Raw genomic sequence first — 69,499 nt, 5'->3', positions numbered from 1 at the left:
AAAAAGGTTAATAAATGTATGAATTAATAACACATAAAGAAACTACAAATTTTGATTAATGTAGAAAAGAAAGAAAACTAAAATTTAAATTATTATAAAATTTAAATTATTACTCAATATCTGCGAAATCACATTATTGAATGATGCAATTTTTCAAAATCCGAAATGAAGTAATGTTATTACTCAATATCTAACATAAATAATTTCTGTGTGTGAACTACAAATAAAAAAGCAAGCACAAATAACAAATAAATTAAACAGGGCAGCAACAAAAACATAAATTAAATGAAACAAAAAATGAAACAGTAACACCAGAAATAAATGAAACAGCAACAAAAAATCACTTATGTCCCAAAATCAATTATATGATTGTAGATATTATCAAAAATTACAACAAAAACACAAGAAATAAATGATAAATCAAACAGCAACAACAACAGAAATTACCAGAAATTACCTAGAGCAAGCCAATAGTTTCCTATGATCCCAAAATCAATTTTGTCCACAACAAATCACAATAGAGTCAGATCAGATAAATAGAATTAACAAAAATAATCAAATTCCTAAATTTTTTTAATTAGGGTTTACACATATTCATACCTCAAACCGACAAAAATCGAGAGAGGGAGACTGAGAATGACTGAGAGAGAGCGGCTGACAGAGAGCAAGAGTGGCTGAGAGAGAACCATGTAGAAACTTGGCTGAGGGAGACGGGAGACGGGAGATGGGAGACGAGAGTCAGAGCGGGTGTGAGAGAGTGTGAGTGACTGAGAGAGAGCGGGTGACAGAGAGAGTGACTGAGAGACTGAGTGCCTAAGAGATCGGGTGAGAAAATCTGGAAAAAAATAAAGAAGAGGAACTTGAGTGAGAGTCACTGAGAAAGGCAGAGGTGAGAGAGTCGAGTGATGAGAGAAAGCAGGAGAGAGAGAAAGAGAGAGAGAGAGAGAGAGAGAGAGAGAGAGAGAGAGAGAGAGAGAGAGAGAGAGAGTGAGAGATCGGTTGAGAAAATTTGGAAAAAAAGAAAAGAAGAGGAAGAGGCAACTCAGGCGAGAGTGAATGAGAGAGGTAGAGGCGAGAGAGTCAGGTGACAGAGGAAGAAGAAAGAGGTGCAATGAGAAAACATTTCGAAGCCCTTCAGATGTTAGGGTTTCGCATAATTTGGTGTAGGAAGGAGTATGATATGCCAATGAATCCACTGATCATCCGCTGACACCTGTATTATTTTGTTTAATTAATAATATAATTAAAATACTCGGTCCGGTTCGGTTTTCAGCGATTTGGAGTAAAAAAATCAGTCCAACCCAATTCAGAGCCGGTTCGGTCGGTTTTTCTTATGGTTCTTTGATTTTTTAGTATAAAAACCGAACCAAACCACCTAAAGCGGTTCGGTTTGGCCGGTTCGGTCAGGTTTTCAGTAATAATGCCCACCCCTAATGAAAACCATGCAACCCTTAAGACATAGTGTTCATCTTAAGTGAAATTTCAATTATTAATCACAAGAAGCCAACATCAATTTCAGGGAACCTTACGACCAAAATTGCATCGAATTACTTTTCTAAAGATCTTAATTGTGATCAAACATTAAGACAATTAGAAAGTTTAAAACAGTGATTAACAATTCAAAGTATGCATGCCATCAATCATAAGCAATTAAATAAAAGTTACATATTCATGCTATGGTTCAAGGCTTTGCCCTAGCTAAAGAGAATTAGTTACGCATATTCATAATTGAAATCGAAGAACATATCATTCGAATGAATAAGAATAAAAACACCTTGAAGTTGAAGATCTTCAAGAACCCTCGCAATTATTCTCTGTCTCCCAAAGTTACGTAAAAGAAAAGTGTCCAAAAAACTAGGGCGGACTAAAACCTTAAATATTTCCCTAAAAACCAGCAGCACAATCCCTGTGAAAACCAGTCTCTTATTCCCGCTAGGAAGCTAACTAAATAGCAAAATAAAATAGAATATAAGAAGTCCTAATTAAGGGGGGGTAAACTGCACAGAAACTGTCCAGCCATGCTTTAGCCTCAAATCTCCTCCAAATCCGGCCCAATATAGCTTGTTTTAAAGAGAGATACGGTCTGAACACATCACCACAAGGCCCCGAACCCATCCGAGGTCACCTTGGGCTCCAAAAACGCAATTCAAGCCCAAAACGTCACTATTTCAGCACTGCACATCGCTTCTTTATTTATTCGCCAGGAAATCACCGCTTGGTGGACAAATATGATATTTTGAAACGATTAAGCTAAGTGATTCGCGAATGTCCTCCAACTGGAATTACTCCAAAATTCGTCCATTTGATTATGTTTTGCTCCAAAAGAAGTTCGACAGTCCTATAGTGAAAATATAATTCAAAGTATCAAAATTCTTCCAAAATATAAACCAAAATATACTAAGAATAAGGTTAAATATATAATATAAAATCTACTCATCATATAGCATTCGTAAAAATACAAGTTCAACCTTGATTTTTCTGCTAAAGTTCATTTTATATATATCTCCATAAATATGTAAGAAAAATTTAGCCCACGCTACTTTCAAATTCTGAATCCGTCCCTGTGCGAAGTGAGTCGTCTTCTTCGTATAACGTGCTTGTCATCCCAAATCACCTTGCCGCAAATCCAACCAGCTGCTATCTTCTTGTAAGCCTCCAATCTCTCACTCTCTCTCTCTCTCTCTCTCTCTCTCTCTCTCTCTCTCTCTCTCTCTCTCTCTCTCTCTCTCTCATTATTTTTTTTTCTCTTTCTTTTTATTTTTGTTTTGATACTGGGTTATGCTTTGGAAAATCTTATCGTATTCATATGCTTTTACCTCGTGGGTTGTTGGTTTGCGGCAAACAAAAGAAGATGTGTTTCAGTATTGTATTTGTGTGGGTTTTGTTGAACTGGTGATTTGGGTAGGCTTACAAGACTTAGTCCAAGTCAAGCTAATCCTAACTAATCTTTGTGATTAGTCCTGTCCAAATCAATTCCATGTAACAAACGAGAGCTTAAAGTCATCTAGAAGCCAGACCCTAGCCGTTACGCAGTCCTTTTTTCTTGCGGAACAAATAATATACAGCTGCCAAAGAATATTCAACGTCTAAACAAAGAAAGATCAGTCAATGCCCAAACTAATTAACCAATGACTTATGCCCCAAGTCCTGACTTAATATAAAATACACCCACTTCAACGACAAGGCCACCATCAGACACAAAACAAAACAAAACTTGAAAGAGCTTTCCGACTGCGTTTGAGCCATATCCATCCATGTCTGGCCTCCTCCAATACAACTTCTTTCCCACTGATTTCTTCTACCCTCGGCCGCTACCCGTCAACTGCGACAGTGACGCTACCAATAAAGCGCTTGTGCCGGTTCAAAATCGTCAAAGAAAGGCCGGAGAAGATCGAGTTGATGATCAACAATGGGCTAATGTAATGGTTCGTCTTCATTACAACATGGGCGAGGATCACAATAAATTTTGCCAAGAAGCCTCTTCTTCAACAGGGCTACTTTCTCCCTGTGTGGCGATCAAGAAGCGTAAGCCAAGGTTGGATGTGTAGATCGACCGACTATACTGCTGGGCTGTGCATTTGATTCTTTACTATTTACTAACACATTCGTCTTCCCGTGCCTACAAAATATATGTTGCGACGTTGTCTCAAACTATAAAGTTATACCCACTCCAAAAAAAAAACCAATGAAGTCATACTTCTATGAAAATTTTCTCTACGTTGTAAATTGTATATTTATTTTCTCATTCGCCATGCCCAATTCTAAGAAATTCGCAGTGGGGGAACATTCTGATTTCATACTTTAAGGGCTTCTCAGAAAATCCATTTTTTTAAACAAACAAAACTACATAAGAACTTTCTTTGAATAAACAATAATAATAATAAAAACTTTAAAATATATGTACACATTTAGTCCATTCCCTCTCATCTAAGGACCTGAAAATGAGGTCATATGAGGACCTATTTGATAAAGGTCCTTGGATTAATCCAATAACGCATATAATTAGTAATTTTAAACCCTCACTCATGCTCCATATTTTACCAAAATAAACCCCAATTATTCTAATTAAAAAACAAAGATGGAAACAATATTCAAAGTTCTTTTTTTTTTTTTTCCTTTTCATTTTTTGGTTTTTGAAATTGCAGAGAGATGGGTAGCGAAAAAGGAGTTGAGGAAGTGAGATCCATCAATGTTGTTGGGGGTTGGGGGAAGAGTGCGGTGGTGGGTGAATAGAGGGGAGCAATTGCTATGATGGGTGGGGGTGTGGCTTGGGCATGGGGTTTGGGAGTTCGCAGTTGCTGGCGTGGCTGGACCTCTGTGGCCAACAATGGTGCCTCAAATCAAAGCCTTGGTGACTACTGCACATGTTGAATTTTTTTTTTTTTTAAAAAAAAAGATATACTTCCTAGCTAGGATTAATATGTTTTTTTTTTTTTTTTTGGCAACTCGTGGACTTTACCTCCTTAGTAGCCTTTGTACTGAAAGCAAAAAAATCTATTTTAGAGGCCATGCTTCTTAGTTTGATTTTAGAATTTGAAACTGCGTTGATTTTTTGTTGTTGCTTTTTTTCTTTTTGGGTGAGTAAGGCTAATTGGAGATGATAGGACCTGTTTCGAATTTTTTGGAATTCGTGATGGACTCTGCTGTTTTTTCGACATCTAACAAATGCCGGTCCCACTTACTAAAAACATCCTCCTCCCCTGAAAAATGAACTTACCAAATTTTCCACTTGTCAAAAACAATAGAATAACAACCAACTAACAGCACTACACAATGCAGTAGTATACAGAAATTACAAAATGGGCCTTTGACTTCATAAACAATCCTTTAATACAATGTACTAGAACATATCAAACAAAACTCAAACATATGAATTTGCGGGCTGCACCTAGGTTGCCTACTTACCCTTAAAGAGGGATCAAGCCACACGTAGTTCTTCTGACTAAAAGGATCACAATTCGGAAAATATACAGATATTGTACAAGTAAAACCAACAATAAAATTTAGATTCATTCTCAACTTCAATTTTCAAAGGCATAAAACTAAATATTTTATAAATTCCTTTCTCCCCATGATTCATAACTAAATACCATTTCCCTGTAAAAACTCACATGTACTATGCATAACTCTTTTAAAACTAACCATTTACTCTGAAACTCCAATTACTTTTCCAAAATCATTTATTTCCCGCAACCATATCCTATCCAAGGCGTATATTGCAAAACAACATTGTCCAAACATCAAAACAATGATCACACCCATGCAGAGCACTCACCATGCACATGCTCAAGAAACTCCAACCTGGAAACGGATCCACAAATTTTTTTCACATATATAAATGAATAAATATATATATATACTCCCCACACCATCATCATGTACCAGGGGACGAGCCGTCCAACTGGGGGACTGGACTCCCAGACAAGCACAATATAATCAACAATACTCGTGCATCTGTATTAAGTCTTATGCACGCAGACTGTCAGGCCAAGGGCCTACGAAACACCCCAACAAGGGTGCTCGGGTTCCGACATATCCAAGTATCCATATCCACAGTTTCCAATATCATTGTTCAAGGGAGGTATATATCATGGTGCACGTCATGTACCGGGGGAAAATAATCCAATCGGGGAATTGTTTGACTAGACCACATGCAAGAATCCTCAATAACAATGTGCCTAGGGAACGAGTCATCCAATCGAGCACTAGGCTTCCAAACAAGCACAGCAGAATCCTCAATTCTCGTGCAGATAAACTAAGTCTTATGCATGCAAATTGCCCCGCCAAGGGCCTACGGCACACCCAGCCAAGGGTGCATGGTTTCCAATATATCCAATATCCATAATTTCCCAGGTATCCATTGTTTCCAAGTATCAGTATCCAAGTACCAGTATCCAAGGGGAGGTACATATGATGGCATGTAACCCATAGCCAAAATCTAAAATCCACTTTCATCAACCCACATATATATAATATAAAATGATATACCCTCTCTTAATTCAATTTTTTTTTTTTTCCAAATTCTCAATACTCAAATGTACCCAAATATTTATTCATAGTGTAGAAAATAAAATCTCAAAAGCATAAATTCCATAAGAACTAAAAAATATCATTCAAATAATAATCAAAACTTTCTTACACATGCAATTTTCACAAAACACTTTCATAATTGAACCCCATATCACCCAATCCTTATATTTTAATAATAACCATAATAATAGTAACTATGTATTCTCTGTAATTCTCAAGTCACATTGTAAAAGACGAAACCAATCCGATAGCACATTTTTATAACTCCATTAAGCACGTACTAATTTCCAAACCATTCAATTTTCCACAATCAAATTCAAATTCTAGGCTCGCACAGAAATATCGTCATTCAACATCAAATCATGCATCAATTCACACCATCCCCATAACCCAATTTGTATCACAAATAAACACACACATTAATGTACATACATTCCAAAATTTTGAAAGCAATGCATATTTAAAACAATTGTCCAACTATCATAACTCAGTAATCAACCTCAACCACGAATTAAATTCAAAACCCTAGTTCCTAGAAACTTAACGTGTGTACACAACTCTAGAAAGGTCTTAAGGCCATTCTAGTACTTTCCCCAAAGGACGAGACGGTCTCAAAAGACCCAGTAACCGGTTTACATAAACCTAAATTCATTGACTCGGAGTATCCGGGACACCGATTCTTGATCCACAAGTTTTCACATGATCCTAGAGATATGAGGAACGACATATTTAAAGTTGGGACCGATCGAGCGGTTTGAACCCATCGAACCCAGATATCTCATATTGGGTGCAATATCCGTTTGACTATCAAACGTAACCAATTTCAAATCCGAGCATACCGTCTTACTCAGGACGACAAGGAGAACATTTTAAAACTTAATGGGTCGTCACACAGTGGCCCACGAGCCGCCATCCTTCGCGGGCAGGGTGTGGGTGTCTTGAGAAATTTTCGGGAACGGAAATGTCTCGAAACACTCTACAATACCTATACCAATACGTTTATTACACATAGGGGTGCATTTTTGTTTCTTGGACTATGGCCAAAAAGTGCCCGGAGTGGCCAAAAAATCAACTCAACCGTAGGAGAATTTCTAGGTTTTAGGTTGAGTTTCCAAACCCCAAAATCGATCCTCATAACCTACATAAACAGCAATAACACACGGAGAGGATCAGATTTCATACTTGGATCGACAAAAATTATTGCCCGAGCCGCCTGAAATGGCGTAAGAAAAACCAGGAACTATCAAGCCTTTTTTAAGCTCTTACCGAAGCTGGAAGGCCTGGGTTCGTCAGAACAGGTGAGGGATGGGAAAAGGAGGCCAACTCGGTTCTTTTGGGTCTGTGTCTCGTGGCTAAGCTAGCTAGATGGCGCCGCTCCACTCCTTGGAGCCCACGGCTGTTGTGCAGAGAGAGAGAGAGAGGGTCGGGGAGAGAGAGAGACAGAGGAGAGAGAGAGAGAGAGAGAGAGAGAGAGGGAGGGAGAATCGGGTATTTAGAGATTTTTGCCAAATTTCAAAATTTCCTCTACGTCCTTTCGGTTTTCAGACCTTTACTGGCTCGTTACATCTTAGAATTTAGTAGTGCCGCCTGTTTACGGATTCGTATCGGCGAGCTCTAAGGTCCAACAAGGTGCAGGTGGTGGGAGAAGTTGAGAGATTGAATGTGAATCCTTAATTTTAATTTTAATTTTCTTGTTTTTAAAATTAGAATAAGTGGGTTTTTTTTTTTTTTTTGGGGGTAGTAAAATAAAGAGTGTGACTGAGGATTTAACCATTAATTATATGCGCCATTAAATTTATCCAAGGGCTTTTATCAAATAGGTCCTCATAGAACCTCATTTTTAGGTTCTTAAGTGAGTAGGACTGATATTTAGTCTATATTATTATTATGCATTGTATTTAGTCCAATTTTAAAAATATTTAATCTTAGATATGCCGTTGAATAATTTTTTCACTTCAGACTTCACCAAGCTCGGCCTGCATGATCATTTTCGTTGAGACATATTTCAGGTCGAGACAAACCCGAATTATGTCTATTTCCTAATATGATTCAGCCCAAGCTCGACCCAAACTCGAAAGTCCTAACCCGCCTCATTGTATATAATACATATATAATAAAGACTGTATGTTTTTGCATATGAGGGTGAGTTTGTGGAGCAGAAATTAAGGGCCCTTTTGGTATCCTATTAAAAAAAAATACATTCAAAAATCATGATTTGTTTAAAACATGAGTTTTTAAATATTTATTTTAAGATCTAAAAACTTGTTTGGTATTGAATTCCAAAATATTTTTAAGATCTAACAAAAAATTGAAATGAAAATCAGAAACACTAGATTCCCAAATTGAAATTAACAAAAGAGAAGTAGATAGGGAGGAGAGAGAGAGAGAGAGAGAGAGAGAGAGAGAGAGAGAGAGAGAGAGAGAGAGAGAAGAACTGTAAAACCTCTCTTTTTTGTTTTTAAAAGTGGGCATTTTTTAAGTTGTTTTGAGTTGGACTTTACCAAATGCAAATTATGGGCTTTGGAATCAAAAATTGTTATTGACTTTAAAAAAGATGGATCCAAGTAGGATACCAAACGGGCGCTAAATATTTAATGGGGCTTCTTCATGCATGCTACTTGACTGAAAAAGTTCAAAGGAATTATCTCAATTAAACTAATTAAGCCAATAATTACCAAATAATATTTCATAGCATCTTCAATGGTTATTATTCCAAAGTAAAAAAATCCTCTATTTTAGAATATTATATGTACTTTTTCAAAAAAAAAAAAAAAAAAAGAAGAAGGGGGATTTTACTATATAAGAACAAATAGGAGAGCACTAAGACAAAATGGTCTAGTCTCTCAAAAATTGAATAAATAGATCCAGTCATTGTCAAATAGTGATATAAAATAACTCTTATGTTACTTGCTGAGAGTAACATTGAACAATTCTCGAGTTACTGTTCGACAGTGACGTAAAAGTTATTTCATATCATTGTCGAACAGCGACTGGACTAAATTGTCCAATTTTGAAGAGACTAAATTATTTTAATGTTTTGTCTTGTGTGAAGGACTTTTTATCATTTTCTAAAGACAAAAAAAATATATATATTATATATACATCCGCCAAAATACAATCACCTATAAGGAAAACCAACAAAAAATAAAAGAAGACAAAATTAATTATTACTCAGCTAGCATGAAGACAAAATTAATTATTACTCAGCTAGCATGGGAACATAGCACCTCCTAGGTACATCACCAATCAAAATCCCAAAACCTATGGCGGTGGCTCCGGGCACGAACGCAACGTGCAAATCTAAACACTGTGGGTTCATGATCACGCGTTGCGCCGACCGCCCCCACACACTCCTATACGTCGCCCAAATTGCCATCTGGACACTAAATCTCACACCACCAAGCTTTCTATCCCTCTTCATCTTCTTCAACATCCCTTGTTTAAGCGCCGGTTGATCCCCTTCCCAATTCACCATTCTAAGCCTGAGCCGCACTTGGTTCTTCGTCTTCATAGGCAGACCGAACGGCTCCACCTGCTCGATGGCCAGCGTTCTGTCTTCGTACAGAACAAAGCCTTCGATCCGGTCGAACCAAATTTGAGAGACAAGATTAGGGTTTCCAATTTTCAACTTGACGTCCCATTCGGCCGTCAGGTTTGTTTCGGAGACGTTGAATTTGTGGATGGTTAAGGCGGTAAGTTCAACCACGGGGGCTTGGGGGCCGAAAGTAAGCTCCTTCCGTATTAATGGCAAAAATACAACAATGGCAAGAGCGACAAGGGAGAGAAAAATGACAAGGGTGAATTTGGCAATTATTGGTACAGAGGAGACCTTGTCATTACACCTTGTAGGAACATGAGATTTTGAATAAGGGTTGTGTGAAACCGGGAGCAATGGAACCTTGGCTGAGCGCTCAGCGTTTGCATGCTTTGAAATCGGAATCTCCATCACCGACGACGTTGAAGCCATGTTGATGCAGCTTTATATAAAGCTGATCAATATTTAGGGTAAATTGGTGGTCGCATGCATGCAAGAGGAGAGCTCCTTTTCGCAGTGGGCCGCGGCGTCAGGTTTCCCCTGCAAGCGAACCACTATGGCGGAGGCGGTTTTAGTCCTTGCATATGTCGCTAGAGCAAGTTGGAGAGGATGTGCCCAGCTTGGGGTTGGGTCACGGATCTCCAATCCTGCTCAGCTCATGCGTGCATGCGCGCGTTCGTTGAGGAGTGCTGGTCCTGGGTTTGCCTGGACCTTGTGCACAAAAACAGCCTGGGAGTTGGATAAGGATCACACATTTGTCTGGTGGAGATTTTTTCCAGCTCCTTGTGGTGACTTTAATACCAAAATTAGATTGGATTTAGATTGAAACTTGAATGGCTTTGTAAATCTAATATAATTTAGCTGTTTAGGAAAATATTTTAATGTGATAAACATACCAAAATATTACTCTACCTTTATTACCAAGAAAAAGACCTAGCTTTTAAAAAAGAACTCCACCTCATATGAAAGTACTTCAATCAGTACCACTTTCATTATTTACATAAGTTGCCATGTGAAATTATCATTCAAATCCATGAACTAAACCAACTAGCCTTTGGTTTATGGTATTTGTCTCAAAATTGGTTTGAGGAGGGTCTTGTTCGACTCACTTGATGAGATACACTTTTGATACATTCGATACTGTTGTAGCTAGTCTCATTTGTTTATACCAAAATCAACATTCAATAAGAGCAAGACACGTGGGCAAAACAGAGCATCGATAAGGAAGCCCTCGACACCCAGGTTTACCAATTGCGTGATTAGGGCAAACTCACTCTCTGGACACGTGGAGCATCCACAGTGAATGCCAACAGTCCCACATCGAAATTCTACACAACATGCACACCTCTCAAGGCTTATAATGAGGAGCACAATTCCCAAAAGGGAGGTAATCAGAATTTTCGGCATATTAGCCATCGATCTGTCAATTTTATTTACTAAATCCGTACTTATTTAAGTATCGGAGAGCCTTCGGCCGGTGCCACACTGGTACCCAAGGTCTTACCGAGCGTGTCTTGTCTTGCAAGTCAGGCGCTCCTATTGAGGTCCAGAGCGTTCCGAAGACCCATACATTACTAAGTTGAGTCCGAAAATGGTAAACCACTTTTTCGCATCAATATCATTAATTATGGTGACATGAATTTTTTATGAGTGCGTTGATCGTTATAAAAGTACTTTGTAAATATCCTATTGTTTGTCAAATATAAATCCATAATATTAAACCTTTAAAATACGAATTCCGAAATTGAATAGACTAAGATAATAACAGCTTGGAGCACTAGTCATCTGCATTTGTATTGTTTCCTTTTTTGGGGACTATTTCTTTACAACCGTCTTGTTAATGGTATCATGTTCGGGCTGACACATATAATTTCTCTATTGGCAGCCAGTTGACCTAATTGTCAATTTACACTCTACTAAAAACTAGGACATGCCGGGCTATGGTCACGATGATGATATTTCCTCTATAGTTGTAAGATTTCATTGATTAAAGAATGCAAGGCATTTATGATATGTGATTGATGTAAAATATTTATATTGTTATCTTTTAACTCATATACTATTATTTTGCTAAATTTATAAACTTTTATATAGATATGGGCTAGTCAAGAATAACCCTATAAATAACTGAATTGACATAAGTTGGTTGACACTGAAGTACTCTTTTCTCATTTTCTACTCGGGGTTTTACCATAAGACTCATCTATGCTAAAATTGTTGCAAAAAAACCTTGCGTTACGCTTATTGAATGGAGGTTCAATTTGAATTTATTATTATTTTTTATGGTGTCTTGCCAAGGTAAATAATGAAAACAAATTCAAAGTAATTTATTCAAGGCATTGTTACTCTTAAATTTTGAATTTGATTTCGAAACATTTATGGCTAAAAAAAAAATCATAACTCATATACATCAAATAAAAAAAATTGGTATTACAAAAAGGACAATATATAGGATGGGAGAAGTTGTGATACTTGGCTCGATCCATGATCCAAAAACGCAGGATCAGGATATTCAGGATATTCAGGATATTCAGGATATAATAATATATAAAAAAAGAATATACTAAACTAATATAAAAAAAATATTATAAGAATACACCAATCCTAAGGATCCATATGATTAATTGTGGATCCAACCCAACAATAAAAGAATTAGTTGTTTCGTCTTATATTTTTGTATTTAAGATAATGCACGTAAGATATATATAATCTCTACCCAACTAAAGGGTCAAAATAAAGTTTTGTGCACAGGGCAAGTTGGGTGCTTGCCCAGCCCACACCAAAAAAAAAAAAAAAAAAAAAAAAAAAAAAAAAAAAAAAAAAAACTTATATATGTTATAAACCCAGTCCAAAATTAAAAAAAATTAAAAGCAAACCCTACACACATGCTACTCATCCATGTGATCTCATATCTTCTCTCTCCTTCTCTTTTGGCTATGCGACATCAGCTTGTCTCTCTCTCTCTCTCTCTCTCTCTCTTAGGGCTAGTTTGGGATTGCTGTCACTTAAAAAAAAAAAAAAAAATTTTACTGTGCTTTGAAAATAATTAGCTGTAAAATAAAACAGTTCCATGTTTGGTAAATAATTCTTTAAAGTGCTATTAGTACAAAAGCAATTTAAAAAACGTTTGGTAAATTTTAATATAAAACTGTTGTAATTGTGAATAATGACTCAAATAGATATGATGTTGAAAGTGTTATGCGCTAATTATGTGGTGGTAGTGGAGGTGGTGAAAGAGATGGAGGTGAAGATGGTGGTGGTGGAGGTGGTGGTTGTGGTAGTGGTGGTGGTGGAGGTGATGGTGAAGGTGGAGGTGGTGGAGATGGAAGAGGAGGAGGTGGTGGAGGTGGTGGTTGTGATAGTGGTGGTGGTGGAGGTGATGGTGAAGGTGGAGGTGGTGGAGATGGAGGAGGAGGAGGCGGTGGTTGTGGTGGTGGTGGCGGAGGAGGATGTGGTGGTGATGGTGGTAGTTGTGGTGATGAAGGTGGAGGTTGTGGAGGTGAAGGTGGTGTTAGTGGTGGAGGAGGTGGTGGTGACGGAGGAGGATGTGGTGGTGGTGGTGGTGGCGACTGTGGCGATGGTGGTGAAGGTGGTAGAGTTGGATGTGGAGGTGGAGGTGGAGGTGGTGTCATTTTAAAAAATGAATGAGGGCATTTTGGGAATTAAAAAAATTCATTATAGGCTTATCTCTGCTTCTTTGAAAGCAGCTTTGAAAAGCAAACTAGAGCCTACTTTTAAAAGTTGCTGTCAAAAGGTTACTGCTTTTAAAATAATCAAGATATTTTATTTTTACCAAACACCTTAAACTGCTTAACTTTAAAGTGAAGCAGGTTTTTGGCCAAAAAAAGCAATCCCAAACGGGACCTTAGCTACCCGACATCAACAGCTTCTTTCTTCCTCTATTTTCTATATATCTTTAATTATAGTTTTAATTTAAAATTGAGTATTGGGGTTTAATTAAGGATAAAAGAGAGTTTGCTAATAATATCAATAATGCATTGATAATTGAGGAATTTAAGAGTTGTAAGTCTCGCATGGTTAAATTTTAGATTTAAAATAGTGTTGTTTTATTCTGTATTGCACTTACTTTTGGTTTTAGTTTTTATCTTTGTATTTGTTGAACTTTTATTTATGGATAGAGATACATTTGAGGGTAAGGCTCATTACGTCCTCCCTGACTAGGTGTATCTTTTTATGTTTAATAATGAAATTCACTGGTGCCGTTGAGTTTAGTATGTAAGTTTTGCTCAGCTGGTTTTCGAATCTTGAAACCGCACATTAAGAAAACATGCATGAAGAGAAATATAAAATTGTGTTACCTTATTAATATGAAGATTTGAATTAGTCCATATGTATATTATTCAGAAATCGTATTCTCCTTTGTTAAGTAAACTACTTCGACACTTGAACCTATTTGGTAAGTATTTAATAATATGTAAAAGCCTTCTACCTAGGTACACAATTGACCTAGACAAATCTTTATCACACTGAACAACAATCTATTAAAAGAACCAAGAAGACCAAGAAAATAATAAGTGAAGCAGAAGAAGAAAAAGAAAAAGAAAAGAAAAGAAAAAGGAAAAGGAGAAAGAAAAAAAATGGATAAGAAAATTGATAAAGATGCCTACGTACGTATCATGAAAGGTGTCGTTTGGACTTGAATTTTGCTGTAGTGATATCTTATCGGACTTACATAGCAAGGCAATGAACATGATCATCTTGAATTCTTTGGAATTATAGTAAAATGAGACAATATGCATTACACATATAACACGTGAAACAAATTTCAGTTCCTTCGGTAGTGAGGACACATTTCAGATATGACAAACAACTTTAGATATGGACAATTTTTTGCAAGCATAACTTAAAATATAGACAATTCTGATTATCGAAATACATTGTTGGGTAACTCTAGAAAAAATGGGTGCAATTTTCTTACCATGTACTGTTGAAGTTTTAGATTGCCCACTTCAAACACACGTCATGGTGAAGTTCTAGGAGTGCATATTTTCAGAATCATGTGCAAAGCCAAAAAAGAGAGTAGTAGTCAATAACAAAATGCCCCAATTTGTATTAATAGATTCCAATGTTATCTGCCGTTTATTACTCATTTTTTTGGTAGTTACACATGATCAAACATAATAGTTTTGAAGTATGAACCTGGGTTTGGTAAAAGTCAATAATTATTGAAGCAAAGTGTCAGTTCTACATCATACATGGATCTGTTGTTCAAGAGTGAAAGGACAGAACCAGTACCTCATATTATCTTTTGTGTGTGTGTGTTTTTTTTTTCTTTCATTTATGTTGAAAATTTTGTGTTAAGTCTATTATGGGAGAGAAACTCTCATGCAACGGGATAATTTTTTTACGTGTCATTATGTTACTGGCGGGATAGCAAAATAGTGATATCCCCGTTACAAGTAAGTTTTTTTCTTCCTATTATGGATGTTATCTATGTTTTTAAAAATAAAAAATGAACTTCATTAGATAAACTTTAATAGTACAATCAAAGACATCAATAAGACATTGAAAGTACCAATCCCCAGACGGCGACAAACTAACATGTTAAAAACAAAACTATAGCAACTATAGCGGACAAAAGCCGCACTAAAACTACTAGCTCACATAACCACAATTAACCATAAGCCTAAACAAAGCCCACATACAACATAACTGAAACCGTAAAGTAACGCATGAGCCTAAACGAACCCTACCACCACCACCTGAAGAAGCGTCATTGCGGCTACACCCACTACCGCATTCGTAATAGGTCTGGAGAAAACATGATTTCCAGTGATCTACTTGTACATAAAAAAGAATGCATAAACGAAAACAAGTATCTTGACAAAGAACAATTGAGATGAATGTTATCTATATTATTAATTATTGTGATTCATCTTTTTAATTTTTAACTTTGAACCGGTTTAAATTTTAAACATTTTCTTTAACGTCATTTGAATGTAAACATTGAAATTCTTCAAGAATTTTGTTTTTGAGGTAATCATTATTCACCCCAAAAAAAAAAAAAATTTACCCAAACATGCCAAAATTATTTATTTATTTATTTGCAAATTCCTCCATCAGAAAAGAAAAAACAAAAATACTCACAGTTGACCGCAGTGACTCTCAGTTAAAATTTGTAAAATTCTTCACTGATGCCCAAGTATTTTCCTATTCTTTTCGTACAAACCTTTCAGAGCCCGCTTTGTTTTCATCTCTCTCTCTCTCTCTCTCCCCACAACTGTATATGAACTTCCAGACGAAGTTGCTGCCTCAACAAGTTTTTAAATATGGAATATTCAGTGTCCTTTGAAATTCCAAAGTGGCCCAACTCAGTTTGTTTTAAAGGCACACCTTCTCTGTTACTCTTACATTTGCCTACAGTTTTCACATTCTCTGTTTTTCTAGTTTCAATCTTAGTCTCTTCCCAAAGATCACAATCTTAGTTTCTTCTTGATCAGTTTCTGTAAGTCCCTTCCCCCTTTCTTTAACTTGTTGGCATTAACACGCCGTTTGTTTCTTTGCAATTTGGGCACCGATTCGAATTTGTTGTCCTTTATGTTTTAGTTACTCTGTGAACAAATGGGTTTGTTTTTTGTTTTTGCTTTGTGAATGATGCAGGGAGAAACTGTGGAACCAATTAACATGGAGATAGACGGAACCCAACAACAATCTGCTGCTCCTCTTCTTGTGGAAGAAGCGACACAAGAGTTTGGTAACTTCTCTAACCTCTGCCCATGCCTTGACTGCCTTTTATAAGTTATACCTGTAGAATTATTAGTTTACAACACTTTCTGTTGTTTAAAATCCTTTCCATTTTTGTTGTTTTTACAAATTTTTCCGGTACATAAATTTCTTTTGCCATTTCTAGTTGCCATATGTGCAGAGAGTGAGCCTTATGATGATGAACAACCCAGTTATGTCCCAGCTGAGCTTGTCAAACCTTGGTGTTCAAATGATGCTAGTGCATTGTATCATTGCTATTTAATTCAGATGAAGCCGAATTTTTGTTATGATATTCCAGTTAATGATATCGTACTTGGCATGAGGAGCGAACTTGATTGCGATATTGCAAATATGACTTTTGACTTGGAAGTTGGCAGGGGTTCTATAACTGTAAACTTTAAAAAGGCCACAGAGATTCATCTTAGTTCAGAGCAAGTAATGTTTCCTGCATTTCAATATTTTTTTAGTATTATTATTATATCATATGAAAAATGAATTAACGGTTTCCCTTGTTTCTGTAATTTTATTTGCCAGGTTCTTCAATGCAGAAGGTTCCAAATCACAATTTTTCGAATTCTACTGGATCACGAATTGCCAAATTTGGGAAAAGTTTTAGAGAGACTTTGTTTGGCACAAAATCTTGGGATTGAATCAATTGATTACCTTTTGCTCCCTGCAGCAAGAATGCACCAGAGACCTTCAATCATTGATTGGGAATGTGTGACGTCTGTTTCGTTTCAATGTGAAGAAAATTCTGAGTATCATGTAGATTGTTCTCCACCCAAAAATTGTTCTCGTGTTCTACATACCAAAAATGGTATGGTTTGTACTTGCAGGATCCAGAATTCCTTGGTCTATACCCCTCATACTGGTCTCCTGTATTGCATCACTGGTTTGTTGGATGACTTGAATGGGAACTCACTTCTGAGACCTAGGGGCAGGAGAGCTCGTAGCTACAAGACGCACTATGAAGAAAAGTATATTCTTGCATCATATACCTCTATAATTTGCACGAGTCATCTTTGCATTTTAGTGATCATGTGTATCCAAAGAGAGAACATCATGAAATATTCAGAGTAGTTTCTGTTTCTATTGGATGAAATGTTGTTTCTTTTGCCATTAGGGCAGTATTTACGTACGTGGAGTATGTTTTCTCTTGTATGCAATCCATTTATAAATAACTTGAATCATTCTCTTGTTTCAGGCATGGGATCAAGTTGCGTTTTGATCAGCAGTTATTGCTCAAGGGGAAACACATTTTCAAAGTACAAAATTATCTTAAGAGTTGCAGACTACATGCAGAAAGAGGTCTGATTTTCTAATCTCTTTTAGATAAGGAAGCCTAGTTTCATTTAATTGTTCGGTATGTTTTCTGCTCATCTTTGCAGTCTAGTTTCATAACCTATTTCTAATATATCATAATGCGGTTTGGAGATGCTTTGTGTTTTTAGAGTCTTTCTTGTTGTCCCCTCATGCATATGTTTGTTTTTAGAGTCTTTCTTGTTGCCTGAATTGTGGAAATTTAAATGTTGCGTTTTTATCACTTTGATTTATTAATTGCAATTCAGTGGATTAGGTGTGACGACTTTATATGCTGATTTTACAATACTTTCTTTGCAGATTCATGTCATACATCTGTTGAATTGCCGCCTGAACTTTGCTCTATAGTCATGTCGCCTTTATCAGTCAGCAATTTATATTCATTCTCCTTTGTTCCATCCATCATGCATCGTCTTGAATCTTTACTTCTTGCTGTCAACTTGAAAAGGATGGTTTTGGATCGCTGCACAGAAAATGTTACTATTCCAACCATTAAGGTAAGCTACATTTGTTCACAGGACAAAGTATTATGCTATATTTTTCATCGAGGCGGCACATTTCTGTGCCCAGGTGCTTGCTGATATTTCCATAGTCATTTCCTTTTTTTCTTTTTCCCTTTAAGTTGATGAAAATGAATGTCAGGCTAGGTTGTTTTCCATGACACCAGGATGACCCCATTCCTCTGTTTTCCTTATAAAATCCTCTATGTTTTCATGATACAACTTAGATAATTGATTATTGTTAGTGGTTATCCGTGCTGGCTTTACGACCTCCTTGTTGTCATAGTATTTAGAGAATGAGTGTGATGAAGCAAGGTTTGAGTAATACATCTTCTTTTTTATGATGATAAACAAACTTTCATTGAATGAAAAAGAGAGGGTAAAAAGAACAGAGGACAAGGTGTCCTCTGGCCTATAAGAACTGACGACCAAGTGATTATTTATCTGCGTATCCTTGATTTTTTGTGTTCTGAACGTTACATCTGAGTTTGTTCTGTATCCAATATCTACCGTAGGTATTGGAAGCTATTACCACAAAGCATTGCAAAGAGAACTTGCATTTGGAATCCTTAGAGGCTCTTGGAGATTCATTTCTTAAGTATGCTGCAAGCCAGCAGCTTTTTAAAACCTATCAAAATGATGATGAGGGGGATCTTACTGTAAAGAGGGAAAAAATAATTTCCAATGATGCCCTTTGCAAGTTTGGCTGTAACCGCAAACTTCCGGTAGCATTCCTTTATTCTATTTACTTTTTGTGTTTTAGATGTTGTTATCCTCATGAACTGAGAGCTGCGTTCAGATTGTTAACCCGCTTGACTTCTCTACGATTGTTTCTGTATTGTAGGGCTTTATTCGTAACGAGTGTTTTGATCCGAAATCGTGGATTATACCTGGAGATTATTCTGGAGGTTCTTTCTTAAATGAGGAGTTGCCTTTTAATGAAAGGAATATCTACATTAGGGGAAGAAGGAAGGTAAAAAGTAAAAGGGTTGCTGATGTAGTTGAGGCACTAATTGGTGCATTTCTTAGCACAGGTGGTGAAATAGCTGCCATATATTTCATGAATTGGGTTGGTATAAAGGTGGATTTAGTCCATATACCATATGAGAGGCACTTCCACGTGCAGCCAGAGAAGCTCATTGATGTCAGACATTTAGAATCCCTGCTTAACAACTATTCCTTTCGTCATCCTCATCTTCTACTGGAAGCACTAACCCATAGATCTTACATGCTTCCTCAGATTCCAGGATGTTATGAGGTACATGCAAATGCAATTATCCAATGACGATGAAATTTATTACATGCATGTCTACTTTGTAAAATATTAATTGTATGGCTCATCCTAACCTATAACTGTTGTTCTTTGCTTGTACGGAAATACAAAACTCAGTTCATTTCACTTCCACGTTTGTTCAATTCTGTCTCTTTGAATTTACTCCTTAAAGCAGCGGTTTAGCGTAAAAAGTTATCAGAAGTGTGTTTTTTGTTGTGCAGCGGCTAGAATTTCTTGGTGATGCCGTGTTGGATTATGTCATCACTGTTTACTTGTACAATAAGTATCCTGGTATGTCACCAGGAGTTTTAACTGATATGAGGTCTGCTTCTGTGAACAACAATTGTTATGCACTATCTGCAGTGAAACGTCGACTACACGAACACATTCTTGCTCCGGACAATGTCCACAGTAATATTGCCAACACTGTTAACAATTTTGAGAGGTTATCCATGGAATCAACTTTTGGATGGGAATCTGAGACATCTTTCTCCGAGGTTGGTTTTTAATGCTTATCATGTTCATGTCATTTCTCTCTACACTTTTTCCTTCTTTCTCTTGGTTGCTACAAGAATCAACGTTTCACCTGGATGAATCAACTTGAATGAACTCAATTGCCTTTAATAAAATCATTTACTAACTCTTTCTGGGAGAGATCCAATTTAACAAAACAAATCTAAATCATATATTTTGTTAGTAAATAAATCATTTACTAACTCCTCTGCATTTTAACATTTTATAACAGGTACTTGCAGATATTATTGAGTCTCTAGCAGGGGCAATTTTTGTTGATTCTGAATATGATAAGAATGCCGTATTTCAAAGTATACGTCCCCTTTTAGAGCCGTTGGTTTCTCCAGAAACGATGCCGCTCAATCCTGTAAAAGAGTTCCATGACTATTGTCAAAAAATGCAGTACATTATGAAGAAACCTGTGAAGTCCATCCAAAACGGTGTGGCTACCAGGACAATAGAGGTTGAAGCGAACGGGGTTGTCAAATACACATATACATCAACAGCTTCTAATAACGATACAGCAAAAAGATTAGCTTGCAAAGAATTTTTGAGGTTGTCGAAAGGAAACTAATCCGAAATGAAACTAGTTTTAAATATATATGTTCCTGCATACATATAGCTTCAGAGACATTATGAATATTTGTGTTGTAGTATTGGGATTTATAATATTCTTGGATAACCATAAGTCTTGTCACATTCAAAGTTATGTAGTTGTCATTCTATACTACTGTTATATGTCAGGCAAGCACTCTGACAAGAGAATTCATGTTCTAATGTACTTCAGTTTGCGTCTTAGATGAACACACAATTTATAGCCAGTTTTGTTCGTAATGCGAAAAAAAGAAGTTCGAAAACTAAGATCCAATATGTAAACTTGGATTGTATTCTTAGGAAAGTGTTTGGGATTAAGTCTGTAAACTCGGATTGTCATTTTTAAAATCAAAAGTATGATAAAACAAAAGGCAGAGAATTGTGAAATATTCAAAGTATCAGAAAATGTCATTGGTTAATGCAAACATTAAGAATTGAAATTATTAATTAAATGAGGATAATATGGTAAATTCATACTTTTTCATATTAAAAAAATTAAAATTAAAATTAAAAAATAAATTTTATTTTAATAGAATACAACTACCTATTATTTTTTTAAATTCTAAAATAAATTTAAAATTTTCGAAAGAAAAGCATCTCGCAGGCTCGTGTGCCGAGAGACTAGTTAAAAATGGTAAAGTTCTCGCATAAAGCATTGTCCTAATCTTTTCGTTCCCAAAGAACTTTTCAGGGCCCGCTTCTCTCTCTCTCTCCCTAACTTTATACGAACCTTACAGACGAAGTGGCTTCCTCCACAAGTTTTTAAATATGGACTATTCAGTGTCCTTTGAAATTCCAAAGTAAAGACACACCTTCTCTGTTACACTTACATTTGCCTACAGTTTTCGGATTCCCTGTCTTTCTAGTTTCAATCTTAGTCTCTTCCCAAAGATCACAATCTTAGTCTCTTCTTGGTCAGTTTCTGTACGTACCGCCCCACTTTCTTTAACTTAACTGTTGGCTTTAACACGCCTTTTGTTTCTTTGCAATTTGGGCACCGATTCGAATTTGTTGTCCTTTATGTTTTAGTTACTCTTTAAACGAATGGGTTTGTTTTTGTTTTTGTTTTGTGAATGATGCAGGGAGAAACTATGGAACCAATTAACATTGAGATAGACGGAACCCAACAACAATCTGCTGCTGCTCTTCTTGTGGAAGAAGCGACACAAGAGCTTGGTAACTTCTCTAACCTCTGCCCATGCCTTTACTGCCTCTTATAAGTTATACAACACTTACTGTTGCTTAAAATTCTTTCCATTTTTGTTCTTTTTACAATTTTTTCTGGTACGTAGATTTCTTTTGAAATTTCTAGTTGCCATGTGTGCAGCAAGTGAACCTTATGATGATCAACAACCCAGTTATGTACCACCTGAGCTTGTCAAACCTTGGTGTTCAAATGATGCTAGTGTATTGTATCATTGCTACTTAATCCAGATGAAGCCAAATTTTTGTTCTGATATTCCTGTTAATGATATCGTGCTTGGCATGAGGAGCGAACTTGATTGCGATGTTGCAAATATGAATTTTGATTTGGGAGTTGGCAAGAGTACTATAACAGTAAACTTTAAAAAGGCCGCAGATATTCATCTTAGTTCAGAGCAAGTAATGTTTCCTGAATTTTATTACTTTTTTAGTATAATACAAGAAAATAAATTAACAGGTTACCTTGTTTCTTTAATTTTATTTGTCAGATTCTTCAATGCAGAAGGTTCCAAATCACAATTTTTCGAATTCTAATGGATCACAATTTGCAAAAGTTGGAAGAAATTTTAGAAAGACTTAGTGTGGGACAAAATCTTGAGGTTGAATCAATTGATTACCTTTTGCTCCCTGCAGCAAGAATGCACCAGAGACCTTTCATCATTGATTGGGAATGTGTTATGTCTGTGCCTTTTAGATCTGAAGAAAATTCTGAGTATCACGTCGATTCTTCTCCACCCAACAATTGTTCTCGTGTTCTACATACCAAAAATGGTATGGTTTGTACTTGCAGGATCCAGAATTCCTTGGTCTATACCCCTCATACTGGTCTCCTGTATTGCATCACTGGTTTGTTGAATGACTTGAATGGGAACTCACGTATGAGACCTAGGCGCAGGAGAGCTCGTACCTACAAGACACACTATGAAGAAAAGTATATTCTTGTATCATATGCCTCTATAATTTGCATGTGTCATCTTTGGATTTTAGTGATCATGTGTATCCAAAGAAAGGACATCATGAAATGTTCAGAGTAGTTTCTGTTTCTATTGGATGAAATGTTGTTTCTTGTGCCATTAGGGAAGTATTTACGTACATGGAGTGTGTTTTCTCTTGTATGCAATCCATTTATAAGGAACTTGAATCATTCTCTTGTTTCAGGCATGGGATCAAGTTGCGTTTTGATCAGCAGTTATTGCTCAAGGGGAAATTCATTTTCAAATTACAAAATTATCTTCAGAGTTGCAGACAACAGACAGAAAAAGGTCTGATTTTCTAACCTCTTTTAGATAAGGAAGCCTAGTTTCATTTAATTGTTCGGTATGTTTTCTGCTCATCTTTGCAGTCTTGTCTTTTGAACGAAAATTTTGATCAATAATTCATAACCCATTTCTAATATATCATAATGCGGTTTGGAGATGCGTTGAGTTTTTAGAGTCTTTCTTGTCGTCCCGTTTGCTATTGTATAATTAAAGAGGAAAAGGGAGTGCATATGCTTGCTATTGCTTTAAAGTTTGCCTGAATTGTGGAAATTTAAATGTTGCGTTTTTATCACTTTGATTTATTAAATGCAATCAGTGGATTAGGTGTGATGAATTTATATGCTGATTTTACAATACTTTCTTTGCAGATTCAAGTCATACATCTGTTGAATTGCCGCCTGAACTTTGCTCTATAGTCATGTCGCCTTTATCAGTCAGCAATTTATATTCATTCTCCTTTGTTCCATCCATCATGCATCGTCTTGAATCTTTACTTCTTGCTGTCAACTTGAAAAGGATGGTTTTGGATCGTTGCACTGAAAATGTTACTATTCCAACCATTAAGGTATGCTACATTTGTTCACAGGACAAGGTATTATGCTATATTTTTCATCGAGACGACACATTTCTGTGCTCAGGTGCTTGCTGATATTTGTATAGTGAATTTCTTTTTTTTTCTTTTCCCCTTTAAGTTGATGAAAATGAATGTCAGGCTAGGTTGTTTTCCAGGACACCTCTTTGAATTTACTCAGGATGACCCCATCCCTCTGTTTTCCTTATAAAATCCTCTATGCTTTCATGATACAACTTTAGATAATTGATTATTGTTAGTGGTAAAGGCTTCAGTGGAATGAGTGTGATGAAGCAAGGTTTGAGTGATACATCTTCTTTTTTATGATGATAAACAAATTTTCATTCAATGAAAAAGAGAGAGTAAAAAAGAACAGAGGACAAGGTGTCCTCTGGCCTATAAGAACTGATGACCAATTTCTAGAGAAATTTAAATCAGCCACAAAAAAACTACGTCAAAATGGCAGAGACAAATTAACAAGAGTCTAAGACACAACAGCTTTCCAATCAGACAGTATAACAGAAATGGAATAGTCCCAAAACTCTGGAGATATCTGAGCCTATAAAGATTCCCCGGATCGGACTCTGCCCCCACAAACTATCAAGTTTGAGTAGATAATGTATCAGTGAGTTGATGCAGTCTTTGGCTTATCCGTTCTCTTTTTCCTTGGCAACTGGTATCAATTGTAGTCGTAGTGTTGTTGTCAACTTCTAAATGGAACATGACTCCAACTCTTTTCTTGTTTTTTTTTCATACATTATGCAAGTGATTATTTGTCTTTATATCCTTGCTTTTTTTGTGGTTCTGAGCTTTACATCTGAGTTTGTTCTACATCAATACATATTGCTAGGTCTTGGAAGCTATTACCACAAAACATTGCCAAGAGAACTTGCATTTGGAATCATTAGAGGCTCTTGGAGATGCATTTCTAAAGTATGCTGCAAGTCAGCAGCTTTTTAAAACCTATCAAAATGATGATGAGGGCGATCTTACTGAAAAGAAGGAAAAAATAATTTCTAATGCTGCCCTATGCAAGCTTGGATGTGACTGCAAACTTCCGGTAGCATTTCGTTATTCTATGTAATTTTTCGTGTTTTAGATCTTGTTATGCTCATGAATCTGGCTGAAAGCTGCATTCAGATTGTTACCATTATCATTTTAGAACTTTGTCTATTTACTTTCAATGCTTTTGTATTGTAGGGCTTTATTCGTAACGAGTGTTTTGATCCAAAAAAGTGGATTATACCTGGAGATTATTCTGGAAGTTCTTTCTTAAATGAGAAGTTGCCTTTTAATGAAAAAAACATCTACATTAGGGGAACAAGGAAGATAAAAGGTAAAAGGGTTGCTGATGTAGTTGAGGCACTAATTGGTGCATTTCTAAGCACAGGTGGTGAAATAGCTGCCATATATTTCATGAATTGGGTTGGTATAAAGGTGGATTTATTCCATATACCTTATGAGAGGCACTTCCAAGTGCAGCCAGAGAAGCTCATTGATGTCAGACATTTAGAATTCCTGCTTAACAACTATTCATTTCGTGATCCTTCTCTTTTACTGGAAGCACTAACCCATGGTTCTTACATGCTTCCTCAGATTCCAGGATGTTATGAGGTACATGCAAATGCAATTATGCAATGACAATGAAATTTATTGCATGCATGCCTACTGTGTAAAATGTTAATTGTATGGTACATCCTAACTCATAACAGTGTTTCTTTTGCGTTGCGGAAATACAAAACTCAGATTTCACTTCCAAGTTTGTTCGGTTCTGTCTCAAATTTTTTTTTTTTCATTCTGTCTCATTGATATGCCATCTTTTACGTGAATATTCTTTGTTGTGCAGCGGCTTGAATTTCTTGGCGATGCAGTGTTGGATTATGTTATCACTGCTCATTTGTACCATAAGTATCCTGATATGTCACCAGGACTTTTAACTGATATGAGGTCTGCTTCCGTGAACAACATTTGTTATGCACGAACTGCTGTGAGAGCTGGATTACACAAACACATTCTTGCTTCGGACAGTGTCCTCCACACTGATATTGCTAACACTGTCAACAATTTTGCGAGCTTATCTGCAGAATCAACTTTTGGATGGGAATCTGAGACATACTTCTCCGAGGTTGATTTTTAATGCTTATCATGCTCATATCATTTCTCTTCTACACTTTTTCCTTCTTTCTTTTGGTTGCTATAGGAATAAACTTTTCTCCTGGATGAATCAACCTGAATGAACTCAATTGCCTTTAATAAAATCATTTACTAACTCTTTTTGGGGAGATCCAATTTAACAAAACAAATCTAACAAAACAAATCTAAATCATATATTTGTTAGTAAATAAATCATTTACTAACTCCTCTGCATTTTAACAATTTATAACAGGTACTTGCAGATATTATTGAGTCTCTAGCAGGGGCAATTTTTGTTGATTCTGAATATGATAAGAATGCCGTATTTAAAAGTATACGTCCCCTTTTGGAGCCGTTGGTTTCTCCAGAAACGGTGCCGCTCAATCCTGTAAAAGAGTTCCATGACTATTGCCAAAAAATGCAGTACATTATGAAGAAACCTGTGAAGTCCATCCAAAATGGTGTGGCCACCAGGACAATAGAGGTTGAAGCAAACGGGGTCGTCAAATACACACATACATCAACAGCTTCTAATAACGATACAGCAAAAAGATTAGCTTGTAGAGAATTTTTGAGGTTGTCCAAAGGAAACTAATCCAAAATGGAACAAGTTTGAAAGATGTACAAGCATACAGATAGCTTCAAAGGGATTATGAATATTTGTGTTGTAATATTGGGATTTATAATAACTCTTGATTAACAATAAGTCTTGTCACATTCAAAGTTATGTAATGATCGATCATTCTATACTACTATTCTGTCACACATAGGGATCTTATATATATGTTTCATTCATAATGTGAAAAAAAGAAGTTCAAAAACTAACATCTCCAATCTGTAAACTTGGATTGTATGTGTGTGTATGTGTATATGTATGCTTTTTGGGCCAAACTTCTTCTTGGTTGATTTGTTTGCTTTGGTGTATGTGTATGCAATTTCTTCGTGGGTGGTTTGTGTGTCGTCATAATCCGTCAATTACAAGATCTTAGAGTGTTTTCATACAACAATGTTCAAAAATGTTACATAACAATTAACACGTGAAAATATGCTCAGCTAAAAATAGAAAAGAAAAAACCAAAATACTCACAATGACTCAGTTAAAAATTAGAAAGTTCTCCCATAAAGCATTTTACTCTTTTTCCTTCCCAACAAACCTTTCACATCTAAATGATTATGACAAAATCTTGTTTTTAACAACCTATATTTCACACAAGAGGACTACTAAACATCCACAAAAAGTAAAGACCCTGTTTCACCACATACGCACTTGTTTATTTGAATTAAACCCAGAAAGAAACCTCATTTGAATTGAACCCAGAAAGAAACCTCACCCATAATCTTTTAGCAATAGCTATAATACCCAATTAACACACAAATCAATCTGTCGAAGAAAATCATGTAGAAATGTGTCTTTAAGGTTTAAGATTTTAAATTGTGGTCTTGATTATCACTCCACTAATAGAAAAACCTAATAATCTTATAAAAAAATGACTGCTTGGTAATACTTGATGATGATACTTACAAACTGGAAGCAACACCACTTGGGTTGTGAGCCTCCGACTATGAGGTGTCCATTGCTGCACAACCAATGTAAAAAAAGAAAAATCAAAATCAAAATTCTCCAAAAGCAAAGGTGAGAGAGAGAGAGAGAGAGAGAGAGAGAGAGAGAGAGATTCGAAGAAAGCTATAATCATAGAATTTGATGAAAGTAGAATAACAGGACTTGATACCTTGAGGAAAATCTGAAACGGGCTCTTCAGTGATGTCCATTGAAGCGGAATCGTTTATCTTTCTTCTTGTTCGTGTTCTTCGCCATTGCTTTGGAGATGGAACTGAAAAATCGTATAAAAAATCATACAAATTAACAATACCCATGAAGGAATAAGAGAGGTATGTAAAGGGAGAGATAAAAAAAACTTGCCTGAGTACAACTTCGAAGAAGAGCAGAGTCGATGTTGAAGGAAACGAGAGAGAGAGAGAGAGAGAGAGAGAGAGAGAGAGAGAGGCGTTCTAGGGCTCGGACTCGCGTGTTCTGTTTAGCGAGCTCGCTATTTTGCGAACCATGTTTCAGGCTCGCTGGATTGAACGAGCGAGTGACGCATTTTTTATACTGTTGGACTATATAATCTCATTTAAGTTAATCGTTCTCACCAAATATGGGTTTTAAGTGCTAATTAACCCAGTCCAGTCCAGTGAAAGGCTTACCAAACATGCCCTTACAATTTTAGGATTCTCTCTGGCTCTGCTTTCAGTCTTTTCCCGAAAATCACAATCTTAGTCTCTTCTTGGATCAGTTTCTGTGAGTCCCTCCCCTTTCTTTAACTTAACTGTTGGCTTTAACATGCCTTTGGTTTTTTTGCAATTTGGGCACCAATTCGAATTTGGTTGCCCTTTAATTATGTTGTAGTTACTCTAATGTTTTTGAGATATGGTATGAGAAAGCTCTTTAGAGAAATGGGTTTGTTTTTGTTTTTGCTTTGGTGAATGATGTCGAAAGAAACAATGGAACCAATTGACATGGAGATAGATGGAACCCAACAATCTGCTGATCCTCTTGTGGTGGAAGAAGCCACACAAGAGCTTGGTAACTTCTCTAAACTCTGCCCATGCCTTGGCTGCCTCTTATAAGTTATATTATACCTATAAAATTATTAGTTTAAAACACTTACTGTTGCTTAAAATTCTTTCCATTTTGGTTATTTTACTCATTTTATGGCTCATAGATTTCTTTTGCATTTCTAATTTCCATGTGTGCAGGCAGTGAGCCTTATGATGATGAACAACCCAGTTATGTCCCAGCAGAGCTTGTCAAACCTTGGTGTTCAAATGATGCTAGTGTATTGTATCATTGCTACTTAATCCAGATGAAGCAGAATTTTTGTTCTCATATTCCTGTTAACAATGTTGTGCTTGGCCTGAGGAGCGAACTTAATTGCGATATTGCAAATATGAATTTTGATTTGGTAGTTGACAAGGGTACTATAACAGTGAACTTTAAAAAGGCCACCGAGATTCATCTTAGTTCAGAGCAAGTAATGTTTCCTGAATTTTATTACTTTTTTTAGTATGATATGATACAAAAAATAAATTAATGGTTTACCTTGTTTCTGTAATTTTATTTGCCAGGTTCTTCAATGCAGAAGGTTCCAAATCACAATTTTTCGAATTCTAGTGGATTGCAATTTGCAAAATTTGAAAGAAGTTCTAGAGAGACTTAGTTTGGGACAAAATCTTGAGGTTGAATCTATTAATTACCTTTTGCTCCCGGCAGCAAGAATGCACCAGAAACCTTTGATCATTGATTGGGAATGCGTTATGTCTGTGCCGTTTCGATCTGAAGAAAATTCTGAGTATCACATAGATTGTTCTCCACCCAACAATTGTTCCGGTGTTCTACATACCAAAAATGGAATGGTTTGTACTTGCAGGGTCCAGAATTCCTTGGTCTATACCCCTCATACTAGTCTCCTGTATTGCATCACTGGTTTGTTGGATGACTTGAATGGAAACTCACTTCTGAGACCTAGGGGCAGGAGAGCTCGTACCTACAAGACGCACTATGAAGAAAAGTATATTCTTGTATCATATACCCCTATAATTTGCATGTGTCATCTTTGAATTTTAGTGATCATGTGTATCCAAAAAAAAAGAACATCATGAAATATTCAGTGTAGTTTCTGTTTATGGTTTGCTGAAATGTTGTTGTTTGTGCCATCAAGGCAGTATATACTACATGGAGTGTGTTTTATGTTATATTCAAGCCATTTATGAGTTGAATGGTTCTCTTGTTTCAGGCATGGGATCAATTTGCGTGTTGATCAACAGTTGTTGCTCAAGGGGAGACACATTTTCAGGGTACAAAATTATCTTCTGAGTTGCAGGCAACAGAGAAAAAAAGGTCTGTTGTGGAAGATCCTTTGAGTATTTAAAATATTTTTTGTTGTCCCCTTTGCTATTAGAGGAAAAGGGAATGCATATGCTTGTTACTGGTTTAAAGGTTTCCTGAATTGTGAAAATTTAGCCTTTTTATCACTTTGATTTATTAATTGCAATTTAGTGCATTAGGTATGATGAATTTAAATGCTGATTTTGTAAGGTTTAGAACAACTACTTTCACCAAAGTTTTCTAGGATATAATTGACAATGCATTTTGATTTGTTAAAAAGCAGAGTTATGCAATCTGCATTGACATTTTAATTATGTGTTAAAATGAGGTAGAAGTAGAAAGAATCAGTGGGGGGATTTCATTCTTTCCATTCGGTCTAGTTCTTGTTTTTCTCATATTTCATTATTATTGAGTAAGAAACTTAATCTATGTTTTCTTTACAGAATCAAAGCCTGTTGAATTGCCGCCTGAACTTTGCTCTATAGTCATGTCACCTTTATCAATCAGCAATTTATATTCATTCTCAATTGTTCCATCCATCATGTATCGTCTTGAATCTTTACTTCTTGCTCTGAACCTGAAGAATATGATTTTGGATCGTTGCACAGAAAATGTTACTATTCCAACCATTAAGGTATGCTACAATTGTTCACGGGACAAGGAACTATGCTACATTTAATGTTTCTACATAAAGACGGCACATTTCTGTGCCCAGGTGCTTGCTGATATTCTATAGTAAATTTATTTTTCTTTTTTTCTTTTAAGTTGTTTTCCATGAAAACTCTTTGAATTTGCTCAGGACCTCTTTTTTCGTTCAAATTCCTCTATGTTTTCATGATACAAAGGTGGTTATCCTTGCTGGCTCTATGATCTCCTCGTTGTCATAGTATTTATGGAATGCGTGTGATAGAGCAAAGTTTGAGTAATACATCTTTCAGAGGACAAGGTGTCGTCTGGCCTATAAGACCTTGTTAGCAATCTCTAAAGAAATTCAAATCAGTCACTAAAAACCTACATCAACATGGCACAGACAAATTAAAAAGAGTCAACAGCTTTCCAAACAGACAGTATAACAGAAAAGGAATAGTCCCTAAACTCTGGAGATGTCTGAGCCATAGAGATGCCCCGAGTAGGACTCTCTCTCAAAACTATCAGGTTTGAGTAGATAACGTATCAGTGAATTTATGTAGTCTTTGTGTCAGCAAGTCATGGTATTTTTCAACTCAAATATGGCCCACGGTTCAATTATTTTTTCCTTGGCACTACATAAGGTATCAATTGCAGTCGTGGTATTGTTGTCAAATTTTATATGGCACATAACTTCAACTCTTTTCTTTTTTTGGGCACATTGTCCAGATGATTATTTATATCTTTACCCTTGGTTTTTTGTGGTTCTGAACTTTATATCTGAGTTTGTTCTATATCCAATATCCGTTGTAGGTCTTGGAAGCTATTACAACAAAAGGATGCCAAGAGAACTTCAATTTGGAATCCTTAGAGACTCTTGGAGATTCATTTCTTAAGTATGCTACAAGTCAGCAACTTTTTAAAACCTATCAAAATAATGCTGAAGGCCTTCTTAGTGGACAGAGGGAAAAAATAGTGTCTAATCCTGCCCTCTGCAAGTTCGGTTGTGACCGCAAACTCCCGGTAACAGTTCTTTATTCAGTTTACCTTTGGTGTTTTAGATCTTGTTATTATCATGGATCTGGCTGAAAGCTGCCTTCAGCTTGTTACCGTTATCATTTTATAAATTTGTTCTGTTTACTGTCAGTGTTTTATCCAAAGCTTCCTGCATGACCTCTCTACCATTGTTTTTGTAATGTAGGGCTTTATTCGTAACGAGTGTTTTGATCCAAAAAAGTGGACTATACCTGGAGATTATTCTGGAACTTCTTTCTTAAGTGAGGACTTGCCTTTTAATGAAAGAAACATCTACATTAGGAGAAGAAGGAAGGTAAAAGATGAAACGGTTGCTGATGTAGTTGAGGCACTAATTGGTGCATTTCTTAGCACAGGTGGTGAAATAGCTGCCATATATTTCATGAATTGGGTTGGTATAAAGGTGGATTTAGTCCATATACCTTATGAGAGGCATTTCCAAGTGCAGCCAGAGAAGCTCATTGATGTCAGATATTTGAAGTCCCTGCTTAACTATTCATTTCGTGATCCTTCTCTTCTACTGGAAGCACTAACCCATAGTTCTTGCATGCTTCCTAAGATTCCAGGATGTTATGAGGTACATGCAAATCCAATTACGCAATGAGAGTTAAATTTGTCACGTGCATGTCTAATGTGTAAAATGTTAATTTGTATGGCACATCCTAATTCATAACAGTGGTTCTTTCCTTGTTTGGAAATACAAAATTCAGCTCATTTCACTTCCAAGTTCGTTCAATTATGTCTATTGATATGCCATCTTTTACATATACAAATTTACTCCCTAAAGAAGCAGTTTAGCTTAAAAGTTCTCTTAGGTCCCATGATGCACTTAATTTATTATTGTTACTTTCTCATGGGCTGAAATCTTTCAAGCCCTATTTGTACTTAGCTCATCAGAAGTATGTTCTTTGTTGTGCAGCGGCTAGAATTTCTGGGTGATGCAGTGTTGGATTATGTGATCACTTTTTATTTGTACAATAAGTATCGTGATATGTCATCACCTGGATTTCTAACTGATATGAGGTCTGCTTCTGTGAACAATGATTGTTATGCACTATCTGCTGTGAAAGCTGGATTGCACAAACATATTCTTGCTTCGGACAATGTCGACAATGATATTGCCAATACTGTTAACAATTTTGGGAGGTTATCTATTGAATCAATTTTTGGATGGGAAATCGAGACATACTTCTCCGAGGTTGGTTTCTAGTACTTATCATGCTCATATCATTTCTCTGCTACACTTTTTCCTTCTGTTTTTTTTTTTTTTTTACTCCGACAATGTTCTTTTTAGGGATTCTAGGACTGCAAACATAGGGTAGGTAGAGGTAGAGATGGAAGAGGTATTTGGATCAAGAAAAGATTGTATGGTGTGAGTTTACCTTGGAGTTAGGTACGGTTGCTTTAACTGCTAGTTCCAGTGCTTCTCTTACTCAACTAAGCCTCTGCCTCTAAAATATTGAGGTAAGTTACATGAGTCATATTTTAAACTTTTTTTTCTTATGAAAAAAAGATTTTGAACTATTTCTCAGCATGAACTCTCCATCTCCAACTCATCTATAGTAACTATATCTTTTCTTTACCATTTCTTTTGGTTCCATCATTGTTACAGTGTTTCTACCTTCACCTTATTGCCTTCATCAACTTGAATTGACTCCATTGGCTTTATGGTTACTTGCAAATCTAAATGATGTAATTTAACTTAGTTTATAACAGGTACTTGCAGATATTATTGAATCTCTAGCAGGAGCAATTTTTGTTGATTCTGAATATGATAAGGATATCGTCTTTCAAAGTATACGTCCTCTCTTAGAGCCCTTGGTTACTCCAGAAACAATGCCGCTCAATCATATAAGAGAGTCCAAGGACATTTGCCAAAAAATGCATTATATTATGAAGAAACCTGTCATCTACACCTCAAATGGTGTTGTCACCAGGACAATAGAAGTTGAAGCTAAGGGGGCCGTCATGTACAAACATACATCAACAGTTTCTAATAACAAAACAGCAGAAAAAGTAGCTTGCAAATATTTTTTGAGGTCGTTGAAGGAAACTAATCTAGAATGAAATAAGTTTGAAGATGTTCCGGCATATTTGTTTATAATATTTGGATTTATAATAACTCTTGGATAACCATAAGTCTTGTCAGATTCAAAGTTATGTATGTATTGTTGCTATAGTTATGCAATTGTCACACTATACTGCTATTATGTGATAATATGGAAATACCCAACACAATTTTTTTCTCTTTTCATGTTGTAATTTGCAAATTTTTCAATGAACTCACAACGACAGTCTAAAGAAACTATTATGTAACACTACTTACGTATTGTTATTCTTTATGGAACAACTCATCCATGTCCCTTCGTTCATTAGATCATATTTATTTCCACAAGAAGTTAGTCATAGTGAGTATTGAAACCCCAATTGATTTCAAAATCCATAATTTCGGGATAAATACCCATTACGATCCACTTTTTGCAAAATTTCGGATGTCGGATTTGATTTGGGATTGTCAAAGTTCAAATTTCGGATGTCGGATTTGATTTGGGATTGTCAAAGTTCAAAATTGGCCGGAATCAGAATTTCCTATCCAACTTGCACCCCTACACTACAATTTATCATGGACACCGTCAAGAGCCAGTTAATCTAGGCAGCAAGTTCCTTGCTGTTACCAAACCCGTTTCAAATTTAAGGCTTATAAAAGGTGGAACTCTCTCAAACGCTACCATCACAGAAGTTCAAAGATTTACAACACCACCTGTATAAGGATTTATGAACTTTTATGAAGAATTTTTTACAAAACTGACCTCAAAATTGGCGTTTTGAAACCCCTTCCCCCTACACCTCCCCCACCCCCCAACAATAATACATATGAAGAGAAACACAAATAAACCTCAAGGCATAGTACAGAGGAAATAAAAAGAATTTTATTACATCATCCACTTTCCAAACTTCCTAACATGATGACTTACATCTGCATACGGTATACTTTCTGACTTTTAAATGATGCAATAAACTACAGCTTACTATTTCAACTGAGGTTTTATACTACGGACATGCCTGCTCATTATGAAGTTGTGGAGTCATCCAACCATAGAGCTTCTTCTAGTTGTCATTCCTGTAAAATATTTAAAGGCAGACTGATGAGTTTCTATTCATACTTTAGAGTAGAATATGCCCTATTTTGTCCAATCTAAAACCAACAATGGTTGGGATATTATTTTTGTCCTACTTCCTTAGCTTGTTCTTTACATGGATTTCTGAGCTTCACTAAGAAAAATGTATATAATCTGTAAATGGAAATGAAAACTTGGAGGAGCATTTTTTTATTTTTTTTACCTTAAATCAGTGAGTAGCTTGTGGCTTGAACGGGTTTGGAATTCCATTGCTTGGAATGACTGTTTCGAAAGCCTCTACAAGCAGTGATACTTTTCTTTTGCGAGCAGGAGTTAATCTGGAAACAGCCTGTTGAAGGGCATAATCAAGCATCCATTCCTCAGAATTCTTCCTCCCATCCATGTTCTGATGCTTGAGATGAACTCTATCTGCTTCCAGGTCAGGCTCCAAGGGCAGATATCGCGGCCCTCGTGGGTTGAACTTCTTTACATTTTCCAATGCCTTGATAAATCTATTAAGCAGGATCATTTTCTTCAGATTGCTCCAGTTCTTTGACATTTTCTTGTTAGGTTTCTCTTCCACCTTAGCAACTGCTTTTTCTTCTTCTTGGATGGTAGCATTATCAGATTTTGCAGAGCTGAAAGTTGAGATGAAAGATTTCCCTTGTATGTCAACTTGATTTTCTGGAGGTTCGTGGTCTGGAAAGCCTCTAGTGATTGACTTATTATCATCTGATTCATCTTGGTTCTCTGGAAGAATGATATCATCAATCGCTTTCTCTACTTGCTGCTTGATAGCTTCAATATGCCGGAGTTCAATCTTTTTGTTGTCTATTCCAGGCAATCTGTTGGCATCATCTGCTTGTTCCTCTTCTGCTCTATCAAGGAATTCGTCTCCATCTTTTGCATCAATACTTGATACCATGTGCTTATATACTAAGAACCATAAGTTTGTGTATTTCTGCTTTTCCAATTGGATTTCATGTGGTGCACTAGTATCGCATTCCAAATGAGATTCTTCAAGTGGAGGAAATCCTTCAACAAGTCCAGATTCTGGCGTAGCTCCTCCCCTCACTTCTTCTCTTGCTGCCATTGGCTCCTCAGTTGGTTTTATGGAACCTAAAGAGACCACCATGTTATTTGCTGTTGAATCCACATGATTTTCAGTGATCTGTTCCTCAGATGAATCAAATTTTTCATCGGTTTCGATGAATAACTTACTGGTTTCCAATTTGATGTTTTCCACCTTGGAATTCAAGTTGCTAAGTTCCAAACTTGTGATTGAAGTAACTTCTTTGGAGGCTTCTTCAACTGTATCATTTACCAGACCTTCATAAATGGTGCTACCATGTTCATCTTGCTTTAAGAAGGCTTCATCACATGACCTGGGATCTTTGGTTTCTGATAAAGAAACATTGGTAAAATCTATTATATCGTTCCCAACAATGGCTTTGTCATCCCCATCATCAGTGTTGAGAAAAACAATTTGATTCCCCTTCTGATCTTCATTAGTGGCTTTAGGAGCAGCTATAACCCGTTCCGTTTTAATGAAACAATGGTCTGTACTTGGTTCTTTGAGCTTAGAAAAATTCGCTGGACTTTGCTGGTGTTCCAATTGAACATCCCTAGCCTGAGCTGGATACTCATTGAAACTTTTCTCAGAGCCGGACATATTCCCACCCAGGATTTCAGCAGAAATTCCAGAATCACACTCTTTTCCCCTGTGATCAGCACTTAGAACTGAAAAACCATTGCAGACTTGAAGATCTGCTTCAGTGGATTCTATTGCACTGGACCTGTGGCTAGTTTTAATTTCCGGAAATGGGATAACTGTTTCAAAAGCTTCTACAAGCAATGCAACTCTTCTTTGTTGAGCTGGAGGTAGTTTAGATATAACCTGTTGAAGTGCATAATCAAGCATCCATTCCTCAGCATTCTTTCTCTCTTCTGTTTTCTGCTGCCTTAGATTGACTTTTTCTGCTTCTGAATCAGGATCCAAGGGCAGGTATTGTGGTTTCTGGTAATTGAGGTTCCTCACCTTTTCAACTGCCTTGACAAATCTCTTGAGGAGAATGAATTTTTTCAGACTGCTCCAGCTCTTGGGTGTTTTCTTGTCTGTCTTATCTCCTTTTGACACTGTTTTCTCTTCTTTCCGGGAACTAGCAGTTTCAGCTTTGGCCCATGTTTCTTCTGGATTTTGTACCTTACTGTCTTCAGAAGAATGACTGGAACGTGAGGTGCTCTGCTCCCCACACTCATCTTGACTCTGTCCCAATGCTTCCTGGTCTGAACTTATGCCATTAGTCTTTTGATCATCATATGCGCGGTCCTGAACTTCCGGGAGAAGGATGTTATCAAAAGCATCCTGTACCAGCTTAATGGCATCATGGTGGCAGAGCTCAATGTTTTGGTCTCCTCCACTGTGATTTATCAAAGCTGTATGCTCATCTGTTTCAGTAAAACTTAAATTGTTGGTTTCAAATACGGTGTTGGTACCTTCTACTTGCTCTTCCTTGTCCAGTCCACCAAGAGAGAGCTGGTTTTCAACACTTGCAGAAGGTCCTTTTACTGCATGCTTGTACATCAACTGCCACATTCGGATATATTTGTGATCTTTTGACTGAACACTGTGTGCCACTGCCACATTAGTGGCCTCTTTGGGATTAGATTCTGGCTGCACACTTCCATTTTTGTTCTCATTAGCGGCAATTTTTTCCTCCAATGCTTGGCAATCAGAAGAAGAGATTTCATTGTGTTCATTATCAGTTGTTGATTCAACAACTTCATCAGGGATTGCTCTTTCCAATTGATGAGGTGGTTTGACAGCTGCACAATCATCGAATGCCATACTTTTTTCAATCGATTTAGGATCAATATTGCTCAGGCTATTTGTGCAAGTGGATTGAGCACCTTCATTGTGATTAGATGCTGCAATCTTTTCTTCTTTCCTGTCTGTGTTGGTGGCTTCAAAAGCTGTTCCAGTGCAACAACATTCCGGACTTAAACCATCAGGTGCAGAGAGGGACACCAAAGCATGCTGTTCTACAGTGTGCAGGCTCTCCTCTAAAGCTATATGAGGAATTGAAGTTTCACCAAGCAGCTTTTCAGAAATATTTGAAAAATCATCATTATTTTCACCATTTTCACTGTAAGTACCTATGCCACTTGGCTTGGCTTCTGGTTCAGGCTCAGTATAGATTTCTAAAGACATTTCCCTGCTCAATTTTTCTACCACAGGAGAGGTCGTTTCATGAACTGCACCATGTCCGTTGCATATCATCTGATTTGTCTGATCCTCCTTAACCTTGCCAGACCTTTTCACCCTGACCAGGGGTTGAGTTGCCGGTGTCACGCTCCTCTGAGTCTTCAACATGCGCCTCCTTATCGAAATGAGGCGCTTGAGTGGAGGTACACTGGCATGCCGATGGCCATGAAGAGAGCAATAAGTGAATGGACAAACCTTCGTGCCCGAAATTCCCTCAGATTCAGTTCCCTCTGCCTGAAGACCCCGGATGTCAGGGGACTTAGAACCTTTGAGTGCCGAAGAACATGTAGCTCTTTGTACACTCAAGTCTGGAAGTTGAGAGATTTGTTCAGAGTGTTTCCTCATGGAACACTTCTTGGATTTTGCTCTAGCCAATTTTGTTGAGGCATTCAAAGGTGACTTCTGACCAGCAGAAGCTGAGTTTGGCTTTGAAAAAACTGATCTTTTCCTAGTCTCAATACTACTGCAAAAACTTGATTCAGAAGTATGAGGACTTGCCTGGAACTGTTTCTTTCTCCCATTGGAGCTGCAGGTCTCCTTTGAAAAGGTTGATGATGCTGAATCTGTATCACTGGATGAGATGGCAGAAAGCCCAACATGTCCAGATTTCTTTTGTCTTGCAGATGGTCTTGAGCTCTCGGAATTTGCAGGGTTACCCTCCATTCTTGATTTCTTCAGATTATTCATTTGGGTTCCTCCAGAGCTTTTCCTCATCGAAGGGTTCTTGAATTTTAAGCTAGAAATTCTTGTCAAATTCCTTACAGGCTTAAAACTAGACCGCCTTGTTATTGTTCTTGTTGAATTCTACATAGAAACCAAAAAAGGCAAAAAGGGCAATCTTCAATTTCCTGCTATTTTCAGCAAAACACAAAAACAGAAAGCTAGGCTGAGAATTCAATATACTTGCCTGTAGATTCTCTGTACTTGTCTCAGAACAGGTTGACAAATCAGATGAAATTGATTGTGCTGCTGAGCTTGCTGCATCACTGCATACATGGTGATTATTGGATCTTTGCCTGGCCCTTCTTCTAGATGACTTCAGGCTTGGTGATTTTGAGAGCTTGATTGATCTTAAATTTTTCCATCTCTTTTGCAGCTCTTGTGCTCCTTGGCTTCTGCCATTCTGGTTTTGCAAAATGGATGAGTCAATGGCCATTGAAAACTTCTCAGAAATTTGGCTATCACCCAAATCATCTACAACTTCAAGCTCCTTATCAATCATTTTTTCTTCTGTTTTACTGGATTCAAATTTCTGATACGAATTTGGCTTAAGGTGTTTTGGAAGCAGAGATTGGCTTTTTTCTGAAATTTCTAATTGACAACAGTGACTGGTCTTTTGCCTCTAGTTTCTAACTTAATTTTAAATTTCAAGTACGTTCTCAAAACAAATAAATAAAATTCTGGTTTGAGTTGCAGCTCATTTTTTAGGATGAGCCTTGGATTCCAGTCCGATTGACTTGGCCATTCTGAGTTGACACATACCTTTCTTTATGGTGGTAAAGAAAATTCATACATAACTAAAAGTCTTTGGTCAGAAGAAAGACCAAAACTTCAACTAAAAAAAATACTGGTCAAAGAACTTAATTGAAAATGGGAAACAATTGTAAGGAAGAAAAGAAACCCTAAAACATCAAAGTAAACACTTGATTGCGATTTCTTGTAAACATGTAATGCTTTTGGAAAATTCTCATAAAACAAATAAAAATATTGTGGACGGAGCACTTTAGCAAGAGTTCCAATCTTGCACTCTCCTTGTACTAATAAAAAAACTAATTAATAGATAAATAGATTAATACTTACCTGAAAGATATGATAGAAATAATATTCACAGTAATATGATTACTCTAGCGATATATTTGTTACTCAGTGGTGAAAAGAATTCACTTTTATATTTGCACTTGGAGATCACGATCGACTCAATTCTCCCTTCTCTAATATCGCTTGTATTAAAATATTAAAATGAAAAAATAATTGATAATATCACTTGTATTAAAATATCAAAATGAGAAAATGATTGATAAAAGTGCTGGAGAAAGTGATGGATACGGTGGAAACAGTAACATGCAAGCATGACTACTTAGACCTAAAAGCATAATTTTGTCTCCCTGGCCGGGGGCCACTTAGTTGGAAGCCAGTGCTTGAGAACTAGATGCAACCCCCATGTGTATATTATGACAAAGATGGTTAGAGAGGACAAAGATGGTAAGAAAGTTGTGATTTTTTTTTGGATAAATTGAATACATTTAACAAGGGTAAATTTGGAAAGCAAAAGTTAACTTGTATAATATATTAATGACATTGTTTTAAGTGTAAGGAGAATGACACATGTCAAATAAAAAAGAGAGAAGTCCAAAGGAGAAGGTTAGAGAGAAGGTTGCTAACATTCCCCAAACTTTAAACCCACCAAAAAAAGGCCACATATCTGCGGCATTTATATATGTTTGCTAATTTATCTCAAGTAATTAAGAACTAACAAAATGGTTATATTGAATTTTGATTGCATCTCCAAATTAAGATTATATGCAATGTTTAGAAGATTAGAGCACATCTCTATGTTAATTGCATAGTTAGAAACCTCCCTCAGTATCCACGTATTTTTAAACTTTTCTCCTTGTTTTCTCTGAATTTGAATATTGTATGGTACAATTACTTGGACATGTGTGACTTGGATTATTTCTTCTTTGCGTTGATTTTTTTTTTTTTCAAATTAAGGATTAGCTAAATATTGTCTTAAAGAAACGTAATGTATTACATACAAACCACAGTGAGGCTAGCTACAACTATATCTCAACCAAATCATATATATATATATATATATGTCATTGCCATTTATGTGAATCAAACATGAAACATCTTTCATCAAAGTGGAAACAAATGCTATTAAATTAAAAACTTGTTGATGTTAAACACAAAGGCAAAACCATGAATTTTCAGTGGGTGGGCTAGTTAAATTTTTTAACTTAAAATCTAATTTTTTTTTCTTGTAGTGGGCCATATAGATATAGGTTTATTATTGTTTTTTTCTTCAAAACTTCCCTAGGCTACAGCCCACCACAACCTTGGTTGTGGTTCCGCCCCTCGTAAAACAGTTGAAATTGGAGAACAATAAGTGATGTATTTACACTGCAAGTTTATTTACTCAAGTGAATCCCTAAAACAATAAGCACAAACTTTTTTCCTCAAATTCATTTACTAAGTGATGTATTTGTATACATGTTAAATTTAACTTGTGTCAATAATTGAGTAAATAACAAATGAATAATCACAACTTATGTCGTATGGTAATATTCATAAAATAAATTAAAATAATTATAGTGATAAAATTCGGTATGTATAAACATTAATCATTAAACTCAACTTTAACGGCTGTGTTTGTGATGGTAACCAAGTAGAGTCTAGTTTTGTTATCAAGGATCATTTGTTGGAATTGGCATAGAATCAATATGTGCCTAAACTAAAATAGGTATCAATGTAGGAAAAGGAAAGCTGTAGGTTTTTAGGTTAGTTTGGACGCATGCTAACATTAGCTTGATTTCCTAGTTTGCTTAGGATACAGTTTTAGTCTAGGATTTAGTTTCCTATGTATAACAGGATTTGGTTGTAACATATGTCATCTATTAGTATAAAGAGATGACCTTAGGAGCAATGTAGAGATAAGATTGGGAGGCATCTATTTATGTACTTAAGAGCTTTTGGGTTTATGAGTTCTCTTGTATTTCTTTGGTAATTAATAAGAAGTTTCCGTTGGTTAGGGAGATACTCCAATATTGGAGGAACCCTAAATTTTTTTTGTATTCTTTGTTATATCGTTTATTGCTTGGTTTGGTTTCTTGAGGAAGGCATAACAAGTGGCATCAGAGTCCGAGGTTCTTGATCAAGCCAAGCAATGGCAAAGATTGATGACTCCACTAATGGTGGAGATGATGAGGGGAATCCTAGTGCTGAGGTAACCAAAACAACTATTCAAAGTGCTAGGTTTGAGATTGAAAAAGTTAATGAAACAAACAACTTTGCTATGTGGCAGTGTGAGGTTAGAAATTTCTTAACACAATAAGGTATGCTTGTTGTGTTAGGAGACATGCGTTCATCTATCCAAAAGGATGAATGGGTGAGATTGAATGCTCATGGATGTTCTACAATTTGTTTGTACTTAGGATAGCAATAGAAATATGGTGTGATAAATATAACCTTTGTGCAGAAATTGTGGACTACGTTAGAGACAAAATACTTGAAAAAGAGCACTGAGAATCATCTTCATCTCAAGAGCAACTTGTATCGGTTCCAGTATAAAGATGGCACGAAGATGATCAGACATCTTGAAGATTTCAACAAACTTTAGCTAAATTGGCAAATCTAGAAGAAACAATCAAGGATGAGAGGACAAGGCTTTGATCTTGATGAACTCATTGCCTGAATCCTATGAACCCTTTGTCACTACATGAATTTATGGTTGGGAGACAATAAAATACGAGGAGATTTATAGTGCTCTTATGAATTGAGACATCTTGATAGGCAAGAAAGAAATAATTTTGAAGCTTTGATGGTGAGAGGAAGATCGAAAGATAGGAAAAACTCCATTAGAAAAAGTAGCATATCTCGTACTAGAATAGCCTCAAGTAATAGGCAATTCTTGGACAAAGATGAGTATGCCTTTTGTAATGAGAAAGGACATTGGAAGAAGGACTATCCTAAGATAAAAGCAAAGCATAAAGGAAAGAAAGGATGACTCATAGGCAAATACAGTTGAGGCAGATGATGAAGAATTTGTTTGTGCCTTAACGGCATCAAGATTGTGGACTACATGAAAGAATGGGTGCTTGACATTGGCTGTACTCACCATATAATATCTCAACAACATTGGCTTTCAAGCTTCAGAGCTATGAATGGAACTATTTTCAAGCTTCAGAGCTATGAATGGAACTATGTACATGGGAAATGATAACCCATGTTCAACTCAAGCGGTTGGCATCATCAGAATTAGAATCATGATGTAATGATTCGAGAATTACATGGAGTTAGGTATGTTCCAAACTTCAAAAAGAATTTGATCTCATTAGGCACTTTTGAATCTCAAGACCACAAATTTTACTCTGATAAAAATGTGCTTAAAATTACAAAATGAGCACTAGTGATAATGAAAAGACCCATGAATGGCTTTCTTTATCTGCTAGAAGGCAAGATATTAGAGAATAGAATGGCTATGGTGGTTGATGAAGGGCAAACAGATCTGAATGATTTGTCTACTTTATGGCATATGAGGTTGGGATATGTAGGAGAAAAGGTCTTGCAAGGACTGCTTAAGCAAGAAGTCTTAAAAGGAGCAAAAACTGGTAAGGTCGACTTCTGTGAACATTGCATTCTTGGCAAACAAACAAATTTAAAATTCAACTCGGCAATTCATCAAAAAAAAGGCATATTGGATTATGTCCACTTTGATGTTTGCGGACTTGCAAAGAATGCTTCTCTAAGTGGAAAACGATGGTTTGTGTCATTTATTGATGACTATTCCCGCAGGTCTTGGGTATACATGATGAAGTACAAGTATGAAGTACTAGATATTTTCTTAGATGGAAGAAGATGGTGAAGAACAAGACTGATAAGAAAATAAAAGTATTGAGGTGTGATAATGGAGGGGAATATACTTCTGATCCTTCCTTTAAGTTGTGCAACAAAGAAGGAATCAGCCATCATTTCAGTGTAAAAGGAATTCCACATAAGAATGAGATTGCCGAGAGATTGAATATAACTTTGCTTGAGAATGTTAGATGTATGCTATTGCAAGCCAAGTTACCAAAAAGATTTTGGGCAGAAGCTCTAAACTATGCATGTCATGTTTTGAATCGATTACCATCAACTGCGTTAAAAGGAAAAACTCTAATAGAGTTGTGGCCTGGAGAACCAGCTCATGATTCTGATAGCCTGCACATCTTTGGGTGCAGTGCTGACTTTCATGTGAAAGAAAATAAATTGGACCCACGAGCAAAGAAAGATGTGTTTATGGGATACAATAATGGTGTGAAAGGTTTTAGATTCTAGTTATGGTTAGTAGGGATGTGATGTTTGATGAAAGTCATATGAAGCTAAAGGAAGAGAAGAATGTTCTTCAAAAAGTGGAGCTTGAGGAGAAAGTAACCGAGAGCTTAAGTCTTAGAAAAGAAATTGTGGAAGAGGAAAGACAAGATGATTCACATGAGAGTGATCATGATGAAGAGGAGATGATTGCACAAGATGAATGCATAGCTAAGAGAAAGAGAAAAAGAGAAAAATTGATACCTGCCAAATACAAAGATTGTGTGGCTTGCATGGCATATGCATTGCTAGTAATTAAAGCTGACATCCCTACAAATTTTAATAAAGCAGTGAGCAATAAGGAAGAGAAACAATGACGTGAAGCAATGGATGATGAGATGTTTTCTCTTAAGAAGAACAAAACCTGGGAATTAGTAGAACTACCTAGAGGAAGAAAAACTATGGGGTGCACATGGGTATATGCAAAAAAGGAAGGAGTAAATGATAAGAGCTTGGTGAGATTTAAATCCAGATTAGTGGCCAATGGATATGCTCAGAAAGAGGGAATAGATTACAACGAAATCTTTTCCCCAGTGGTGAAACACTCTGCAATCCGAATTTTGCTTGCTCTAGTTGCACAATTCAATCTTGAGTTAGTACAACTAGATGTGAAACTACTTTTCTCCATGGGAATTTATTTGAAGAAATTTATATGAGACAACCTGAATGGTATCAAGAAAAATGAGAAGCGAATTTGGTATGCGAGCTCAAGAAGTCTCTCTATGGATTGAAGCAGCCACCTAGATAGTGGTACTTGAGATTTGATAAGTTTATGAAGGATTAGGATTATACAAGGAGTCACTATGACCATTGTGTGTATCATAAGAAACTAAAAGAATGATCATTCATTTAATTATTAATCTATGTAGACGACATACTCATAGCTTCAAGCAACATCTCTGAGTTGATAAGTTGAAAACAGAGATGCAAAAGGAGTTCGAGATGAAGGATCTCGATGAATCAAGAAAGAATTTGGGAATGGAAATTACAAAGGATAGAAAGAGTGGTTTGGCGTGTTTGTCTCAAAAATAATATATTGAGAAATTACTACACAAGTTTGGAATAAATGAAGACACTAAACCTGTAAGTACCCCATTGGCCTCGCACTTTAAGTTAAGTACTCAACTATGTCCTAAAATTGATGAAGAAATAATCAAGATGAAAGATGTCTCTTATTCCAGTTTGGTGGGTGGATTGATGTATGTTATAGTATGTTCTCACCCGAATATTGCTCATGCAGTTGGAATAATTAGTAGATTCATGCACAATCTTGGAAAGGAGCATTGGAATGTTGCTAAATGTATATTAAGGGAAAAATGGATATGTTTTGAGAATAATTATTATGAAGGAATTGACAAGTTCTCAGTTGAATATGTAGACTCAGATTTTGCTGGTGATTTAGACAAGAGAAGGTCAACACCAGGGTATGTGTTTACTATGGCAAAAGGTCTGATATGCTAAAGATCAATATTACAACCAACAGTTGTACCATCAACCACAGAAGCAGAATACATGGAAATCGCTGAAGCAACCAAAGAATCAATTTGGACTTTGGGGTTGATTGTAGATTTAGGTGTGGAAGAAAACAAGTTGGATGTGTATTTTGATAGTCAAAGCGCCATTTATTTGGAAAAATATCAAGTACATCATGGAAGGACGAAACAAATAGATGTACAATATCATTTCGTAAGAAAGGTAATGGCTGAAGGTGAGATTCGTCTTAGGAAGATTGCTACTAAAGATAATCTAGCTGACATGTTAACCACGGTGGTTGATGCATCCAAGTTCAAGCATTGTTTGGATTTGGTGCATGTGAAGCAAGTTTGATCTTGCAATATGGTGGAGCAACGAATGTTGCTATGTGTAATGTCTCAGTATGGATTTCATGCCAAGGTGGAGTTTGTTGGAATTGGCATAAAATCAATATGTGCCTAAACTAAAATAGGTATCAATGTAGGAAAATGAAAGCTGTAGGTTTTTGGGTTAGCTTGGACGCAAGCTAACATTAGCTTAATTTCCTAGTTTGGTTAGGATACAGTTTTAGTCTAGAATTTGGTTTCCTATGTATAACAGGATTTGGTTGTAACCTATGTCATCTATTGGTATAAATAGATGACCTTAGGAGCAGTGTAGAGATAAGATTGTGAGGCATTTGTTTGTGTACTTGAGAGTTGTTGGGTTTGTGAGTTCTCTTGTATTTCTTTGGTAATTAATAAGAAGTTTCTATTGGTTATGGAGGTACTCCAATATTGGAGGAACCCTTAAATTATTTTGTGTTCTTTGTTATATCGTTTATTGCTTGGTTTGGTTTCTTGAGGAAGGCATGACATCACTCTAGTTATACATTATATGCAGGAACTAGGAACATTGGCCAAACTGATGTCCTAATTACGAAGGGACAAACTTCGCTAGATGGGTTGCTCTTCGCTGGAACCAAATATATCCAAAGGGTAAATTACTCAAATGGTCCTCAAACTTGTACGCGATTTACATTTTGGTCCCTAAATTAAATTATTAGTCCAAATGGTACATAAATTCTATTTTAATCGCCCATTTGATCCAACCGTTACATTCTGTCAATATTGCTGTTAAATATGGTACATCACAAGACCAATCATTTTAACTATCTGTAAATGTTAAACATCTCTTCCCGTATATTAAGTACTTTTTATAGGACTAACTAAATGTGAATGTTTTAAAAAGGAAAATAAAGGGCAATGAAATGAAGCAACAAAAAATAGTGGAGAAGTTGGATATTAAGGTGAGAAATTGATAAGAATACATTTAAATAGAGACGTTACAACTCACAATTTATAATGAATTGATTGAATTTTTTTTTTCTTCTTCATACCAAGAAGGAAATCATTGATATGTGGAAACAGTTGGAAGCCACTCAAAAAGTAGAGTATGAACCTAAAATCATTCAACGCACGTCTCGAACAAGAGTTGTTTAAAGATAGCCACACGATGCAATTTGAGGAATGTAAATGACACCATAAATGTTTTAAGTGATGAGAAAAAAGCAGCCATCCAAGAAATTGGATTTGTTTTGTTGTTCGAAATGAAGTGTAGAAAAGTATCTCATTCAATGTGTCCTTTCTAAATCATCAATCGTGCTACATGGGAAAACACTTAAGATATTTGTGGATGACTTCGTGCACATAATGGGTGTTAAGAATGGAGGATTGAAAGTTGACTTCACTAGATCCATGGATGAGCAACACATTTTAAAGGTGTGAAATTCTTTTTTGGTTAGGAAGAAGCTTTTAAAAGAATAATGAGTTGAAGTAGATGATGGTGGGGACACAAGAAGCAGGTGACTTTTTCAAAGTTGGTTTTGTCATGTTTGTTTTATGCACATTGCTACGTCCAACCATTTCTATGTATGTGAATCTAAAATGTCTGCTTCTGTTAAGAAATAGCAAAGCAATAGTGAGGAAAAACTGGGCAAGTTATTCATTCAATTTTTTATTGGATAGTGTCAAGTCATTTAAAGAGAACAATCAAGTTTACATCGGTTGTTTCTTGTTATTCCTTCAATTGTTTTACCTTGATACTATAGCTCATGGTAGCCTACTTATGGATAGGTCTGTGCCACCACTCATTGTGTAGGGGAAAGTAGAGACTGAAAAAATGAAGAAGTGGCTAAAGAAAATAGGGGGTTTGAAAGTGACAAGGTAGTTGTTATCAAAGCTGAATCTGGAGGTCTTAGAGAGTATGCAAAAACAATGACTCACTTTGCCAAAAAGTTGAGTTCAATAAAAAAAAAGTATGTGGCAACTTTGGTGGCCACTGTCGCTCATATGAACAAATCACTCTTCAAGATTAGAGTTGATATTTCTGAGTTAGCATGAAAAAATGAGGAGAAAGATAGAACATTGAACACTCCACACCCTCATGAATGTAAATGTTAAACATGATAACATGTTTAATATGGGTGATGGGGGACAAATAGACCCTAGAAATACTAAACCTCCAAAAAGTTGGCAAGACAAACAAGGCAAAAATCTTAACGCACAAGGTGACAATGCCAAGGGATATGTAAATCTCGATAAAATTTTGGCTCTCACGGTTGAAGTCATTCATGAGAGCAAACATGCAAAACTACCTCATAATGAGGTATGATGAGTAGTGATTGTAGCTTATTTGTATGTGTTTAAACAATTTCACTTGTCGGTTTACATGATTGGATGTTGAAAATCATTGATTACTTGATTTGCATAAATTATTATACTGTGGATTATGTTGTATTTTTATTCGGTTTTCTCCCGATGTAATAACGAAGTTAAATGTCCTTATTTCGTGTAGACTCATTGTATCATCTAATATTTTTTTGTGTTACTTAGATTGATTTGAAAATTCTATTTTGTAATGATTTATGTGCACTAGGATAAAATGGGTCACAACGATGTAAGAAGTTTGTTCATAAAGTATTGTTGTTCTACTTCAACAAGGGATTGGATAGTGACTCGTGCAATAGCAGATAGAAAGTCATGTCCCTACAAGAGAACTCCTTATGAAGACTTTGATGCATTCAAAGTTAAAGTAAATGCGAAAATTCGACAAGGAATTGCGCACTAGTGGATTGTGAAGAGATTGAATGTCGGTCCATTCCGAATGACCAACGATATTTCTGAAGATGATAGAGATCAACTAAGTTTTGCATTTTGTTGCAATCTATTGGATCCAAAACCTTGGAAGTATACCCTGAACCAAATTTGTGAAAATAAGATTATTATATCACCCATCCCTACACACATACACAGAGAATGTACCATTGTTACTTATGACAACCAAAATACCCAATCGCAAGGAATTATAATAATCATTTAGTTTGATAATATAAAATTATTCACCTCCCAGTCTGGCAATACCCTCCTAAACTTGACACTATCCTTCTAAACATAGCATCCATCGACATATACAACCATGACAACCCAACCCCGCCCCATTTCTACTCTTTAATCTCATCGACTTTTGCCAGACTGGGAATGTAGTATAGATAAATAGAGTCGCTCTTATGAATACATACAATGATGCTGATCAATGCGAGAATGAAGACTCGAGTTAACTAGTTTTCTTGTACAGCAGTTTATGGCTTCCATTCTATATACTTATCCCTAATATACTTGTATTTTATCTTGATATTAATTATGTTTGCAATGGAGTTCACGAATAACCTCACTACCTCCTTAGTGTTTGTGTGGGCCTCCATGTTATATTTTAAAGGCTTCCCACAAACGGGTAAACCAGTGATCGCACTAAAGTGCTTTGGGGTCATTGTAAGCTCCCCGACCTCATCCAGATGGAATGTATGTGTAGTGTCCCACCAACGCTCTGCCAATGCCATAATGAGGTGTTTGTCTCTCTTTCTCTTTCTTGCAAGTAAATTTGCAAACTCAGATAACCATGTTGCTTTAACTTTATCCTTCATTGGACCAGGCAAATGATTTTGAAACCATAAACCACAAAGTTTGTCATTTTTTGCATGCCTTAATGTGGCTACCCGAATTCTGCAAGTGTCAAACATTGAATTAGTCACAAGAATACTTTCCATGCAACATATTCAGAAAACTTGAAATGCAATTAGATTTACAAAAACAAGTTAAGGAAAACTAAACATACTCCCAACAATCATCAAATTGCAAAGGATTTACTTAGCACGCAACTGGATTAATTGAACATAAAAACAAAATGATGCTTACAAAACAAAACATAAAAACAAAAATTAATCAAATGAGCTCACAATAATTACCAATATCTACCTTGTAAGATAAATGGTCAATGACTTTGACATGTAGCATGTGATCGAATGCATTGTGGTTCTTGTGTATGCATCATCTCACCCCAAACAATGGGTGATTAGCAGGGCTTTTGTGTTTTGGTCTAGAACCTAACCTTGCTCAGTAGATACAATAGAATTGTTGTTGTTTTCCCTTGCATTTTTCCAAAGGGGGCTCCCCAATAGTCTTCTTACCCTTGCGCAACGTGCCTCAAAAAAGGGTTCAGGGGGCACCTCAATGAGACTTTATGTCACTTAAGGGAAGATCAAGTTTGTGTAAATTTTATTTACAAAAGTCAAAAACTTGTTTTACAAGAAGGATCCATGATAGAAAAAAAGGAGTGGGGGCCAAGCAACATGGTGGAAGATTGAGAAGACCAAGACCCAACACTTCTCAAAGCCTAAATTGAGAAGGTTTCTTTGGATTTCCAAGTCTCAAAGTCACAAGCTAGATTTCTCTAATGCTAAAAGTGTATCAATTAGCAAATAATTGATACAAAAGTCCTAAATTTTCCAAGTGGTGCAAAACCACACCAAAACTCAAATTCCCACAAAATTCTTTCAAGGGGTCATCCACTCTTTGAAAGCCCTTGTTAAATTATTAAAATTTTATTTTCTGAACTACGTCCGGTTTCAAGATACTCTTACTTAGGGCTGGCAATGGGTCGTGTCGTGTCTGATTCATGTTGTGTCGGGATAATAAACATGTCATCCAACCCATTTAATAAACGTGTTGTGTCGGATTCGGGTCGTCTTTTATTGTGCGGGTTTCAAGTCCTGTAACAAGTTCATAAATAATAACATGCATGTTAAGAAACTCACAACTTAAAAAATATAAATAAAATAAAAAACAGAGATAGGAGAGAAAATATAAGGAAAAGAAAGAAAAAAAATAGAGAGAAGGAAAAGAAAGAAAAAAAAAATAGAGAGAGATGAGAGAAGAGAGAAGGAAAGAAAGAAAGAAAAAGGGAGAGGAGAGAAAACTAAAGAGAAGGAAAAGAAAGAAAAAAAAAAAAAAAGAGAAGAGAGAAGGAAAAGAAAGAAAAAAAAAAGAAGAGAGAAGAGAGAAGGAAAAGAAAGAAAGAAAAAAAAAAAAAAGAGAGAAGAGAGAAGGAAAAAAAAGAAAAAAAAAAGAGAGAGGAGAAAGAAGAGAGAAGGAAAAGAAAGAGAGAAAAAAAAGGAGAAAAGAGACAGAAAACAAAGGAAAACAAAAGAAGAAAAAGAAACATTATAAATATCAAAAGGCATACCATATAATCACAAAGTTGTTTGTAGCATGGTTGATAAGATGTTAGAGAGAAATGAGGATGGTAGGGGTTTGAAACTCCTTGTGTGTGTGTGCTGAAGTCTTCATTTCTCTTCATTTTTTAGCGGGTTAGTGTGTATTATACAGGTTGACACGACCCGTTTAATAAACGGATTAAACATATGTTTTAACGGGTTGGCGGGTTGACATGAAACCCACCCGTTTAATAAACGGGTCATAAAGAGTTGACCCGAAAATTACCCAATTATTAATCGTGCGGGTTCGGGTTGTGTTTTTTCCATGCAGGTTTCGAGTCGTGTAACGGGTCGTGTAGAAATTGCCACCCCTACTCTTACTCCATTTTGTGCACTCCAAGTGGCTTAATTCATGATCGCATATCCAAGTTGTCATTGTATCTTCTTGATTCTCAATAGGAATCTATAAGACAATAAAAAGTCTATACCAAAATTTTGTACCAAGACCATCATTAATTGCACACATTTTCATATCAAAATTTAAGACAAATTAGTCTCATAGTAAAATTTCATAGTATAAGAAAACTTCACTCACACCAAGTTCTCCAAAAATACTCATTTTATAATTACTTAAAGATAATACCAAGGTTATGAAATTAAGGCAACCCACACATTTTAAAATATGTTTACCTAGAACCCATCCCTTCTATGTTTCCAACTTTGGCCACAAAATAAAAATAATAAATAATAAATTACAAAGCAAAAAGAATGCAAGATAACAACACCCACAAGTTAAGGAAATTTTCAACCCCCACTAGTTGAGGAAAGTCTGAAGGTATATTAAGACACTAGTATTAAATTTCAAAAAAAAAAAATTTCAAGAGATCAGAGTCAATTAAATTGGCTTGCACATATAATTAATATCCAACATTAGCTGCAGTAATTACATAATTCACGTAACTGAGGCCAAATGCTTCAAAGGATTTAAGAGTCGAAACCTTTATACCAAAATTCAAAGTTAATTGTTACTTACAGTGATATTAAATTTATCATTTTATGTGAATCTTCTCTATGTACACTTTATGACAGTCAACTCAATGTGACTAATGTCAAAACTTTACAATCAGAAAACATTAGTTCACTTACAAGTTCAAGCACAAATAATTCAATTTGATTTCACATTCTGAGGACAAAAAATTGTGTTTAAACTACCAACATACATTAAATTGGACAAACAAATTATTAGCATTAGTGCGCATTATGAAGGAACAAAGCATTAAACCACATAAAGATAATGCATAAAACTGAATGTTAAAAGCAATTAAACGCCAATTAACAACAAGATTTAATGTCAAGTATAAATACCAATTTAAGGCAAATTCATATTAAATCTATTTAAACTAATTTGTTGTTTTCAAAAATGAAAGCAAAGAAGCATTTTAGGCCAAAACGGATGCAAATGTTAACTTCTGCAGTAAGACTATATAACTGAATTAAGCTCCAGCCAAGCTTAACAATATTAAAACAAAAATGCAATTAAGTTTTATAATCATGTTAATGGAAATAATCACTCAACATTACCGACAACTTTATTGCCAAAATAAATATAGGAATTGAAAACAAAAGTGTGACCATTAGGCAAAATCTGGACAATTAATTTCAATAAAGAAAAATTAAATTTATATTTGTATTTTGAAAACTATATCCATATGCACAAATTAGAAGGGAATAGTCAAATTTGATTTTTCCATAAATGTAAAAGTTCTAATTCTCAATAAATTGAAGTTGGTTTCAAACAAGTAATCATAGAATTGATTTCTCCAAATTAAAGTTTCACAAGATTGGGCATTCACACCAATATAAAGAAATTCCATAGAGAAAAGAAAAGGTATAAGTGTATGCAATCAAGAAAAAGCATTCTCATGAATTGACATTTCTAGATTAAATAAAACAGTAAACAAGCACAATACAAACTCTGATTTGTAAAGAACAAAAGGACCATGTAGATAAGATCATGAAATAGATTTCTGTTTTCCATTTCCAGTTCAGGTTATTTATTTATTTATTTAAAATTTGACAAAACTAAACAAGTGGAAAATAATAAGTTTCTTGTATTGTCTTATTTTACAAAATTCAAACTAAGTTAGTTTCTTGGAATCGCATACATTTGTAGCAACGATCACACTTGCAAAACATAGAGTATTAATTGGTAGCACTTATCTCTTGGCATATGATATTGGACCCCTAATATATTGATTTCATCATAACTCCCGTTTGAAACTCACATAAATCTCTATTCCCATAAATAAGATAAGCTTTGGACAAGATCGTTAGTGCAATATATATGTATAGTTATATAAAATATTCGAAAATTCAAAGTACAAGAAATTATCCTAGAGGTCATTAAAAAAAAGGTATGAAAGCATGTATGAGAATCGGGCATAGGAGGGTGAGATTTGTTATGTGATTTGGTATTTATATCACACACTCAAAAGTCTCACACAATACACCATTTAATGACATACATTAAAATCAGTAAGTTTCTTAGTACCACGGTACTTTTAAGTTTCAAAACAATCCATTAAGATCTCAATTAGATACACTTCCTTAATTTCAACTTGTTCCAGCAACCACAAATATGCATGTCATCACCTGCAAAATTTTATTATATAACAAACAAAGAGAAGAGTAAGTAAGAGTAAGTAAAGGATCCAACAAAGTCAAAACAAAAACACACACAACAACAACATAAGACAATAGCAAAACCAACAGAAATATTTTAGGGATATGAAATCCACAAAATTTCTTGGGAACTATAACTAGATTTTCTAACCAATCAAAGTACGAAACCAAAAAAAAAAAAAAAAGAAAGACAAAAGACTGATTTTAAATTTCGAGCCTCATCACATGATACTTGCAAAGACTGATATGCTATCCTTAAAAAAGCAACAAATTTATATGAAGACAATCAGCGCCATTCTCTAGCAGGCAAGTACTTTGCAATAATTGGATAAAAATTTACCTAAAAAATGAATTCCATTATGTGTTGCAGATGATATATAACTTGTATAAATATCAATACAAAATAATTTTTGTAGCCTTGAAAGTGATAGTCCCGGGCTGCTTATGGTTAAATCGTCTTTGTCAAAAGAACAAATTCATGATGTCGTTTGTTCTCTTCAACTTTAGTCTCTAATCTAGAAAAACTACACTAGATAAAACTCTTAATACTAAATTTTAACAAGGAAAGAGGCCATGGAGGCTAGGAGAGAGCTTGAATGACATCCACTTTGTTCTGCAACTCCTGTGCAGATTTGTTAAGCTGGACAGTGATCTATTTCCCAAAAAGATAAAAATTAATCGTAAATTTTATAACAAATAAAGAAAATTAAAGTAAATGGAAAAAACTAACACTATTCAGATAGTCTGTAACCTTATGTACTTTAGCCACACTATTATCCAACTGGTTCTGTTGCTCAAAAATTTTCGACCTGTTGAACCAGTCATAAATTACAGCTCCAGCACCAGCAGCAATGAGTATAATAGTCATTGTTATCATCTTCGCATCCTCTACTATACCCCAAAGGTCTTTGATTTTTTCCCTTACAACTTTGTGAATCTCGATAAAATTTTGGCTCCCTCTGTTAAAGTCATTCATGAGAGCAAACATGCAAAACTACCTCATAATGAGGTATAATGAGTAATGGTTCTAGCTTAATTCTATGTGTTTAAATAATTTCATTTTTCGGTTTACATGTTTGGATTCAAATAGTGGTTGTAGCTTATTTCTATGTGTTTAAAATTTCTTGGGAACGATAACTAGATTTTCTAACCAATCAAAGTACGACACCAAAAAAACAAAAAAAACAAAAAATGACAAATTATTGATTTTAAATTTAGAGCCCCATCACATGACACTTGTAAAGACTGATATGCTATCCTTACAAAAGCAACAAATTTATATGAAGACAATCAGTGCCATTCTCTAGCAGGAAAGTACTTTGCAATAATTGGATAAAAATTTACTTGAAAAATGTATTCCATTATGTTTTGCAGATGATATATAACTTGTATAAATATCAATACCAAATAATTTTTGCAGCCCTGAAAGTGATAGTCCCGGGCTGCTTATGGTTAAACCGTCTTTGTCAAAAGAACAAATTCATGCTGTCGTTTGTTCTTTCCAACTTTAGTCTCTAATCTAGAAAAACTACACTCGATAAAACTCTCAATACTAAATTTTAAAATAAGTTTACCAGAACAAGGAAAGAGACCATGGAGGCCTGGAGGGAGCTTGAATGACATCCACTTTGCTCTGCAACTCTTGCGTAGATTTGTTAAGCTGGACAGTGATCTATTTCCCCAAAGGAAAAAATTAATTGTAAATTTTAAAACAAATAAACCCAGAGGTCTTTGATTTTTTCCCTTACAACTTTGTAAATCTCTATAAAATTTTGGCTACCTCGGTTGAAGTCATTCGTGCGCGTGCGAGCAAACATGCAAAACTACCTCATAATGTGGTATGATGAGTAGTGGTTGTAGCTTATTTCTATGTGTTTAAATAGGTTCACTTGTCTACTTACACGTTTGGATTTTAAATAATGATTGTAGCTTATTTCTATGTATTTAAAATTTCTTGGGAACTATAACTAGATTTTCTAACCAATCAAAGTAAGAAACAAAAAAACAAAAAAACAAAAAATGGCAAAAGACTGATTTTAAATTTAGAGCCTCATCACATAACACTTGCAAAGACTGATATGCTATCTTTACAAAAGCAACAAATTTAAACGAAGACAATCAGCGCTATTCTCTAGCAAGCAAGTACTTTGCAATAATTGGATAAAAATTTACCTGAAAATTTAATTACATTATGTGTTGTAGTTGTTATTTAATTTGTATAAATATCAATACAAAATAATTTTTGCAGCCCTAAAAGTGATAGTCTCGGGCTGCTTATGGTTAAACCGCCTTGGTCAAAAAAACAAATTCATGCTATCGTTTGTTCTCTCCAACTTTAGTCTCTAATCTAGAAAAACTACACTAGATAAAACTCTGAATACTAAATTTTAAATTAAGTTTTCTAGAACAAGGAAAAAGGCCATGGAGGCTGGGAGGGAGCTTGAATGACATCCACTTTGCTCTGCAACTCCTATGCAGATTTGTTAAGCTGGACTATGATCTATTTCCTAAAAAGATGAAATTAATTGAAAAATTTTAAAACAAATAAAGAAAATTAAAGTAAATGGAAAAAACTAACACTATTCAGATCTTCTGTAACCTTATGTAAGTTGGCCACACCGTTATCCAACTGGTTCTGATGCTTAGAAATTTTCAACCTGTTGAACCAGTCATAAATTACAGCTCCGACCCCAGCAGCAATGAGTATAAAAGTCATTGTTATCATCTTCGCATCCTCTACTCTACCCCAAAGTTCTTTGATTTTTTCCCCTTACAACTTTGTAAATCTCGATAAAATTTTGGCTCCCTCTGTTGAAGTCATTCGTGTGAGCAAACATGCAAAACTACCTAATAATGAGGTATGATGAGTAGTGGTTGTAGCTTATTTGTATGTATTTAAATAATTTCACTTGTCGGTTTACATGTTTGGATTTTAAATAGTGGTTATAGCTTATTTCTATGTGTTTAAAATTTATTGAGAAATATAACTAGATTTTCTAACCAATCAAAGTACAAAAAAAAAAAAAAAAAAGACAAAAGATTGATTTTAAATTTAGAGCCTCATCACATGACACTTGTAAAGGCTGATATGCTATCCTTACAAAAGCAACAAATTTATATGAAGACAATCAACGCTATTCTCTAGCGTGCAAGTACTTTGCAATAATTGGATAAAAATTTACCTGAAAAATGAATTCCATTATGTGTTGCAGATGATATATAACTTGTATAAATATCAATACAAAATAATTTTTGCAGCCCTGAAAGTGATAGTCTCGGGCTGCTTATGGTTAAACCGTCTTAGTCAAAATAACAAATTCTTGCTATCGTTTGTTCTCTCCAACTTTAGTCTCTAATCTAGAAAAACCACACTAGATAAAACTCTTAATACTAAATTTTAAAATAAGTTTACTAGAACAAGGAAAGAGGCCATGGAGGCCGGGAGGGAGCTTGAATGACATCCACTTTGCTCTGCAACTCCTGTGCAGATTTGTTAAGCTGGACTTTGATCTATTTCCCAAAAAGATGAAATTAATTGTAAAGTTTAAAACAAATAAAAAAAGTTAAAGTAAATGGAAAAAACTAACACTATTCAGATCATCTGCAACCTTATGTAAGTTAGCCACACTATTGTCTCACTGGTTCTGTTGCTTAGAAATTTTTGACCTGTTGAACTAGTCATAAATTATAGTTCCAGCCCCAGCAGCAATGAGTATAATAGTCATTGTTATCATCTTCGCATCCTCTACTCTACCCCAAAGGTCTTTGATTTTTTTCCCTTACAACTTTGTAAATCTTGATAAAATTTTGGCTTCCTCTGTTGAAGTCATTCGTGCGAGCAGACATGCAAAACTACCTCATAATGAAGTATGATGAGTAGTGGTTGTAGCTTATTTCTATCTGTTTAAATAATTTCACTTGCCGGTTTACATGTTTAGATTTTAAATAGGGGTTATAGCTTATTTCTGTGTGTTTAAAATTTCTTGGGAACTATAACTAGATTTTCTAACCAATCAAAGTACAAAACAAAACAAAACAAAAACAAAAACAAAAAAAAAAGACAAAAGATTGATTTTAAATTTAGAGCCTCATCACATGACACTTGCAAAGACTGATAAGCTATCCTTACAAAAGCAACAAATTTATATGAAGACAATCAGCGCTATTCTCTAGCGCGCAAGTACTTTGCAATAATTGGATAAAAATTTACCTGAAAAATGAATTCCATTATGTGTTGCAGATGATATATAACTTGTATAAATATCAATACAAAAGAAGTTTTGCAGCCCTGAAAGTGATAGTCCCGGGCTGCTTATGGTTAAACCGTCTTTGTCAAAAGAACAAATTCATGTTGTCGTTTGTTCTCTCCAACTTTAGTCTCTAATCTAGAAAAACTACACTAGATAAAACTCTTCATACTAAATTTTAAAATAACTTTACTAGAACAAGGAAAGAGGCCATGGAGGCCGGGAGGGAGCTTGAATGACATCCACTTTACTCTGCAACTCCTGTGCAGTTTTGTTAAGCTGGACAGTGATCTATTTCCCAAAAAGATGAAATTAATTGTAAATTTTATAACAAATAAAGAAAATTAAAATAGATGAAAAAAAACTAACACTATTCAAATTGTCTGTAACATTATGTATGTTAGCCACACTATTTTCCATCTGGTTCTGCTGCTCAAAAATTTTCCACCTGTTGAACCAGTCATAAATTACAGCTCCAGCCCCAGCAGCAATGAGTATAATAGTCATTGTTATCATCTTCGCATCCTCTACTCTACCCCAAAGGTCTTTGATTTTTTACCTTACAACTTTGTAAATCTCGATAAAATTTTGGCTCCCTCTGTTGAAGTCATTCGTGCCAGCAAACATGCAAAACTACCTCATTATGAGGTGTGATGAGTAGTGGTTGTAGCTTATTTGTATTTGTTTAAATAATTTCACTTGTCTGTTTACATGTTTGGATGCTAAAAATCATCGAGTGCTTGATTTGCCTAAATTATTACACTATGGATTACGTTGTATTTTTATTTCATTTTCTCCCGATGTACGAACAAAGTTAAATGTCCTTATTTTGTGTAGGCTCATTGTGTCATCTAATATATACATTTTTTTTGTTTTACTTAGATTGATTTGAAAATGCTATTTTGTAATGATTTATTGGCACTAGGATAAAATGGGTCACAACTGTAATAACCCAAACCTTAATTAATATTTAATTAGTAATTTATTAAAGAAGGAAAGACAATTTTGCCCTTGGAATAATTTAGTAAAGAAAGATTGACTTTTTGGCTTTCACATACACCGTCGCGCAGAGCACGACGAAACGAGTTCGTAGACACAAAGTTGACTCAAATCGGTGTTTTAACGACGAAACTACGGTTAAAATACTACGAGGGGCAAAATGGTAATTTGAAAACTTAGATTTTACAAAACCTCATTCCCTCTCTTCTCCCTCAATCTCTCTCTCTCTCTCTCTCTCTCTCTCTCTCTCTCTCTCTCTCTCTCTCTCTCTCCCCCTCCCCGCGCGCTTTCTCCCTCTCTGCAACAAACCCCCATCCGATAGAATTTTGTGGCGCCGTCACCACCACCGATCACCGTTCACGCCGGGATCGGACCCGATCGAACCGCCATCGCTCCCCGTCCTTTCCCGACCAGCCCCACCCTTGGAACCGCCGGATTCCGTCGGAAAAAGCCCGGAATCACACCGTTTTTTACAGAAATTTCGCCGGCTGCGTTCGTCTTCGTCCGGCCATCATTTTCGACGATCCAGGTATGAATTCTGAACCTCTCGAGCTGTTCTAGCTGCCTGTTGGGTAGAATTCAATCAATTCCCAGCGTAGGTAATTCAATTTGCGAATTGAAATTTGGCCAGATTTGGGATCTCGATTCCGGTCACTTTCGGTCAATTGTTGGGGTAGATCCAAGAACAAAAGTGGCTCCAAATAGGGTGTTATACCTAGGGTAGGAGTATGGAGCCGTGGTTTTGAGATTTTCCGGCGATACGTAATCGCTTTGTGCACCTAGCGCTGCCGGGGCTTGTGGCAGCTCGTGTGCTAGGGTAGTGAAGTGGCACTGTGTCTCGATGCGATCCTTCAGTTGTCACGAGCACGTAGGAATTTGCGGATCTCAATTTGGATACCGTTTGAGCCTCGAACGAATTTTACATATTGTGCGATTTCCGGGTTCAATACTGTTGAGCAGTTGGATCGTAATCAGCTTCAGATATGTTAATTTAGACCATTCTAGGATCGTTTAAGATTGGACGGATTGTGAATCAAAGTTCCGGATACTCCGAAATCACGAACCCTAGGGCTAGGGTTTAGAAATCGTCCGATTGTATAATCGTGACCAATCCGACCGTCCGATCAAGACCAAACCCTCGGGACATGTGTTCTAAGTATATTGGAACTTTTGGAGGCTTCCGGATCATAATTGTGAGGTCATGGACTCGCAAGGCCCCGGGTTGACTTTTTGGGACTTTAGCGTTTTTTGAGTCCCAACATACTGCTAAACTATTCAAGGTGGAAGGAAAGCTTTTATGGCCATATGAACAATTTTAATCTGATGCACGTACTTCTAGGAGCCAGGGGTCAGGGTTTTGTAATTAATACTATATTGTATTCATATAATATTATGGTCATTGAATCAGGCACCCGCGCACCAGTTAACCCGTAGGAGGGACCTTCAAGAGGTCCAGCGAGCACGGACTACCAGTGAGTGGACTTTTTGTTTTCATAAATGAATTTAAGCAGTTCAGTTGTTCAGTTATAGTATTTGATCTTGAATAAGTTTTATTCAAAGATTAGTGTTTTACAAGCTGTTATATGCTTTTAAATATTTGGTTTGCATGTTGCCGAGTGGAATATCGTTGAAAGGATATTTGAAAAGAAATCCTAGTTAATTATTCGATAAATGGCAGCAAGTTTTCGAGTTTACAGGACTTCAATTATTCAGCAGATTTTCTTCAAAAACTTTATATTTTCCTAAACCACCTTGTACCCAGATATACAAATGTTGCCTTCAGTAAATAAGTTACCTTCAGATCAAATGTTGCCTTCGGATTTTATTGGTAGCCTTCGGTTTAGTCAGCATGCTTGACAGTTGCCCCACGAGTTCTTTGGTACTCGAACTCGTGTGGAGCGAGTAATGTGGATCAGGTCAACTACGATCCCCTAAATCCTGCGAGTTGCGGCTCGGACTGACCTTGTGTCACTGAGACCTGCGAGTACGTATCACCCATAGTAATGCAAGGAATTGACGGATATTAGGAATTGACGAAAATAAGGGTTACACCTAGGTGGTAGTTTTAAACTGTTTTCAATGCCTTAAGAAATTAATGTTGACCATGAGTATGCTTGGCTTATATATATATAATTATATGAGTGCATTGATTTCAAAAATAAAGAGAATAATTTAGTTTGTATAACTGTTTTTACAGTGGGGTTAGTATGTTTATATGCTATTTTCTAAACTTTGTTTTTGGGTCCACTCAGGGGCGGATCCACAGAGGAGCAAGAGTGGTCAATTGACCCCTGCAACGTCTGAAATCCTCTATTAGAGCAGCCAAACTTGACCCTTGCAAAGTATTCGACGAAATGCCCCAAAGGGGCAACCTGTGTGCAGCTGGGTGGGACTATAAGTGCTGGGCTTTCGAGGCTGGGAGATGGGGAGGAGGGATGAGAAGGAAGAAGAAGAAGAGTGTCTCATTTGGTGGTGGTTGTGGAAAGCAGCAACTGCTGCTTGTGGCTGGAGGTCGTGAGCTTGATGAGGTGGTTGCTGTCAACGCGAAGGAGCTCTGGAACCAAGTCCTAGACTAAGCAAAGTGATGGGCATGTACTAGACTAAGCAAAAACTTAAAAAATAAAAATGGTAGGCCAGATACTGATGCAACGCTAAGCACAAAGTGATGGGCATGTAATTGTAGCAACAAAAAACTAAAAAAATAATAAAGAAAAGTAGGCCAAATCCACGGGTTGGTCCAAGGATTTTTTTTATTTTTTTTTTGGGGTCAAACGGTCTAAGTCTCTAACTCAAAAATATGTTCATTTATTTTTCAGGTAATTAAAAATATGTTCATTGTCATTAAACAATCAATCCAGGTCTAAGTCTCTAAAAATTTTAAAAGACAGGCCATGGGTGTGTAGCTCAAGGTGGAAAGCCCAAAAACACGAAGTGGAAATCACAGAGACGAAAAGCCACAATGCCACAATGTGAAGCTCAAGGGTCATAATGGACGTCTATAAAAGAAAATAATGGGAGAAAAACCCTAGTTCCACCAATTTTCTTCCTTTCCATTTCTCTCGATCTAAACCTCTCTCTTCAAACTCATAAATAAAATGGCATCTTCATTCCTATTTTCTCTCGATCTAAACATAGCTCCGCCAACACAGACATGGGGTTAAGGAGCTGCACCTGTAAGATGTTGACCCCTGCAAGCAAAATTTCTGGATCCGCCACTGGGTCCACTCACCCTTTTTAATGTTTTGAGCCCCCAGGCAGTAGGAGTGCACAGGGATCTACCACCGGGCCGTTTTCCACTTTCCGCACTTTCCTTTTTGATGTAGGACTTTTGTTTTGTAAAAGGATTGACCCCTTTGTAAATTCTTAGTAGTTGATCTGATATTTTGCCCTAGACTTAGAATTTAACTGTTGGAATGTATATATACGTAAGCTGGCAGTTGGTTGTATATATATATATATATATATATATATATATACTTGTTTGGCAGGTGTAAATATTTTGGTATTGACCCAGTTACAAGGGAGACTCTGCCGATTTTTCGGTAGAAGAATTTTATCGTGCTTTATCTAGAAGAGCAATTAGGTCATTGTGTCCGACATCCGCCAGGTGTCGGTCACGCACAGGGTCCGGCTCGGATTCCAAAGCAGAATTTGGGTCGGGTCCTGTCAACAACAATGTAAGAAGTTTGTTCATTGAGTATTGTGGTTCACTTCAACAAGTAAATGGAAAAAAACTTACACTATTCAGATCGTCTGTAACCTTGTGTAAGTTAGTCACACTATTATCCAGCTGGTTCTGTTGCTCAGAAATTTTCGGCATGTTGAACCAGTCATAAATTACAACTCCAGCCCCAACAGCAATGAGTATAATAGTCATTGTTACCATCTTCACATCCTCTACTCTATCCCAAAGGTCTTTGATTCTTTTCCCTTACAACTTTGTAAATCTCAATAAAATTTTGGCTCTCTCTGTTGAAATCATTTGTGCAAGCAAACATGCAAAACTACCTCATAATGAGGTATGATGAGTACTGGTTATAGCTTATTTGTATGTGTTTAAATAATTTCACTTGTCGGTTTACATGTTTGGATGCTAAAAATAATCAAGTACTTGATTTGCATAAATTATTATACTATGGGATTACGTTGTATTTTTATTCAGTTTTCTCCCGATGTAATAACGAAGTTAAATGTCCTTATTTTGTGTAGACTCATTGTATTATCTTTTTTCTTTCTTTTTTTTTTTTTTTTTTATACTTAGATTGATTTAAAAAAATGTGATTTTGTAATTATTTATGGGCACTAGGATAAAATGGGTAACCATGATTTAAGTAGTTTGTTCATAGAGTATTGTAGTTCTACTTCAACAAGGGGTTGAATAGTGACTCGTGCAACAACGGATAGAAAGCCACTTCCCCACAAGAGAACTCCTTATGAAGACTTCAATTTGTGAAAGACCTTGGAGGTATACCCTGAACCAAATTTGTGAAAAAAAATTTATTATATCACCCATCTCTACACACATACACAGAAAACGTACCACTATTACTTATGACAACCAAAATACCCAATCACAAGGAATTATAATAATCATTTAGTTTGATAATATAAAATTATTCACCTCCTAGCCCGCCAATTCCCTCCTAAACATGACACTATCCTTCTAAAAATAGCATCCACCGACAGAGATACAAGCATGACAACCCAGCCCCGCCCCATTTGTACTCTTTAATCTCATTGACTTTAGCTAGACTTGGTATGTAGCATGGATAAACAGAGTCGCTCTTATCAATACATATAGTGATGCCGATCAATGCAAGAATGAAGACACGAGTTAACTGGTTTTCTTGTACAGCATTTTATGGCTTCCATTCTTTATACTTATCCATTCTAAAAATGCAAAAGCTTGCCAATTGCATGCCAAGTACATACACTAATTGCAAAACTTCCCTTACGATTTGGTAATTGCACGCCTAAATATTATACCAAATTTCAGTATAATACAACAACTCTGACAAAGATGAACACAATGTCAATGCTTAGAATATCACTACAAGTATAAAATTCTACCCAATGCTTTTGGAATGAGACAAAATTTTCAACAACAACATTGTCCAACATCAAATAAGAGAAAGATATTGGTATATTATCATAACAGTAAAACAACTATAGTCCTAGGAATATATAAGTGGACATCAAAACTATGTAGTGAGATTGCATACATCGAGACTTTTCGTAGTCCTTAATTCTAAATATGTTCATGGTTGTAGGAGTATCAATTGGGTGTTGATATTCTGCCAAGACCAGATATCTTCTCTATACGTAGAGAATGATGAGGTCTCAAGTCATTGATAGTAGTGGCATCTAGATATGTGTGTAGATGCTTGCACGAGAACAAGTACACTAAATGCGATCAAATACATAAGTTCTAAAATAGAAGTTTTTACTCACATGTCAAAATAGAACTCATAGATTGCAATGGTGCGAACTAATCCTTAGACCTAAAACATCATAAATGTCTTATGGCTATGTTGTTTGTCTTAGAGGGAACTATACAGTTATGTTGTAGGAGACATGACCTAAAAGTGTTTATCAGGACTTTCAATAAATTCATGAAGACAAATGAATGTACAACAACAAATCTCTACTCTTAGTAAGGAGAGAGATTACTCCAAAGATATGATTGATCAAATCTCTGCACAGAGTAGTGGATAAGATTTGAAAGAAGTAGCCTTCAAATCTTACTAGGATAATCATATAAAGGAATAATTCACATTAGGATATTCGAGATTAGATTTTATTATCTAATAATGTGAATAAGATGTATTGTATAAGAGAATGATTCAATTGCACGGTCATTTCAATTTGAATAGGTTCTTCCCTACCCCTTTTTAAGCTCGGATAACCATAACATGTTGTTAGGTGTCAATCATGGTTTGTGGAAGTACTAAAAGGTTCAATCATAATTGACCTTACTAATAGGAAGAATTAATTAGATTTAATTCACAAATCAACTCACAGAACTTGAGTCAACCCACTACCTTACTAAAAGGAACCTATGGATTGTACACCGAGAAATGTGATTAGAGGAACAAATGAAGATAAAGGAAACTTGAGAAACAAATAAAGAAGATAAGACGTTGAAAGTCAATAGTCAAAGTCAAAGTCAACATGTTTGACCGTAACGGTTGACCAAGTCAAACTATTCTGACTAAGGATTTGAATTAATGGTTAAGTCACAAATCACAATTAAAATGTTACTTGTGAAGTTAGTTTGACAGTTGGACTCTATTTGGGCTTTAAAGGCATTTTGGGTCAAAGGGTGAAATAGCCCAAGGACCCAATGAGCCCAGGACTAGGAACATGTGTTGTATGACAACACAAGTTAAATGAGCCCAAGAGGAGCCCAAGAAACACTATGGCTGAAATTCCCATTCTCCTCATCTTCTTGTTGGCTATTTAAGCCATAGTTTGACATTTTGAAGTTAGGGTTTTTGGCATTTCAACTTGGAGTTCTTGATGTGTAGAAGAGACATCCTCTTTCTCAACTTTCTTAGCCAAAAATGGGTCCAACCTAATAGGCTTAGCTCAACTTGAATAAGCAAAATGAATTCGCCATTTAGAACGATTTTGTGTTATATGTTGGGACTAAATTCATTCCAAGTCATGAAATGCAAAATGTTTCCTTCAAGGGTCTATGGTCGATGGGGTTTGCAGGAGAAGGGGGATGAGGGAGAGAGAGAGAGAGGGCTGAGGGTGGGAACAGATAGATAAGAGGCGAAGGGAGGGGAAGATGGAAGGGGAATGAGGGGAATGGGAGGGTGGGGGATACGGAAGGGGAAAGGGAATGAGGGGAAGGTTGAGTTTATTTTTTGTTCTCTATGTTTTTAATTTCCAATTTTTTTTTAATGTTAAATATTTATTTATTTTTTTAAAGTTAAATTATTATTTTTAAATATTTTTTATTTGGATTCACGCGGCTTGATCTCAATGGATATGTGGGAACCACATACATGCCACGTCATCAATTTAATAAAAACTTTTACCGAACTTCACGACGAGACCAAATTAATGTGTGAGGTATAACATAAATAACCAATAATTGCAAGGAGATTTGTCAGACCAAAAAAATTTCTCCATCCGATGCAACAACATAATCTTTTCCGTTTATAATATGTGGAATTCCTATTCTATTCTAATTCTAATGTCGAATTTTTCTATTTTTCGGTCGTCATCTTTAACGCCATTGTTTTTAGCTTGTAAGCAACCAAAAGCGCTTTCGTTTACGCGAAATCAAAGCCTCTGCTTTCTTACAATCAACCAAAAAAATTTCGAAGTTTTGTTACGTCTCTTTTTCTTGGCGTTCCATCTTGTTTGTCACTTTCCTGAAATAGCAATATAAATAGAAGCTTCCAACAATCAATATAGTTTTGTCGGATAGGTCGCGGAGTGGTCTCTCCGCCACCTTATCTGCCTTTAATAAAAGAGATTTCCCTATCCAATTCAAACCCATCAGAGCGGCGTCGCCATCACGTTGATATCTTTATCCATTCACAATTCCCAATACTTCCCATAAATCCCATCCAATCCAATCTATTGGTGTATTGGGTTCCATTTGTTGAAGTTCGCTTACCTGTTATTTGTTGCTTGGAATTTCAATCTCTTGGGGTTCCTTTAGCAGGCAGTGAGAAACTTGGGTTCTGATCTGAGAACCGATTTGGCTTTTAATTTGATTGCTCCTGAGAAATTGAGGCAAAACCCAGTTGGGTTTCTGATTTGGGAGGTCGGTTTTTGTTTGGTTTACTGATCAAGTTTTCTGGGTTGAATTTTGTGGATTTGAAATTCTTGGGGTTCATTGGGGCTTGGTTGGGCAGGTTTTGGAAACCCACCAAGCTTTTGAGCTGGTGGGTGTTGGCAATTTGAGGGTTTGGGGTCAAAGTTGTGACTTTTCCATTGGTTTTGGAGGGGGATTTCTCAGGAATTTGGAAAGCTTCAAGATTTAAAGCGGTTGGAGAATTTGGTAACAGATATTTAATTTGCAATTAGGTTTTCCTTGTTTGGTTTGTTGGGTACCGTTTTATTTCATTTGAGCTAAAGCTTGAAGCAATAGATAAATCTTAATTGAACTTTTGGAATCATATCTCATTGACTTCTATTTTAATTCTGTACAATTCAATTTGAGATTCTACTGCCAGGACTCGTTTGTCATTCAATTGCCTTCCTCATTCTTTTGTAAACTTGGAGAGCTAAAACCACATTTGTAGTTATAAGAGCTGTCGTAGGTTTTATAACCCTTCAGCTTTGTTGACCAAGGACATATACCTTTGCTACAACGACAAAAATACAGACATTTTACTTACTCCAAAGAAATGGATATAAGCAATGAGGCCAGTGTTGATCCATTTCCTATTGGACCTTCAACCATTGTTGGTCGGACTATTGCTTTCAGGGTTTTATTTTGCAAGTCAATGTCACAGTTGAGGCAACAAATGTTTCGTACATTGTTGCGTCTCATCTATAGATGCAGGGACTTTTTGGCTCCCATGTTCTCATGGTTGCATCCTCGAAATCCACAAGGGATATTGGCAATGGTGACAATTATTGCTTTTTTGTTGAAGCGATACACAAATGTAAAAGTCAAGGCTGAAATGGCTTATCGGAGGAAATTTTGGAGAAATATGATGAGAACTGCATTGACTTATGAGGAGTGGGCTCATGCTGCTAGGATGCTTGATAAAGAGACCCCAAAGATGAATGAATCAGACCTTTATGATGAAGAAGTAGTTAGGAATAAGCTTCAAGAGCTCCACCACCGTCGTGAAGAGGGTTCTCTCAGAGATATAATGTTCTGCATGCGAGCAGATCTTGTTAGAAATCTTGGTAATATGTGCAACCCTGAGCTTCACAAGGAGAAACTTCATGTTCCCAAACTCATAAAGGAATACATCGATGAGGTCTCAACTCAGTTGAGAATGGTCTGTGATTCAGACTCAGAAGAGCTCTCATTGGAAGAGAAGCTTGCTTTCATGCATGAAACAAGACATGCTTTTGGGAGAACTGCCCTGCTTTTGAGTGGGGGTGCTTCTCTTGGATCTTTCCATGTGGGTGTGGTTAAAACGCTGGTGGAACATAAGCTTTTGCCAAGAATAATTGCTGGTTCTAGTGTGGGGTCCATTATGTGTGCTGTTGTTGCCACTAGGTCTTGGCCTGAGCTCCAAAGTTTCTTTGAGGATTCTTGGCACTCATTGCAGTTTTTTGATCAGATGGGTGGGATTTTTACAGTTGTCAAGAGGGTCATGACACGTGGGGCAGTTCATGAGATCAGGCAGTTGCAAATGATGTTAAGGCATTTAACGAGTAATCTTACGTTCCAAGAAGCTTATGACATGACAGGTCGAATTCTTGGGATAACTGTTTGCTCCCCAAGGAAGCACGAGCCACCTAGATGCCTTAACTACTTGACTTCACCTCATGTTGTTATATGGAGTGCAGTGACAGCTTCTTGTGCTTTTCCAGGCCTTTTTGAGGCTCAGGAACTAATGGCAAAAGATAGAAGTGGAGAGATTGTTCCTTATCATCCTCCATTTAATTTGGGTCCAGAGGCAGGGTCAATGCCAGTGCGTAGATGGAGGGATGGTAGCTTGGAGATAGATTTACCTATGATGCAGCTGAAAGAACTGTTCAACGTTAATCATTTTATTGTCAGTCAGGCAAATCCTCACATTGCACCATTATTAAGGCTAAAGGAATTTGTGAGAGCTTGTGGAGGCAACTTTGCTGCCAAGGTATGTATTGATAGACCTCAATTCAGATTCTTTTTAAAATTATTGTCTTTGTCCAATGGTTTTAGTTGTCTGTGTATTCTTATTTTTCTCGTTACGAATATGAAAGGTCTTAGCCTTATCAACTTGTTTCTGCCTTCTTACTGCTTTTCTCAGTTTTTCTTCCATACCTAACAACTTCGTAGAAATTAGAAGAAAAAAGTGAGTTTTCCTGTAGCTGGTGAAATGTTGTATGATTCTCCAAGCCGGTTTGGATTTCTCTCAGTTGGGATACCAGCTTATGATAAATTCTTGGCTGCATCACCAGCATGTGGTTTGGATTTCAGTAAGAGAAATCCATTTAGTTTTAACTTGTGGTTAGAATTTACTGGCTTAGGAAATATTTCTTTTGATCTCAGCATCAGGCCACATCTTTATGGACTCCAGTTCCAATGGCTTTTGCCAAAAACAATCTTGATAAATTACAATAGTCTATCGTCTTGGTTTATCAGCAAGCACCTTATTGAAAGGAATAGACATTGAGCTAGGATTGCTTATCTGTTCTTGCCCACTGGTTGTAATATCGTATTTGGATTCTGTTACATGATTTTGTTACTTCGACATTCTGATGACATGAGAATTAATCCATTTTAGTCTTTAACTGTGTAGCTTGCTCATCTTGCTGAGATGGAGGTGAAACATAGATGTAACCAGATCCTGGAACTTGGTTTTCCATTAGGTGGACTTGCGAAACTGTTTGCTCAAGATTGGGAGGGTGACGTTACTGTTGTTATGCCTGCCACACTTGCTCAGGTACGGGGAGAAAGCATTAACTACTGAATTAGGCTTGGTCATTATTTCATGGAACCTTACATTATAGTACTTGCTTAACAAATTTTTTAAAGTATAACCAACTTTGGATTGGTTAAATTGAACAAAGTATTACAAAATTAAGTTTTTTTTGGAGTATTTTGAAATTTTTGTTTCTCTTGTGGACCAATTCGAATAATCCTTTAGATGGAGACTAACTAGCCATTTGTTTTTCTGACTTATTTACCAGTACTCAAAAATTATACAAAATCCAACATATATTGAACTTCAAAAGGCAGCCAACCAAGGTAGAAGATGCACTTGGGAGAAGCTGTCGGC

General features: G+C 36.1%; 6 protein-coding genes and 1 long non-coding RNA gene across 10 annotated transcripts in view; 4 read left to right on the top strand and 3 right to left on the bottom strand.

The window, feature by feature from the left end:
• Nucleotides 1-9,100: 9,100 nt before the first annotated feature.
• Nucleotides 9,101-10,258, bottom strand: LOC117634575. The gene has a single exon (XM_034368731.1). It carries the CDS (start codon nucleotides 9,995-9,997, stop codon nucleotides 9,230-9,232), a length of 768 nt encoding a protein of 255 aa, XP_034224622.1. The 5' UTR covers nucleotides 9,998-10,258; the 3' UTR covers nucleotides 9,101-9,229.
• A 5,584-nt stretch (nucleotides 10,259-15,842) lies between these two features.
• On the top strand, nucleotides 15,843-20,528 carry LOC117633832 (endoribonuclease Dicer homolog 2-like). 2 transcript variants are annotated; one of them, XM_034367637.1, is made up of 10 exons: nucleotides 15,843-16,031; nucleotides 16,187-16,280; nucleotides 16,437-16,726; nucleotides 16,826-17,268; nucleotides 17,496-17,599; nucleotides 17,912-18,108; nucleotides 18,627-18,836; nucleotides 18,956-19,369; nucleotides 19,606-19,881; nucleotides 20,130-20,528. In XM_034367637.1, the coding sequence occupies exons 2-10, from the start codon at nucleotides 16,211-16,213 to the stop codon at nucleotides 20,469-20,471; spliced, it is 2,346 nt and encodes a 781-aa protein (XP_034223528.1). In that variant the 5' UTR covers nucleotides 15,843-16,031; nucleotides 16,187-16,210; the 3' UTR covers nucleotides 20,472-20,528. The 2 variants fall into 2 exon arrangements, with proteins under 2 accessions (XP_034223528.1, XP_034223529.1); XM_034367638.1 differs by lacking the exon at nucleotides 18,627-18,836 and having other exon boundaries at nucleotides 15,844-16,031.
• Nucleotides 20,529-21,223: 695 nt separating this feature from the next.
• Nucleotides 21,224-26,422, top strand: LOC117633831 (endoribonuclease Dicer homolog 2-like). Of its 2 annotated transcripts, XM_034367635.1 has the most exons (10): nucleotides 21,225-21,415; nucleotides 21,574-21,667; nucleotides 21,819-22,093; nucleotides 22,183-22,625; nucleotides 22,853-22,956; nucleotides 23,322-23,518; nucleotides 24,375-24,584; nucleotides 24,725-25,138; nucleotides 25,371-25,649; nucleotides 25,911-26,422. In XM_034367635.1, the coding sequence occupies exons 2-10, from the start codon at nucleotides 21,583-21,585 to the stop codon at nucleotides 26,250-26,252; spliced, it is 2,349 nt and encodes a 782-aa protein (XP_034223526.1). In that variant the 5' UTR covers nucleotides 21,225-21,415; nucleotides 21,574-21,582; the 3' UTR covers nucleotides 26,253-26,422. The 2 variants fall into 2 exon arrangements, with proteins under 2 accessions (XP_034223527.1, XP_034223526.1); XM_034367636.1 differs by lacking the exon at nucleotides 24,375-24,584 and having other exon boundaries at nucleotides 21,224-21,415.
• On the bottom strand, nucleotides 24,914-27,495 carry LOC117633833. Its single transcript, XR_004586709.1, has 3 exons — nucleotides 27,388-27,495; nucleotides 27,180-27,234; nucleotides 24,914-26,187 (listed from the first exon to the last, which is right to left on the bottom strand). It is a non-coding gene; the product is annotated as an uncharacterized LOC117633833 (long non-coding RNA).
• A 359-nt stretch (nucleotides 27,496-27,854) lies between these two features.
• On the top strand, nucleotides 27,855-33,344 carry LOC117634716 (endoribonuclease Dicer homolog 2-like). 2 transcript variants are annotated; one of them, XM_034368911.1, is made up of 10 exons: nucleotides 27,856-27,956; nucleotides 28,155-28,241; nucleotides 28,415-28,689; nucleotides 28,784-29,226; nucleotides 29,452-29,555; nucleotides 29,987-30,177; nucleotides 30,984-31,193; nucleotides 31,372-31,782; nucleotides 32,125-32,403; nucleotides 32,922-33,344. In XM_034368911.1, the coding sequence occupies exons 2-10, from the start codon at nucleotides 28,160-28,162 to the stop codon at nucleotides 33,270-33,272; spliced, it is 2,346 nt and encodes a 781-aa protein (XP_034224802.1). In that variant the 5' UTR covers nucleotides 27,856-27,956; nucleotides 28,155-28,159; the 3' UTR covers nucleotides 33,273-33,344. The 2 variants fall into 2 exon arrangements, with proteins under 2 accessions (XP_034224801.1, XP_034224802.1); XM_034368910.1 differs by having other exon boundaries at nucleotides 27,855-28,241.
• A 752-nt stretch (nucleotides 33,345-34,096) lies between these two features.
• On the bottom strand, nucleotides 34,097-39,114 carry LOC117634473 (calmodulin binding protein PICBP-like). The gene is made up of 3 exons (XM_034368606.1): nucleotides 38,497-39,114; nucleotides 34,548-38,393; nucleotides 34,097-34,326 (listed from the first exon to the last, which is right to left on the bottom strand). The coding sequence occupies exons 1-2, from the start codon at nucleotides 38,809-38,811 to the stop codon at nucleotides 34,554-34,556; spliced, it is 4,155 nt and encodes a 1,384-aa protein (XP_034224497.1). The 5' UTR covers nucleotides 38,812-39,114; the 3' UTR covers nucleotides 34,097-34,326; nucleotides 34,548-34,553.
• Nucleotides 39,115-65,913: 26,799 nt separating this feature from the next.
• Nucleotides 65,914-69,499, top strand: part of LOC117634052 (triacylglycerol lipase SDP1) — a 4,753-nt gene continuing 1,167 nt past the window's right edge. Inside the window, exons 1-3 of the mRNA XM_034367953.1 lie at nucleotides 65,914-68,374; nucleotides 69,020-69,163; nucleotides 69,411-69,499. The exon at nucleotides 69,411-69,499 is cut by the window's right edge and continues 1,167 nt beyond it. Of these exons, the coding sequence (XP_034223844.1) occupies nucleotides 66,959-68,374; nucleotides 69,020-69,163; nucleotides 69,411-69,499 (1,649 nt within the window). The 5' untranslated portion in view covers nucleotides 65,914-66,958. The remainder of the gene's footprint in view (nucleotides 68,375-69,019; nucleotides 69,164-69,410) is intronic.

The sequence above is a fragment of the Prunus dulcis genome, chromosome 7 (genome assembly GCF_902201215.1).
Source record: "Prunus dulcis chromosome 7, ALMONDv2, whole genome shotgun sequence".
Classification (NCBI taxonomy): domain Eukaryota; kingdom Viridiplantae; phylum Streptophyta; class Magnoliopsida; order Rosales; family Rosaceae; genus Prunus; species Prunus dulcis.
The sequence above is the reverse complement of the archived record's forward strand: the minus strand, read 5'-3'. Positions and strand labels throughout refer to the sequence as shown.

Bases quoted from the DNA above. Each gene is read 5' to 3' on its own strand.
- LOC117634575 (XM_034368731.1), bottom strand. From the start codon at position 9,997: ATGGCTTCAACGTCGTCGGTGATGGAGATTCCGATTTCAAAGCATGCA.
- LOC117633832 (XM_034367637.1), top strand. From the start codon at position 16,211: ATGGAGATAGACGGAACCCAACAACAATCTGCTGCTCCTCTTCTTGTG. The intron at 16,727-16,825 runs GTAATGTTTCCT...TTTATTTGCCAG, and splicing joins TTCATCTTAGTTCAGAGCAA to GTTCTTCAATGCAGAAGGTT. The intron at 19,882-20,129 runs GTTGGTTTTTAA...ATTTTATAACAG, and splicing joins CTGAGACATCTTTCTCCGAG to GTACTTGCAGATATTATTGA.
- LOC117633831 (XM_034367635.1), top strand. From the start codon at position 21,583: ATGGAACCAATTAACATTGAGATAGACGGAACCCAACAACAATCTGCT. The intron at 22,094-22,182 runs GTAATGTTTCCT...TTTATTTGTCAG, and splicing joins TTCATCTTAGTTCAGAGCAA to ATTCTTCAATGCAGAAGGTT. The intron at 25,650-25,910 runs GTTGATTTTTAA...AATTTATAACAG, and splicing joins CTGAGACATACTTCTCCGAG to GTACTTGCAGATATTATTGA.
- LOC117634716 (XM_034368910.1), top strand. From the start codon at position 28,142: ATGATGTCGAAAGAAACAATGGAACCAATTGACATGGAGATAGATGGA. The intron at 29,556-29,986 runs GTCTGTTGTGGA...TTTTCTTTACAG, and splicing joins CAGGCAACAGAGAAAAAAAG to AATCAAAGCCTGTTGAATTG. The intron at 31,783-32,124 runs GTACATGCAAAT...TTTGTTGTGCAG, and splicing joins AGATTCCAGGATGTTATGAG to CGGCTAGAATTTCTGGGTGA.
- LOC117634473 (XM_034368606.1), bottom strand. From the start codon at position 38,811: ATGATTGATAAGGAGCTTGAAGTTGTAGATGATTTGGGTGATAGCCAA. The intron at 38,394-38,496 runs GCAAGTATATTG...GTTTCTATGTAG, and splicing joins CAAGTACAGAGAATCTACAG to AATTCAACAAGAACAATAAC.